We start from the raw sequence: 72,089 nt of genomic DNA, 5'->3' as shown, positions 1-72,089 counted from the left end.
GGAAGATCGCTTGCTTCTTATGAAATACTAAACAATGTTACCGATATTCTGAAATCTGTGTAAATTAAACCTTAAACAGAGAAAATTACAATTTTATAATTTTACCTCGTAGTACCATATCATTTCATGCTGAATTATCTTTTCTGCACAATTTTGTCACTTTGAGCTAAATAAAATAGCACATCTGTAACTGTAGGAATTAGTACTTAACATTCTGCAAATGTTCCATGGTGGGATAAAGTACAACCACAGTCTAATACATACAGTGGCGCAACTCATACATATAAAATATGCCAACATTGACAACTTACGCAACATTAGGGCTCCAGCGGCAGGCAACTGATCACAAGGTAAAATTTTCAAACCATTTTCTCTCGTCACTGTTCTTATCCTCTCACCTATCTTTTCCTCACTTTCGACATAAAAGGAAATTTTAAACAACTTCCATGCCTGGATTTTTACTTTCTTGCGGGCTGCGAGCTGAATCATAAGATTAATAAGTTATGTAGTAAGATGCAGTAAACACTGTACGGGCCATTCCATGTCAAATCAACACAAAAAAAGTGAACTTTTCAACCCGACCACCTCAGATTTTCATTAAATTTGGTGGGATGGTAAAGAACCTTAAGTTAATTAATTATGTAAAATTTTAGCTCTCAATATTGCACGATATCCATACAGCAATTCTGTGAATACGAGAAAAAATGTAAAAATGTCGCATACTATGTCAACAAAAATAATTCATAACTTCTCTTCTAATTGAGGTAGAATTTTAAACTTGGGCTTATTTTAAAGCTAATGGATCATACGTTTCAATAAAAATAGGTTTGCATCAAAGTAATGAATTCTTTATTGAATAGTCACGTGAAACTTATTTTAACATTGAATATCTATAAATGCGGGACATAAATTATTTCTCGAAAAATGTATGTTATAGAGGTAAGAGTATTCTCTCCTTGGTGTAAGTTTCATTTTGGAAACGTTTCAGGAATATCAGTAAAAAAATATATCAATGTATTGGTTTGTAGCACTTAAACCCGTCTTACACCAACACTGCATGCGCACGAGTTCGTACTTGCCTGATAAGCTGCGTCATCGATCTTTCAGGCCGTCATGAGTGGCAGTTTATACTGTCTTCAATTTATACAAAACGTGCAATCTGTTTCAAGTGCAGTGTCGTTAATTTTTGTAGTATGTGGTAGTTTTGTGCGATGTAATGGAGTCGCGTTTTAAGTTATAGGCCTATGTTTGCTGCAATCTCTTCGAGAAATCTGGGCATTGTAATTAGAGGAAAAATTTAAGAAGTGCTATATCGTGGATGCTTAATGTATTTCCTGATTTAAAACAGGAACAAAAGGTGTGCGCTATGTGTCGAAAAGAAATAAAAATATAATATGATGCTATTACGCAGAATCCTCATAATGATCATAGTAATGAAGAATACGTCGACTATACAGCAAATGTAAGTTCATTAAATACAAGTCTTTTTGACAAAGGTATGTTCCTTACTAAACAAGAAAGGCTACAACAAGAGAAATATAAGAGACAGAAATTTGAAAATATTGTAAAAGATAAAGTCTTCGATATTAAAGACGCCGAGGAACCAGGACCTTTCTGATTCCGAAATTTTGTCTTAGTTGCAGGAAAATTTTAAAAATTCAGGTAAAAGTGAGAAAATCACCATTTTAACACTACTACCTAAAAGCTGGAGCGTAAATAATATAATAAAAGCGTTTCTTTTAGCTTTCGAATACATAATTCGGAAAGCAAAAGTCCTGGCAAAGGGAAAGGGAATTTTGTGTTCACCAAATCCGAAACCTAGAAAACCCTTGCTCGCGGCTGTTGCCGGTAAAGTTAAAGAATTCTGTTGTTCTGACGAGATAAGCAGAATCATGCCTGGTAAGAAATATTTGTTGTGATTAAAGAATCTGGGAGTAAATCACATGAGCAGAAATGGATTATATGCAGTGTCTAAAAATTTTAACACTGACCAGGAAATTGTATTCTCACTGGAGTTAGTGGAACTATACTGTCTGTGTTTGTGTCCTTATCAGAATGTAAAACTTATGCCGGAAGCAATTTATTAAAGTTTCAGGTCTGCGTGGATTTAAAAAAAAATTGTCTTTATACCTTCCAACTTAACATTTCTTGGCTACTATGGTGTGCAATCCTTCTCATATAAATTGCTTGTTCAGGAAATGTACAGAATATCCTGAACCATTCAAAATAAGAGAGGGTTTAGAGAAATGTTTCGTATAAAACTTCAGAGAATCAGTGACCTACAAGGAGTGGATGACGACTGACCGATCAACGCTTGAGACCATAATGAAACCCACAGACAAATTTTTCGACTGTCTCTTGGAGAAACTTGGTGATTTACTGATTCACTCATTTATATCATCTGAACAAAGTAAGTTTCTACGTGATATGAAATCATTTCTACAGCCATGCCAGCTTGTTGTGTTATGCGACTTCACTGAAAACTATTATTTCGTAATCCAAGATGAAATTCAGTCATATCACAGGACTAATGTGCAGACAACCATTCATACTTTCGTAATATATAACGAATCGTCATCCGATACAGTCTTTATTAAAAAGCTGGTAATAATTTAACACTGCCCGAAATATGACACTACAGCTGTACATCTGTTTCAAAAATATCTAATGGAGTCATTAAAACAAACATCTGTAATTCACCACAAAAATTATGTCTTTCTCCGAAGGATTCTCTGCTCAGTATAAAAATAGGAAAAAATTTCCTGTACCTCACATTACATGAAGAAGATTTTGGATTTCCAACAGAATTGCATTATTTTTGCATATCGCATGGCAAAAGAGCATGCGATGTTGTAGATGGGGCACTTAAAAGGTTTGCGGCTTGTACTAGTTTGCAGAGACCATCCGATAAACAAATAACTACGCCTAGGGAATTGTACGACTGGACAACGGATCATCTCCCAAACATTAATACCGTTTATGTGACTGAAAAAAGCTATACTGAAGAGGAAAAAATGCTTGCTCTTCGATTTGCAAAATCCACCGCAGTGCCTGGAACACAAGTTTCATACAGTCCTGCTGTTTAGGATTGGTATTATACTTGCTAAGCAGTTTTCAAATGCAGCTGAAACAACGCAGCATTCTGTCTGGAAAGATGATCAGGCTATTTCATCTCAGCAATGAAAGGTAAGCATTTCTTACAGAACTTCAGGTTTAACAAAATTCATGTGACAATAATTTATTTCAAGTATTAATTTAAAAAATTCGAATTATGTACTACATGTTAAATTACATAGCGACATTCAAGAATATGATCAAATATAATTAAATACAACGAATGTGTGGGACATAATTATCGCGACTTATACGGTTAGCGTACGCTTGCAGTGACATAATAATTTTTATCTTTGTAACCTATGATGATTCCAAGTTGAAACTTATCAGTTCATTATATCACTAATTGAGTAGTACTATATATTTTTTTCCTTAAAATAGAACCCCTGCATTTTTAAATATGAATATATGAAAATTGTTTCACCATGTTTTTTTTAATGTAATTGAATACATGCAGAAAACAATATAAGCAATAAAAACTATCACATATTAAGAATGTATCACCCAATTTTTGTAAATTTATCTGGAGTCGTTGTTGAGATATATAATTTTAATTGAAGTGGCGTGCTAACAAAAATATGATTTTTCTTCATGTTTGAAACGCTACTGACAGAAAACGAAAAGCACAGGACATATGAAACTCGGCAGTTTTAATTAGCGCGGCAGGTAAAACAAACCCTCAAAATTTGAAAGAAATCTGAGTCGGTCGGGTTGAGCGCCTTGTTGATTTGATATGGAATGACCCGTACGTATTTCAGGTAAAATCTATCCTAGACAAATTCTTTGTCAGCTTATTGGATCTCTTTGGCCACCGACTGAAGCTTAGTTTTCTTTTAATTATGTTTTATTTAACGACGCTCGCAACTGCAGAGATTATATCAGCGTCTCCGGTGTACGGGATTGTGCTCTGCAGGAGTTCTTTTACATGCCAATAAATCTACTGACATGAGCCTGTCGCATTTAAGCACACTTACATGCCGTCGACCTGAGTCGAGATCAAATCCGCAACTTCGGCCACAGAAGGCCAACACTACACCGACTGCGCCACCCAGACCTATCTTTGTTTTCTTAGCAGTGACAAATTGTATACAGTAGAAAAACAGGAACTATGTGATTTCTACGTAAGATTGATGGAGATTAAAACGAAATTTAGAAAATGCTGTAAAGAACAATAAGAATTGAAGAACATTAATTTTAATTAACCGTGAGTCCAAAATGTCCCGCGCCGTGGCGTCGTGGTTTAACGCTTCTGCCTAATACTCGCATTGCGGAATGCGCGCTGGTTCGAGTCCTGATGGGGAAGAAAGTTTCTCATGAAATTTCGGCCAGCGCAGCGTATGGGACCGGTGCCCACCCAGCATCGTGATGCACTTGAGCTGCGATAGGTAGCGAAATCCGGTTACGAAAGCCAGCTGTAACGGCTGGGGGGACAATCGTGCTAACCACGCAATACCTCTATTCTGGTGGATGATCGTTCACCTCTGCTTCGGCATGCGGACGTGAGGCCAACAGCCGGTCGGTCTGTCATGGTTCTTCATGGGCTGTCGTGCTTCGGATTATTTTTATGGGTCCAAAATGGTAAAAATGCAACATGAAGATTGAATGTTTAGTTTTGTTATAACATAAAATGAATTACTTTGTTAATGAGCATCGTTTTAAAATGAAAAGATAAATAATGACATTTCATCAACATCCGTCCCCTAATGGTAATATTCCAAATAAAGTCATTGTTCAAAATGTTTGCAGAAATTGTTCGAATTGCAACTACTACATGAGTCAGAGACGCAAATAGAAAAGTAAATTCGAAATTGCATAAATGAAGTTTGAGAGCGGCATGCAATATACAAAATCTTTTAAATATTGGGAGTGAATTGAACTTTCACTTGTTTAACTAGAAATTAGATCTGGAGAGAAAGGGAGAAATTAGGATTGCTGAAGAAAGTCCCGAATTGTATTACAGGTCACTTAGAAGAGATGGATCTTAGCTGTACGTAGTTGGACAGCGGCCTTGCCGGTGTCATGTCGGCCAGGTACAGTCTCGCAACCAGCAGGATCAGCCTCATGGTGGTGTAGTACCGAACAGAACAGCCACCAGCACCCAGCCTCTGTTGCATTTATAGCTTTGTTCAAGTCGTTGTCCTGTTTGTGGGTTTGATTTGAATATCATGTCAACCCAAGTAAACGAATTAATTGATTTGTTGTGCATTTTAATTGATGTTTTTTGTTCTTCCAGCTACTAAAATAATTGAGCATGGATATTTTCAGAACAGGTTTAACGAGCTGCTGATAGGTTTGTTCCAACAAGCAGTTCAGAACGCGTTCCGAACTTATACCGAACTTCTTTCGAAGCTTGCGCCAGTCGTGTACTGTGTCAGAACTAGTTCGGAATTTGACGTTGTTGGAACGTTTCTTGGACTCATCTTTCACGGCCTTCAGAGTTTATTCTCATATTAAAGTAATAAAATATATGCTGTTACCTTGCAAATTTCTCATGATCGAGTTTTTTTTTTTTATTTTAACCTGTCTAGTCTCCAAGCATTTTAACCTTAAATTTAGATTAAACCATCTGCGCATGCGTCAACAGTTCAAAATTCTCAGTTCTGTTCTTAATCGAGAACCACCTTCACTCAGTCCGAAGGAGTTATAAAGCACGTTGGGAGTTCATTATTGGTTCGGAATCAGTTCTAGTCTTGTTGGAACATACATTGAGCTACTGCGCATGAGCAGGCAGTTCAGTAGGCCTATCGATTCCGAACCGTGCTGGAACAAACCTAATATGGTTAATAAAATATGTATATATAAATTTCAATTATAAAATACAGATGTGTCTTATGATTGAAATTTATATATACTTATTTTATTACATTACTAGGCATATCTGAAAATATAAAATGAATTGTAAATTATTAATGTGGTTAATTTTGTTAAGTAGGTACTTAAAATATACGTATTTACGTATGTGAAACAGGTTTTTTAAAGCAACAAAGACTGTGGCAGCGGAACGTTAGTTGAATTATAAGTATCTTATATATGGAAGAAGTCAGTGTGTATGTGTGTTTTTTTTTTTCTATGAAAATAGTTTTGTCGTATCGTTTGGTGGTGGAAATGTAGGTTTGACGCGCGATTTACACGAATACATTTGTATGTGCGCTGACTCCAAGCTGAGTGGCTGTAAGCATCTCTTCGTACTTCTTTCTGACGTCATGTACGGTCAGTAGCGTGCTGGCTTGCGGTCTCTGAGACCAGCGTTCGATTCCTGATCAGGTTATTTTTTTATTAATGTAACTAATTTAACACATGTTGCTTCTCTTCTTTTTCTCTGTTTTTGTATAATGGAATGAATTATTTCCAACTCTGGCTCGACTAGGAGAACAAAAAACTCTTGGGATATCAATGTGGGTGATAGTAAGCTACTATGTCCACATGCCACCGTTGTCTGTCATCGCGTGGCATCTTCGGAGCATTGAGTCCACCAGATCGCGGAAATACCTAGTTCTGGTCCTCAGCAAGATCTTCCCAGGTAGCCAGGACTTAATCGTACAATTGACCTGGATTTGAGATGGGTGGTCTCGATATTTGTCGATCCTCCTCATTTTCAACTCAGCCCATACGTGTTCGACCACTTTCAACTCAGGTGTCTTGAGAGGCCAAAGTATGAGTTCGAACTCGAGTCTTCCCTCTAACAACCTTTGAACGTTTATGGCGGTGTGCGCGGAATGGTTATCCTGCTGGAAAATTAAATTTCCTTCAGGATAACTAACTCGGGCTGAAGAAAGGAACACGTTTTCCAAAATATGTAGATAATTTAGTGCCCCAAATCGCTCATCGATGCTCTGTAGCACGCTATCGCCATCGCGAGATATCCAGCCCTGACATGACACTCTATGTAAATCTTGCCGATGTCTGCCGTCGTTGGCTATAGTTCACGATAAATGTTGGCGCGTGATTCGCTAACGGATGGGGTGGTTGTTTCGTCGGAGAAGATTTCTCTTCCCCATCCAATCGGTTGCGAAAGCTAGACATTCGACAGCATGTTCCTCTGTCTAGGCTTCATTGACCTTAGCTCTTCCCGACCTAATATTCCTTTCGAGCCATGGAAGTTGGCCGCAGCTCTTAATTGATTAGCAGAGCTGAACGGGTTCTCTCCATGAGCTCTTCTGCAAAGGGCCTCGTCATCTTCCCCTGTTTAAATACGAGGACGCTCTGTAGAACGGCGCCTTCCAAACTCGCCATCATTCAGATATCTAAGTACGTAACTACATCTGTGCTGATCTCACGTGCAAAGACTTATAAAGTCGTTGTCACTTGGACCTCGCACAGTAGTGATGGGAAAAGTTGTTCTTTTCGCGGAACAGTTCCGACTGTTCCGGTTCCGGAAAAATACTATGTTCTAAACAACAGTTCCGAAATAACTGTTACAAGTAGAGATGAGTCGTAATCGTTCATTGATGCAAGCCATTTCTTCGACTCTCGCTCCTTTTGAGGAGTCGTTCAAAAGAGTACCTTCCCTCTTCCCCAAGCAGCTCCCACATAGCTTTGGAGCACTCATCACTCGGACTCCTTTTGAAACACGTTATCGGCATGACATAGCATCAGGGCTCGAAATCGTTAAAAGTTGGTGGGGGCAAAAGAATTTTTACCTTTACGTTACGTATAATGGTTTGGGAAGTTACAAGAACATAGGGTAGAGAGGCGTAATTCGGATAGGTTAAGAAAAATTTTCAAACTCAGAAAAAGCTTGATCTTGTACAGAGAAAACAAGTAAACATACAAATAGTACATTATTTTGTCGTACTGTGGAATTAATTTCACTAAATAGAAATTACTATTGACACTGAAATTAAGCTATCCGAATTACCCGACTAATTGCAAATTAAGAAATTAAGAGGGGCTAATTGGATACTGCTGCGGGGTAATATGGATAGGAATGAAAATGCTATGTAATGTTTGTATTTTCATGCATTGAAACAAATTTATTAATTACATGATTTAATTTACAGGCATTTACCACAAATGAATTTTTATTCTTCCTTGTGCTCCCACGCACTTTTCATGAAACCATACCTTACCTTTCTGGGAGCGAATCCATTCACCTTTCAGAGTTGATGACTTGGAGTAGTAACTGATCATGCAAAACACACTTTTATAATCATTATTCTCTTTTAGATTTTTAATTTTTTCTTCTACTTTCTTTGACATTGTCCCCAAGGCCTATCACTGAATTGAAGTCGAGTTTGTTTGCCCTTTAATTGAACTTCTTTCTTTGCCTTAACAGCTGCTACATTATCTGGTGATGTGCTGTGATAGGCTGTTCGTTTAGGTGGAGAAGATTTTTGCGTTCTTTTCTTTTGAGGGTAGGAAGAACCTCTCTAAGATTTTCAGAAGCGATTCGCACAGAAGGTTGTGACGTACTAGGCTGTTCTTCATGCTGAACTACTTCTTCCTTTTGCATGTCTTCGGTAGTGGCAATAGTGGAAGGTCTATATGTCTCAGAAATTGCAAAATGGAAGTCCTGGATTGCTTGAGATCTGAAAAGGAAAATTCCTGTACAGGAAAACCCATTTATTGCCAGATGCAATTGCCTTCCAAGCTTCATTAAACAATGAATAGAATTCGATCTTAGTTGTATTAGATCGTAGATTCCTGTGTAGCCGTGATGTTGCTTAACAATGATAATATTATCTTTGAGTAACTTGAAAAAACAACGATCGAGGGGCTGCAAAATGGCGTTGTGTGTGAGGGAAGACAAAGTATTTCCATGTCATTGTTCTGGCAATATGCAAGAGCAGAAAGTTCTGCATGGGATGAATGACTATCTACAATCAGAAGAACTTTTCCTGATGCGCAATGTTCCTGGAAATGCTGGAGAAACGTCACAAATATTCATTCTTTAATGGAAAGTAACTTTTAGTAATTATGCACGAGACAAAGAAAATATATTTATTATCCGTATACCCCAAGAAAATGTATCCGAATAGCCCCGTAAGTTATCTATAACCAAGGAAAACCTACTTACTGGACAATGCAAGAGATGGCTTCACCATCCAGTCTACAGACTGTTACGTACCATCGACACCATCACAGATAAAAGCGATATAATATTTAGTATTTGAAGACAAATAAAGCTTACGTTCACTGACCACAATATTACATGCTGCATATACTAGAGATGTTTGTTACTTACCGTCCGGTAGAATAATTCGTGTTGCTTGTCTCAGGATAGGAGAATTCTCACTAAACTAACCACAAACGTTAACAGAACTCTTTCATTCACTGTGAAGCTAAAAACGACAATATGGCGTCGTCGGTAGACACAGAGCATGCGAAAAACCTTAACTTATCCGTATAGCTCCGCTATCTGATTTACCCCCCTGTACCCTATGGCTTTTAAATAGGCCTACATACAATGAAAACATTGCCATTTTAAAAGAAAAGTAGATGTTAAAATATGTCAAATAAAAGTAAGCTTGCCTTAAAAATTTTTAGGTGATACTGCTCCTTCCTCCTTTCCTTTAGCGAGTAAGACTGATCTGCCGAATGATGTCCGGGGGTGACCATCTATCTGCGACGGTAAAGGCATCCCACGAATTCAATGGCGGCCCATTAAGTTTGGTTGTCATTAGAGACTGTAAAGTTTTCACCAACAAACGATTTCTTTCGGCAGTTTTGATGCTATGAGCAACACTGAAACCTCGTTCACAGGCGGCAGTTGACAGAGGCACTGAACGGACTTTCCATATTAATTTTTCCAAAATAGGAAAAGCATTTAAGGTTAGAGAGCCTGACTTGAATTCTCTCCATTGTGACACAGCAGTCTCACCATCCAAACCAAGCAACTCAGCTGCTTTATATACTTCAGAATTACCGTACAAACCGCTTTTACCGCTAATTTTATTTTCTTAAAAAACTGAGAAACCTTTATCACTTCACTTGAAGGAAACCTTCTTTCAAGTTCATTTATTAAACCTTCTCTTATTTTGTCAAACTCTCTGTTTTCACATTCCTCTTCAGGTTGAAGTTTACAGTATGTTAAGTAATTTTCTTTTCAAAGACTCAACTAAAGATCATCCTTAACACGCGTTTCTTTAAGAGTTTGCGTTGCGGAATTAATTTTATCTTCTATTTCACTGTAGGTAATAGACTCTTTTTGCATTGTTGTACTAATTAGAGACAGAACAGATGATAAGTTATGTCTATAGACTATTTTTTCTCAGTGAAAGCTTTTTATAAAGCCCTGCCAATTAACAACGATCTCTACTTAATAATTCACGGCTTTCAGATTCTAAGTTTAGGAACGGCATGATACAACGAAAATCTTTGAACACTACCAACAAAGCATCCTTCTCACTCGAAATCCAACGAATATGAAACAGCTTTTTAACTTTCAGATAACCCGTGATGCCTATAGCCGCCGCAATATTTTTAAGTTTTGCAGCTGTATGTGGTTTACTGAAAATTTTATAAGTTCATCTAGCAAGCATTCAAAGTTATGAATAGCATTGACGTCACTAAAAACTTGTTCAGAAACAAGGTTCATCCTGTGAGCCATACAATGTACACTAAACGACATTTCATACAAGTTGAGAGGATGCGAAGGCATTTCTTTCCCCTTCTACTTGCCCTGAATCCGTCAGTATAACAGACCGGTAACTGTTACCTCTTATACCTGCACACCCTAAGTTGTACACACAAGAAAATAAAATATTAAATAAAGTACATAAATGGATATAAAATACAGTGACACAGATGTTTGACAATTACATGTTTCAGTATATTTTAGTGTCGTTTTTACAACGTTTTCAACTAATATAATTAATTAAATAAAGGGATGCTAGTTTGTATTATGAAGTCAGGGGGGAGTGACACAGTGCAGATTGTTCCGTCGTGTATGCTGTAGAGTAGCAACTAGCAGTGAAGAAAACATTTATCTTCTGCTGTCGGTAGCTTTTTAACGTGCCAGTTGATATAAACAACAATAAAATGAAATATAAACGCTTAGTATAGATTTTCGAAATGTAGATTACCGGTAAACATTTTCAATAATAAGAATTTTCACTATATTCAAAGTCAATTAGTCGAACGTTAGTAAGATAGGCAGTAGCGTCTTCCCCTTCACGGATGGTAAAGAGTGTGAGTAGAGGGGAAAGCCTATCAACCAAACTGAAATGGGGATTGATCAGGTGTGGAGATATGTTTCTCCTAATTCTAGCTACACCTTTTTCACCAGTAAACCCTGCCGCTTCAACTGAACCAAATCCTACAAGATTTTTTTAAGCATTTCCACACCTATGCCGTCTTCTGAGAAAGCTTGGATAATTTTTTCCTCAAGGAACTTTCCATCAGCATTTTCCACTGGTACTAGTTTATAGAAACAGCAGCATGCGTTATTTTGTTCGTTCACATACGTAACATATGAAACCAAATGATTTTCAGAAAATGGAAAAAAAAGTCAGTCTATTTAAAAAAAATAATCAATTTTAAAAGTAAAATTGGAGATTTATCCTTCGAAGAGGTGGAAAAATTCAAATATCTTGGAGCAACAGTAACAAATATAGATGACACTCGGGAGGAAATTAAACGCAGAATAAATATGGGAAATGCCTGTTATACGGTTGAGAAGTTTTTGTCATCTAGTCTGCCGTCAAAAAATTGAGAAAGTTAGAATTTATAAAACAATTATATTACCGGATGTTCTGTATGGCTGTGAAACTTGGACTCTCACTTTGAGAGAGGAACAGAGATTAAGGGTGTTTGAGAATAAGGCTCTTAGGAAAATATTTGGGGCTAAGAGGGATAAGTTACAGGAGAATGGAGAAAGTTACACAACGCAGAGCTGCACGCATTGTATTCTTCACCTGACATAATTAGAAACATTAAATCCAGACGTTTGAGATGGGCAGGACATGTAGCACGTATGGGCGAATCCAGAAATGCATATAGAGCTTTGGTTGGGAGGCCGGAGGAAAAATACCTTTGGGGAGGCCGAGACGTAGATGGGAAGTTAATATTAAAATGGATTTTAGGGAGGTGGGTTGTGATGGTAGAGACTGGATTAATCTTGCTCAGGATAGGGACCAATGGTGGGCTTATGTGAGGGCCGCAATGAACCTCGGGGTTCCTTAAAAGCCAATAAGTAAGTAAGTAAGTGAGTAAGTAAGTAAGTAATCCTCATTTTACCTTTGTTCATGCCACAAATAGCTTTATCAAGAAATGCAGTAAAGTGATAATGAGGTTGAATAGTGGAAGAAAGTCCGAAAATTTTATTATTTTAACTTCCAAAACATTGTACGAAAAGCAATCATCTTTGGATATAATTCGTGTTTTGGCAGATATTTTTATACAGATTCTTAACTGAATTATTTCCGGGATGTTGAGGTGTCTGTCATTATTGTTTTGTTGATAGCTCATCTACTACTTAACAAACCGGTTCGTGGGCGGTAACTTATCTTCATTGTAATGGACTGGGTGTTTGTTTCTTGTTTTGTATTTGTCCTGTGATGTCTCTGTTATGGAAGTCCGCAATGCGGAAGAGTCTAGTGTTCTCCAAAATTGAAGAGTTCGATCTCAAATCACGTTAAGTCCATTTTTTATGAAAGGACTGGAGTAGTTTTTTTTTATCCACTGCTGTGCAGACTGAGCGAGTTTTCATGTGACATGCAAAATAACACAAACTTTTACACAAGGAATGATATTGTTTTGCAACAAAGCAAGCTTAGATATAATAATAATAATAATAATAATAATAATAATAATAATAATAATAATAATAATAATAATAATAATAATAATAATAATACTTTATTGCCAAAACAAAGATACAATTTGATTTTTTTTATTATAAAACACTCTAGCAGCCACAGAAACAGTGCTCAGAGGGCGTTCGACTCGACATAATGTAAAGAGAGCATTCCACATAATGGTGTCACAAACTTAATCATGTAAGATGAATAGATGATTAAAGTGGCCAAACGAACTGATCGATTTTCGAGATCAGAGATCACACTTTATAATTACATACTACTCTATACAATGTCCATAAAAAGGAGCAGGTAAATAAGGGAGCGAAAAATGTTGAATTATCTTTATTTTGAGTCATATTACTAAAATTTTGAAGTTGTCATGATATTCATCTAAAGAGGTTACTGATTTCGGTGTCAGTGTTTACATATTTCCTGTTCGTTAAATACATACTTGATCATTTCATGGTTAATCAGTACTTCCAGCCTATAAATTTATTAACCCATTTCCGTATTTAAGGAGTTGATGGCGTTTGAATGTCAAGGCTGAACTGTCATAGTTTCTTGGGCTCACCCTATATCCCTTCTCGGTTGTTTCGAAGATTAAAAGTTAACATGACAATATGTTTGGATTCATACTTTCTACATGGATCCTTCGATAATTTATATGACTCTTGATAGCATGTTGAAGGTTATATTCGTAAGGATGTCCTCATTTTCTATTATTTTCACTTGATCTTTGTTTTACAGCCAAACACTAATGTTAGGAAATTTAAATTGTTATAATATTTTTAAATTGTTCCTTTCATCTTTTTTCTGAATAATGTTCTTTTATTGGAATTGTAATGTTTTGGAATTTGACTGACTTATTCTCTATTAGTGTAGGAGATTTTTGACAGATAACAGAGAAGGTAACCAAATGAATATAGGTCTACCTTCTTTCTGATGTTGTAAATGGTCAAAATTTCGGTTTTGAGAGGGATCGTTGTTAAGTGCAGGGACCTATTTAATAAAAGTTGCATAGCTACAAGCAAGAAATTAGTAGTGTAACTTAGCTGTTCTCAACCTATGATACGCGTATCACTGATGGTACATGAGCCACTGCTGTTGTTACTTTTACGATTTGTGAAATAAAAGTATGAGTTATGATAATATATATATATATATACATATATATATATATATATATGATATATAATATGTTTTGAACCTTCCAACATTGAAGAAGTAAGTGAAATAATTTCATGAATGCGTGTTTGAATATAACATGATTTCATTAATGTGTGTTGTAATATTTCTAATTGTTGGCTAAACTCACCAAGCCTCGTTAATGGTAATTCAATAATATGCAGTAAAACTGGACAAGATAACAAGCGGAACGTAGACGTTATAGTTAGTCATATTATCGTGATGAGAGACTGTCGAAGTTCCTTTCTTAACACCAAGCATTACTTCCTCATGACACTATACTCTTTAATTGTCTTTGTGACCATTATGAAAATACTCTGAAAATCAAAACTTAAAAATATTTAGAGCAATTAAATATTCAACTATTATTGCCTGAAATATTACTAGCTGTAATCTCATGAGAAATTGTATATAAAATGTTGAATGTTTTACCGCTGTGTAGTGTGTAATAGAAAGTTCAACAGATGTTAAAATGTTAAAATTAAAAGAGAAATTTAATATGCATACTCTTCCTCCGTAAATATACTGGTTAGCCTATTTCACTTTAATGAGTGAAATGTCAGATAAACTAGAAATTGCATTGGAAAGGGATTTGAAGCATTATGACAGAGTCTCCGGCATTAATATATCAAACGGGAATTGTTTGGAAATAGCATTTGTTAATTCTCTAAACACTTCTAAGAATGATGCAGCTATGTGTGGCGTGATCTCTTCGAAGACCTCTTTCCAATTCTCGTCCAGAAGTTTGTTCATTTCGTCACCTGCAAAAAATGAATCCTTAATTCTCTTAGCTGTTTGAAAATGAAGGGCTATGAGACTGTAACAGTCAACATTTATTTTTACCGTTTCCAATTCTAAATTTAACTCCTGATTCACAGGTAAAGGTGACAGAAGGCGCCTGGAAGGAAGTGTTTAATACCTTTAACAAATATGAAAGCACAGTGGTACTACTCATAGATATAAAACTTTATAATTGTGGTACTTTTGTGTGTCTAGGGAAAGTAAAATCATCATCATTCCGATTTAAATAACATAGGACATTGACTTCTTCTGGCCTTATTCATCCGTCAGTTTCTTCATTTGTGGGCCCTGGCTCCCCCTTACATTTGCAGAGTATTCCACTGTTTATTTTGGTAATCTTGATCTGGATGTTTCGTTTACATATCCAGTCCAGTTTGTTTCGTTTGTTACATTTTTATATTTATATTTATGTGAATTACTTTCAATCTTGCTAAGCTTAATTGTTGGGATAGTACTCTGACGAAGTGTATCCTGGTGCTTTTTGCATAAATTTAATCTCTGCAGATTTCAATCAGGAAAAGTAAAATTTCGGCAGAAAAATAAAGTTTTTTTCGTATTCTCAGTGTGCATTAACGGTAACTGTTATGCCAATATGTGTTTGTCTAGTGCCTACCCACTTCACTTTGCGTGATTCGAGTTCCGCATACTTAGGGATAGATGGCAGGACTGTGAACCATTTTCAAATTACACACCACTTCGACGGGCAATGTTATACATGAATGTATCGGAGACGAATTATGTCGTGTACTAGGGTGAGTGTATGTTAAGTGTAGTGTAGGGAATGGGTGAGGATGATGGTGAGGAAGGGAGAAGGAGAAACCCGGTGCCGGCACGTTGCCTACTCATGTCGAATAGCACAAATGGGGCCGCCAAGCTTAACGTCCCGATCTAACGGACGAATCACTATCAACAGTGACATGCCTTCCCTTCATATGCGCTCCATAGAGATTTGGGATTTAGCCCAGGCACACTGGTGCACAATTTAGTGATTGGAAGTTGAGCACCGCCATCTCTCGGGAGTAGAACCCGAGCCGGCTAGGCTAGTCTGGCGGCAGACACGCTAGTACAGAGCTAACTCGGCGGACACTGGTTATGTTAATGTTACATATTGATTCATATAGGCACCAGCGAAATGTAATATATATTATGTATGTATTTGTGTAAATACTTGCCAGGTCTAATTTTTGACAGATTGACTCATATAGGTACGTGCGAAGTTTAATGTAGGCTATATTACAATTGAACTTGTGTAAATATTTGGTAGTCCTAAAATTTTACGGATTGATTGGTATAGCAGATGCGTTTGAAAAGTTCGTGACCTGTGTGTCAACGTATCAACAATTCCGGTATCTTTTTATGGTAATTTTAAATTAATGCAAGAATGAAAAATAGTAATTTTGTTTTGACTACGCTTTGTTTAGTTTAATTTTGAAATTAGTGTGCTGAACAGATTGGAAAAAATGGAAACTATCGAGCTTCGTGTTGTGATTAAATATTTCGTGAAAAAGGAAATGAGTCCAACAGGAATGAAAGAAGCATTAATGCTACACTTGGGGAATCCGCTCCATTGTTTTCGACTGTGAAATAATGGGTGGCACTGCTTAAAAGTGTAGATACAGTGTCGAAGAAGTCTCCCACAGTGGATCTCAAGTAACAACAACGACTGAAGAAATCGTAGAAAAAATCCACACTATGATGTTGAATGCCTGTTGACTGAGGATGGTGGAAATTAGCGAGTTTATATGTATGTCAACTCAGCGGTGTGATACATCTTAGTCAATAGCTTGGACATGTCGAAGGTCTGCTCTCTAAGGTTGGTTCTATCTTTGTTAACATTGGAACATAAGGACGTCCGATGTCAAATTTCGGGGGATTGTATGGCTTAATTCCAGAAAAACACGCCCAATTTTTTGATTCGGATTGTGATCACTGATGAAAGCTGGATCCCCTATAAGATACTGGAGACAAAACAGAAGTGGAAACAATGAATGTACAGCGTTTCTCCACCTCCAAAGGAAGTAAATTTAATTGCAATTCAATTCAATGCAGTTCAGTTATCTGGGAGTCATAGCTTCCTTGTTTTGCAAGTGTAAGGGAGTAATTATGAATGACTGTCAAGCAAAGGCAAAAACAATAACCGAACAATTTCATTGAAATCTCCTGCAGAAATTGAAAGGGAAAATTTGCGAGAAGAGGCCTGGTATGTCCAAAAAAAAAAATGTGCAGAAGGCAAATAGCCTCCAGCAGTGGTGTTCGGGTAGAAGACAAGGGTTCATCAACGCATCTAAATTGGGGAAGAACCACAAAAAAAAAAAAAGAATTTACAAGTTAATGCAGTAGTGACATTCTGCAGTTCCTGCTGCAATACAAAAGAGGTGGAAATTTGCAGAGTGGTGCTATCAAGAAAGCAGCTGATAAGTTTGTAGTAACATTACTGACTATATCCTGAATTTGGCACCGAGCTACTGTAAACAATAATAGGCCTATGATAAAGGTAAGTTGTGCGCTCGGAAGAGAGGAAAGTATTGTCGGGAACGCGAAGACTATTCTGTAGAACTGAATAAAATAAAGGACATTGCTTTATACAAACGTGGGACAATTTGATATTTGCCTTGTGCTATTGAAATTCCAAAAAACAACCCTGTTTCGGTATTTCAAAGAGGGCAGAACAATCAAAACATTTTCATCAATACTAAAACCTCTGCTCACGGAAGATAACAAACGCGAACGTCTATCATTATGTTTGTCTATGGTGGAAGCTAATGGTAAATTCAGGGCTATATACGATTATGTGCATATCGATTAGAAGTGGTTTTATGTCACTAAGATCCAGGAGAAGTATTATCTCATGATAGATGAGAAGTCTCCGCAACGACAATTCAGGAACAAGAGGTTCATTCCTAAGATCATGTTTATGGTGGCAGTAGCAAGAACTACGAGGAATTCATACAAACATCGGTGGTTTAATGTCCGAATAGGCATGTGACCATTTATTGACATAAAGAAAGCAAAAAGAAGCCGCTAGAATCGACCACGTTGCGCTCCCATCGTATACTCTAAAACATCAGTGACACGAAATGACATTCAGGAAATGGTTGTGAAAAACGTCATTCCAGCTATCCAACAACAGTTTCCAGCAAGTTAGAAGAAGACCATAATTCAGTAGGAGAATGCAAAACCCCATTCTTCTGACCAGGATCGTGAAATTATTTCGGCGGCCAACAGAAATGGATGGAATATTGTCCTGAAGAGGCAGCCACCGAACAGCCCTGACTTCATTGTTTTGAACCTTGGATTTTTAATGCAATCCAGTCTGTGAAACATAACAAAAATCCACGAAGAACATAAGAACAGATTGTCTGCTCTTTCGAAGCCTTCAACGCCCTGACCAAAAATAAGACTGATGTCTATCTCACTTTGCACCAATGCATGAAGTACTCTTTGATGAAAGAAGGAAGTAATACATACAAGTTTCCTCATATGGGGAGAGAAAAACAAAGATTGTCAGGAGCATTTCCCGATACACTTCAGTGCACTCAAGAGGCGATATAGGTGGCATAATCAGCCTTAGTGAAGTGAAAATACACCGCATTGCAACTTATCCAACATAATATTATTAATAGGCGTATTACTTGAAATTTATTAAATTTTGGAGTGAACATTTTTATTTATGATCTCTACTTATATATGTTTTAAAAAAAGTAAGGCCTAAAGACGTTATTAGAATTATTATTTTATGAAGAGAAAATATTTGTGATTGTATTTTTGTTAAGGTAAAGTACCAAGACATTGTTAAATGCGATCTTATTAATATGAAAGGTGTGAGTAATTATATTGCAACATACTATGTATCACAATATATAATGCAATATTCAGACCATATTTTGGAATTAAATAAATGAGGGATATCTATACCATAATTTGGGAAGGAGGGAGTATTACACAGAGGATGATAGACTTGAGTTTGAGGATATATCTGTTTTGTATTATAAAGATGAATGAATATTGTACTGAAATGAATACAGTTGCATTTATTACGTGTTCTTATGAAGGACACGAAATGTTGAACTGAACCACGCGAGCCGATTTAGAGTATATCAATCTGAGGCCTTATTTTTTCATAAATAAGTATTAATTTTTGCGCTAAAATTGTTATTTTTAATTCCCTACCGAATTCCTTCAAAAATATACAAAATCCTGCCAAAACTTCAGGAGGAAACACTGCATACGGATGAATGGAGAGATAGGGGAGTACGTGAAAAAAACACGTTTTTGAAAACAGTGCAGTGAAGAATGTGTACTGTATTTTCATTAAAACTTAAGTTTTACAGCATCACAGTAGTTTTTCGTATATGTCAGTTAGTTGTTGGGAAAGTAAATTATTTTGAGAGAAATACGAGGTAAGAATATAGACGTCACAGTAAAAGTTAATGAAAATGTGAAGAGAAAATGATTTATAAAATATATCCTGATTCATGACTGAAATAAAGTTGCACAATCAGGAGCAGTGCTGCTGGACGAGAAATACGGAAAGTGAGTTGTGAACCATGCTAGGAAGGATATGCACAGAAAGAGGAGCATCAGCCGAGGATATTTAGTAAGGAGTGGAATGTGCTGGGTTCAGTTTCAGGTGAAGACGAGATTTGTAAATTTCTAGAAATGTTACGCCCGCCTCCACCGAGCCTTTATTACTCGTGGAAGAAGAACAGAGCATGATATGCATTACACTACTACTGCAGTCTAGTATATACAGTCACGAAGTTCAATACGTAGTAAATATGCATCCATAGATAGTTGCTAACCACTAGGATCGCTAATATCGCCTCATTATAGACAATGCGAAATAGTACCTGCACAGTCTTTTGTTCCTAGCACCCTCACAACTCAGGCTTCGCTACTGTTTATACTAGACTGTGCTACTACCTCAGTGGTATCAAACTTCCTACTTCTATTGACTCTGGCTGATGTGTGTGTAACTGTTACTCCCGACTCCAAAATACATAATTGATATCAAGGAAAGTGCAGTGAAGGAATGTTTGTCTTACCGAGACGCTTGTCGCCGTTGAAGAGGTTGTCGAGGTAGATGTACATCCTCTTTGGGTCCATGTGGACCGTCGCTGAATTCAACTGTATGTGGTCTACTCCATTAATCTTCTTCATTGTGAAATTGTTTCGGACCATGCATTTTGTATCGACTGTTGAAGAAAAAGAGTACTTATCTATGTATAAATGTTTTTTAAATGTACACTTCTTTGGATTTAAAAAAAACTATTTAGCACTAAGGGCAATTGTTCTAGTACAGTGAATGTTATTAAATCAAAAGCTCTCAAACGAAGGACTAACATGTCGAAACAACTTGGCTCATTGAAAATAGCCTTAATATTATTTTATGCCAGTGGTTGTGGTCCTGTGAATGCTTTCTCTTCAGCCATTTAAAATTTGTATTATATTGGGATCATTTCACACGACTTCAGGGCTAGAGAAAGCATATATATATATATATATTCTTTGTGCATACAGACAATCCCCTTTGCAAGAGTATGTCCGTGATGACTAAGCTGCTGACATTACGTAAAATGTCTACAGGCATTTTTTCTTTTCATCATAAAACGTGGGAATGAAATTTAAAAATCAATTTCAGATGAATATTTACTAAATGAAAGGCGTATTAGTGTCTGTAAATGCCAATTTTTAATTTTATTGCCCTCTTTGTTTATAATACCTATATCAAGCAGAAAACGTAGTATTCTTACAGAAGAAAAATTAAATGAGATTGGTGATTGATTAGAACTTACTCCTCAAAATTTTTATAAAATATTTAACACAGGAAACTGGAATATCTCAGTCCTCTGCAAGAAATGCAACAAAACTATTGAAACTGAACCATATAAAAGTCCAGTAATGCAAGCATTAAATCACATAGATGCTGATAGGAGAGTGCAGTTTTGTAACTGGATGTTAGAGAAAGTGAATTCAGGAGAAATTAATCCGAAATTTTTTTTTCTGATGAAGCATGGTTACATTTAAATGGACACGTGTGTTTTCAAAATAACCGATATTACAGTCAGGAAAAATCGGATTTAGCGATTGAAACGCCCTTGCATGGTGAGAAGATAGGGTTCTGGTGTGCAATTAATGGATATTGCTTTATTGGACCTTTTTTTTTTTTGACGGTATAATTAACAGCGAATGGTATCTCCAGTACTTCCCGACCCCTTCTTTGACGACTAACGTACGCGGAACTATTGTCAGTTTATTTCCAACAAGATTCTGCCACTGCTTATACAGCTGCCATGTCAATGAGGGAATTGATGCGTATTTTCGGTATGAGACTAATCAGTAATAATTTGTGGCCTCCACGAAGCCCGGATTTAACACACTGTGACTTTTATTAATGGGGAACACTAAAAGGTAGGGTTTATAGGAAACATCCTTATTCTATAGATCAGGCCAGCACAAGGTTTGCGCTCTCCGAGCCGGCTCACAGCTCATGAGCGGAATGTAGGTATTAGCTGCGCTCTGTATAAGGGTGGGCTGGAAGAAGGGGTGATCTCGTACAAAATGTTCACGAAGTGTTCATGAAATGAATTCCCGTTCAGTGTTTACAAAACTATCTTGCACTATTATTAATTAATAAAGAAATATTTATTTCACAGAAATAATAGAAATTCTATACCTACTTAAATGTACAATATCATTTTGTTATATTCTTATTTATCAGTACATGAAAATGAGGTTTTATGCGTTTGGCAGCTGAAAGGAACAGTAGCCTACTGATCGTAATGAAACATCAGTTACAGATGTTCGATGTCTGGCTTTATTAAAGTTGATTATAGAAAGCAGTTGCTACAAATATAAATGTTGAGCCAAACATAGCAATCATTTTCACAGCCAGCCTGTGTAGTCGTGGATATTATTGCTAATGTTCAGTCTTGTAAAACTCAACCAGGCTAGCAGTATTATTCAAACGATCTTTAGCCCTTAGGTCACATTGAAGATCAGTAAGTTCGAGCTGTAAATCGTTAAATGTTACATGTTACGTTCCGTCTTTTAGATTCCTCCATACTATACTGTAGCAGTAGGTAAGCAACGTGAAACAGTTACTGAGAATAGGCCTACACACTGCTCTCCACTAGATAGCTGAGTGGTCGTTTCCCTCTCCTCTATCTATAGCAAATCTATGTCATTCTGACGTATCTTCCTCTCCGTTTCGGCGAGCGGTAATGACCGCTCTCCCGCTCGTTGAGCGCTGTTTGTGTAGGCCTGCTATAGATGAACTAAAAGACTATATACGAGAAGAAATCCAAGCTATCAATGATGTGGAACTTCAGAGTGTTGTTCATTCGTTTATCAGAAGATGTCAGTTGTGTGTGGCGGCAAATGGAGGCCATTTTCAGCAACGACTGTGAGCTTGGTAAGTCCAAAGTATTGAACGTTTATTGTTAGTACTGTTATGTATTGGAGAAGCGCCGGAGAAATTGTTACGCGCTCGGTGGAAACCACACAGGGCGCGGCCGACCGGCTGGCCGATCTTTTCTGTATTATACAGGATGAGTCAGGAGGAAAGGTACATGTTTTGAGGAATGATAATATTGATCATTCTGGACAAAAAAGTTTATATTATTATAGCTCTTGTAAGACAGCTAATGTATTGCTGCTCTGAGCTAATTCGGACATTCCTTTATTTGAGCACAAGCATATAAAATATGAGCGAGGAGTTCCACTCTTGGTTTCACTTTGCGCTTGTAGACTTCGATCTGGAGCCAACCCCTCTAAATAGTAATCCAATGGAGTAAGGTCGGGTGACCTCGGTGGCCAAGAAATGACTCCACCGTGATCGATCTAACGCCCAGGATACGTTTCATTGATCCTACTACAACCTAAAATCGTTTTGGTTACGTCTGCTTATGAGTGCTGATGAATGACATGAGACTGATGCGTATAGCCTGTACCAGCGAACCCTGTTACTCCTATCTCACCCTGATAAATATTTCAATCCAACATACACAGCGCCGTCTAGATTATTTGGATGTTGTTCTGCGTAATGGTATATACCAGATCTAAAATGTATGATGCTATGTATCTCAAATTCAATATTTCATAGTTATTCGTGTTGATAGGCTATGTCTGAATCATCTTTTTGTAGAAATATGGAGTATCCGTTTTGGTTTGTTTCCATTAGGTTGATTAACAAATTCATGTAGTTATCTCTGAACGCGGATTTTTTTTCTTATCTGAAAAAGTTTCATAGACACTATGTAATAAGGTACCTATTATGCCTTCACTGTTACATGACCGATCAGCGCTACTGTCGCCATTGTCGTTGTAAACAAAATATCATAGGCGATTACAAAGCGGGGGGCACTAAGGGGATCAACGTATTGGTGGTGGTGGATGACACACTGCTAATTCGTAGAATCAACACCGTTTAATTTAAAATAAAATTTCTGAGACGAACCACGTGTTGCATCAACGGATTTTACGTAAGAAATACAATAATGAAAAATCATTGTTTCTGATTTTCGTTAATTCTTCAATATGTGTTAATTCTTCCAATAATTTCTTAGTAAGTTAAAAAAAATATTATTTGCATTAACGTCAATTTGACTCCAAAACTCAATGAACAGAATGTGTCAAATAGTTCTGAAAGAATCAGTGTACACAGAAGTTAATTAAAAAAAAAACTACATTTTTTTTTGTTTAGGTATTACTATGGTCTAGTTGCTAGAGTGCTGTACTTATAGGTCTAATCCTGTGGAACCGGGTTCAATCCCCGGTTTACTCCCGGTTTATAACTTGTGTTGGGCAAGCCCATTGTCCAGGTACGAGTAACACGGGGTTTTATCTAGGAACTCCGGTTTCCCTGTGGGATTCTAACAAATATCCATAATCATCTCATCTTATCGCGTATGTAGCGCAGACCGGATTCCAATGCGCACCCTGAGCAGTGACTCTGTCGGGAAATTTTTCTACACAACTGGCTTCATATGGGTGAAGGACATTAGTGAACTACCCGCCATTAATGAATTTTTTTTTATCAGAGATACCGGTATTAAAAGATTGATTTTCAAAAAAGTACACAAGTAGTCTTTTTTGCAGTATCTCTTTGGACTGTCGATATTCTGTAATGTGACGCACCTTAGTAATTCAGTATTTGTTTGTGCATCTTTCTATTTAGTTCAAAGTTAACATAGTGTTTACGCGAGACTCGTATTGTGAAATAGGCTACCACACGTTTTGCAATATAAAAAAGACCCCAGAAAATTTTAGTGCTCGTCCCTGAAAGAATAATCTCACTAATTGGTGGTATATTTGTGAATAACTGTTTATACCGCTGACACTGTTCATCAGCGACGAGTACTGAACGCAAGACATGTATTAATATTATGTAGATAAATATATATGCCTAGCAACAATCCAATTCTTCATATGTAACTAGCCTTATGTAATCCATGTGCAAGTCTCTTACCCAGAGTGATGTTGATGTTTCCTGTCCCTCTTATTGGCAGCAGAAGGATCTGTCCTGATACGTTGTAGGTACCCAACACCTTCAATTGAGGCACGGTAAGCAGGAATGAATAGTGACCCTTATTGAAGTCATGTCTGAAATAATATTGCTTTGAATGCCGAGTTGTAGACATTTTCATCGGGGAGGATGGGTAGGGAGGGAATCCGTGGAAGGTTGAAATTGAATAAGGTTTCAGATAAATATATAATAATCTATGAATACTTTTCCAGCGTGTGATTACATGGTAGGCCGACCGTTTTCAAATCTGCATTACAGTGTGTATTGCAGCGAGTATTCAATCTCTTGCACATCATTTAATACAGAGTGTAAGCAAAATGTAGGATTATTTATCCCTATGATCCACACCTGACCCATTTCTACTGGATCTAAAATACATAATTTTCAGCATTCAAATGTCTGACATGTCACTAGTTTGCATGTAAAAGTTCAAATCAGAACCTGTTCTCTTTACGTCATGGTACCTGTTTGAATGAGGAGTGTTGTCGAGTTAGGTAGTGTAAAAGTGGAGCTGATGGAGCAGAGAGCTGTAATTAACTGCCTGAGAAAAGAGCAGCCTGTGACTCTGTTTCAAATCCAACGTGATATGACATAAACTTAGGGCAATCTGTTGTTTCTTATTTACAAGGTATGACATAGTGAAGCGGTGATGTCGTGAATTTAAGCATAGGAAAACATCTTGTGAAGGTCTCTCCTTAGTTGTCACAACTGAAGAAATCATCTATTAAGTGCGTGATTAATGCAAGAATGAAGAGTGATTAGAACTATTAGGGATATAGTAAAGGAATCGACCTTCTGATATCATACTCTTCATAATAGGGCTACACATATTAACAAAAGGATTAGCGAGGAAGAGATTAAGTGCAAGACGGATGCTTCGAATGTTAACAGCATCACAAAGACGATCTCGAGTTGTGTTTTGCCAACAAGTTTCAACAAAATACTATCGTCCGAAAAAGCGAAATTATCTTGAAACATTTTTGACAATGAATGAGTCTTATGTTCATCACTAAGATCGAAAGATAAAAAATTGAAAGCAAGGAATGGAAACATCAGAAGTATTAAACCTCTAAAAATTCAAGGAGCAACCATCTGCAGGAAAGATAATGCAGTCTATTTTGTGGGACAAACAACATAGTATTTTGATTATGAATGAAATGTGCTATTGTTCTAAGGCGTAATGTCAAGGACTGGCGTCAAGAAATGAGCACAGTAACTAAATTGGAGCCAATAGACGACAGAAGATTGTGGTATTTCATGTAGCATGACTTTTTCTTAAGTCCAGCTTCGAACAGCATATCTGGTTCGCACGAGGAAAAATCTGTCGTATTGGTATCTATTGAGATCGAAGATTTTTATGTTGCATATGATTTACTCCATATTGTTGTAAATCATATATAACACGATGCATAAACAGACAGAAAACACAACAAACAATAAAGAAAAACAGAGCGGATACTAGAACTCGTAACTTCTCTTTTACTGCTCAGCTCCCTTACCCCTAGACAAGGGGTTCGAGGAAATGTATAATTATTGGAAACACTAACAGAAAATTGAAACCAATTCGTTCACGTGTAAGCCTAAGCTTACATGAAAAATAAGCGACGTTTTTCTTAGGGGGCCTGGCATATGGCATCCGGTCATTTTTGTGTCAGAACTGGTACAATACGCAACCGAGTTTCACGAATGAAATTACAGTTGTGTTTGCTTTGAATGTTTTAATTTTGTTTCGGTTTACAAGTGGAGAGGATGGTCTACAATACGGGAAGTAATTAATGAAGGGTAGGCAACATGTTTTCTCTCCATACGAAGCGAGATTGCGAAATTTAGTCGCAGCTTAAAAATATTTCACTAGAAAACATTGAAAACCAAAATTGCTATGTAATTCCATTGAATTTGGTAGAAATAAGATTTTGGTGTCATGTGAAGCCACCTGAACGCATGTTTTTTTTTTTTTTTCCACTGTCAAGACTAAGTTTTAGTTCTTGCTCACTTTCTTTTTCTGCGTTTTTTATTCAGCAAGAACAGACCGACACACTTTGTTATTGTTAAATTTACATCCTGTTTATTATAATGGTAAATGAAGTCGTGTTTGGTATTCATGTAATTTTCTTCAATGCTCAGGGTCAGTTGAATTTGAAAAAAAATTAATGGTGTGAGTTTCTATTTAAATCCAGCTAAATATCTCTAAAAAGTGATTTTGCTGGTTGGTCTCTTGTTGTATAAGTCTGTCTAAATAACACGATTTAAATACACCCCAATAACCGTTATATGACATAGAAATAAATTTTTCACTATAAACGTATCGTTTTGGGTACAACAAACGCAGTTTCTCAATTGGTTGTGTGTTCTTAGGTGATTTTAGTCTTCTGAACCACCTCTGTTTCCACCTCGAAAGAATAATGTAAGTTTACATTCCTTAGTATTCGTACTGTTACGGGAATTAATTTGTTTTCATTTGTTAATGCACATTTGTTGGCATAATTCACACTTTGTAAGGGTATATTTGCATGCATATTTATTAGTGTTTTAGGACATGCACTTATGGATCCTAGTTATAATTTATCACTGTTACTCACGAGTAGTTCAGCATGTACGTATCCTTCAACCCTTGCAGCTTGACGTCTCTCAGAGTCATATTCAGTTGTCCCCTTCCCTGCCCATGCGACAGTTTGAGTTTCTTAATCTCGAATGGGTCGAGTGGGGGTAAGTTGAATATTGTTTCACCTGAAAAAAAAGTCACATTCGTCGCCATCTCTCGCTGAGCGATAAACATAATTTCTGTATCAACCGATATATATTTTGATGGAGCAAGAAAGTTGTAACATAAAGAAATACGTTCTCGGTAACTCTGATCACGAAAATTTGATTTATGATGGTATACCTTGTTTGATCTTCGATGTTGTTATTGTTTAGTCAACTGTCTGACACCAAGGAGGCACCACTTATAAGGCAACTAGGACAGGAGATAATGGGGTAAGTTGGCCAGGTCCTTTCCTGCGCCATTGCAAAACATCGCCGACTAGCTAGACATTACACTAGTCACACTTCAGATGTATACAAACAATTGTTCTTCCACTCACAGAGATTGTCAAGTGAGATGTACTGCCTGGTAATAGATACACATATCAGACATAACCTCAATCAGAGGAAGTTCAGCGATATGTACCTTGTAATATTAGTTAAATTTATAATTTTCCGCTTATTTATTTAACATAGAGCCCATAGATACAGATAAACTTGTCGCATTCTTTTAGAACTTTTACTGGAATTTAAGGTGCTAAGAGAATGTTAATTATTTATTAACCCCAGCAATACGAACCCACAATCGGCAATGTGTATTACTACCTCTGAGGTCCAGAAATAAACTATTTATTGTATTTTTTTTTCAAATTATATTGATTTGTTTTTATATCCATTCATTAAGACTTTAAATGTTATTAATTTGCTGTAATTCAGGAAAAATTACATGCAAGACTCAGTATTCATCCGTTGGGGTAGACTTTTATCAGGTTCATGATAAGTGGTGTGGAGTACAGCTGTACCACACTTTAGTATATACAGTTACGAAGCTTGGGATGATTTTTACATTTCTCGCTATAGTTCCTAGTCGCTTGGAGCGCTGTGAGTAGTAGGAACAATAGACTGTCTCACTGCCATCGTAATCTAATACAGGCCGTAAGGCAGACCATGTGACTCGCTTAACCCGATCACGAAGGGCGGCGTTTCAACCATATAAATTAGTTGGAATGCATAAAGAGTAATATATATTTCTCTAAAATGTAGTGTAATTACATTAATAAAATTTAAAACAATGATTATGATACAGTTCAGACATAATTCACTTGCGAGTTAAGGTGTAATATTATTTTTGCTGTGAAAATTAGCCTACGTTGTTTGTATGTGTAATACCTGCCTTTATTTAGATTAATTATCGCGAAATTCTTGTACATTCATTTATGCACGATTCAATAATTTTCAGTTCCACCGTAAGGATATTTAGATACGTTGAACTTATAGGCTATGTTTACTGTACGATTTGCCCCTTTCTGTGTAATTTTAGTGCTGTCCAATGCCGTGCCGTTACATGTACGTTATGCCATATGGAAATTATAGGCTATACTGTAGTTACTATATTTAACTTATATTCCTATATTCCCAATTATAGATTATAATTAAACATAATGTTAGGTATGACATTCCGCACATTCTATTTGTCTGCATTTTAATACTACAGTTGAGTACTGAAGTATTGTATTTATCTACTATACGTAAGAGACGAAGTAACACAATCGTACGTACGACATTAGTGTCATAGGAGTGGTATGGTAAATTTTCTGTCTACAGTTAAGGAAGGTAGATGTGCTAAATTAAAATCACAATATAAATTCTTTTTTATTAAACCTCAAAATAGCTTCAATTCTAAACTTAAAATGTTGATGCGAACAGATTATGTTAACATGTAAAACTCTCTTGACATTAAAATAACACAGTTTTGTAATTATTTCTGCAACATATTCAGCAAGAAGTAACCGGAACTTACGGACACATTACACTAAATAAAACTTAGCAATGATACGCAATAAAGTTATAATATTTCTCTGACCACCATACACTGAAATAGAGAACCCGAACATACTTTATAGCCTGGTCTAGATCGAAAAGGCATTGACTGTGCCGAATTTCGCATTGTTGTGAAAAGTTGTGTAAACTGTGAAATGTTCGTTATCGGTTGTAATAACTGTAAATGGCTAAAATACAATAATTTGAATAATGTGGGACAAGGAGACGTTTGTAGCACTATAAATTGTAAGAAAAAGAGGTCAGAGTTATCCTTCTTCCGAAAGATCCAGGAAGGTGAGTTTATAAAATAAAAGAGTTTGCGGGAAAAACGATGAATGTCACAGTTTTCTTAAGGTTGATGTTATTATCTAATTAAATGGATTACTGCGAAATTTAATGTTGTTCTTATGAAAAATGGTAAAAAGGAGAATTATCACCACGAATACAGTAAACCTTTCCTTTATTTTCTACAGAAACAGCACTACATCTTGCAGTTATAGTCTCAATTAAATCATTATGTAATCCTTAATAGAAATGTGACATTCATCGTTTTTCCCGCAAGCTCTTCTTATAACATATACTTTATGAAAATAATACATAAACCTTATGTATTTCATATTTCAATATTGGAAAAAAGGTGTTAATTTTTTTAAAAGAACACGGTATCGAAAGTACAATACATTTTATCGTCTGCTAGGCAAAGAGTCTGTGATGAGGCGATAGTAGCGATCCTAGTGGTTAGCAACTATCTATGGATGCAATTTAGCTGTATATACTAGACTGTGGCTGTACTGCTTCCTTCATGGAATTTACTTTCCCCTGTCTACGAGACATATAATATTCTGCGGAGGTTGTGTTACACTTACACGTCCAGAATTTGATGTAGGCCTATCGATTTCTCGACTAACTGACACATTGTGTGTTTCCTCATTTTCAGCTTCAGAATCAGAGAAACCAACTTCTTCAATGTTGTCCTCAACCTCCCTTGTTTCTGTATCTGATTCGTCTAAGATAAGACATCATTGACTACCCTCTCCATTGAGGTTTCACGAATTGCACACGCCGACATAACTATATAGATATGCTATCTGGCTATGTCGATGAATAGAAAATTTGAGAAAGACAAGTTTTAAAAACAAGAAGGATATTGTAAATAAAGACCCGACGGCTGTTAATGCTATTGTTGAAGCGGAATATCTATTTCAAACGTTCAAACCACAAGGGAAAATAAAATAAAAATGAAAGCTTGAATATTTCGACCATTTATTTTACCACCGGTGGTGGGGGAGCCTCCAAGGCCCATAACAAGTTTGTTTGTAAATATGTATATATTTTTTTGAAAATTTGATTCGAAATACATAATGAGTTAATAATGAAAAACTGAACCTATTCGCCTTAGAGGCCCCCTGTTGGTATTGCTAGGGTTAAGTAAGTTATGTTGAAATTCATAATACTAGATGTAGCCTAAATATAAGCTAGAATCTCAATCAGAGGTATTTGAATCCTTTATAGCCTAAAATATAAGTGGTACCCAGTACCCAAGTTATTTTACATACCAATTTTCGTAGAAATCGGTTCAGTTAGCACGTGGAAAGGTAACGAATATAGGCTACAGACATACAGACAAGAATTAAAAAAATGCGATTTTAGGTCTCAATATAGTTTATTTTACATGTTAACACCAATTACGTTTGTAAAAGCGAAAATTACCAGAACAATTTAGATTACAATTTTTATAATTAGTATTACAATTATATTGAATACTTTTCGAAATAATCACGGTTCTTGCTTCCGTAGCACAGATTCTTGTGGTCCTCGCTTCAGCGTTTAGAATTATACCGTACTGTAAATAATTCACACTGCTTGTAAGGAACATTGCACAAAGTATTGGCTAAATCAGTTCCTAGCGTGTTGCATTATATTCGTGAATCACGTTGTATAGGATATGGATCGAGAAGGCGAGGACCAGGACTTCAGGCCGACGCCTTGTAATTTATTACTGTATGACGTATGATTTATAATTTACTTACCTTTGACGAGGTTCGGAATTGCTTCTCTGCTACTTTTCACCACACATTCTCCCAAGTTTGGGTCTGAGCGTGCGCATACTTTGAAGTATGAGGCTGTAATAGAGCACAAGCAATGTTGTTATTCCACTGTCTACCTAAACCCGACATAGCTGAAACTTGCCTTGCGGCGAAGGATTATTCACCCTAACATAACGTCGTTGTTCCTGCAATAACTCCTATGTGACATATTTACCAATTTTCAGATTTTTCTTTTAAATAACTTAAATAGTGATACAGAAGTAATAAAATCTCATATATGTAATTATATTTCTTTCTTTCGAAAATCTAAGAATTCACTGTCTGCTATGTACCGGTGCCATAGGATGAATAAATGTGAAAAGTTTTATATTTTGCACCTAGGAGTTATTGCAGGAACAATGACGATAAACTTTGATCCGTGTAAAAGTTCTCTGATTTACCATGAAGAATAGAGCGATGACGACCCATTATCTAATCAGGAAATTAACCAGTTGTAGGAAAAATGATGCAAGGTAGAATTGTGAATTAAAGCAGAGAGATTGGAAGAGTCTTGAATACAAACCTGAGAGTTACTTTTTTGTTGCTTTATTCGCAATATATATTTTCATTTATTACATACACTTTAAAATCCTAATTGACTTTAATTTGAACAATATTTTCTTTGGTTGACTATTTAACGAGACAGTATCAAGTGTGAGGTTATTTAGCGTCGATGGGATTGGTGATAGCGAAGTTGTATTTGGAGGGATGAGGCGTAGGATTCACCATAGGTTACTTGACATTTGCGTTCCGGTTGGAGAAAACCTCGGAAAAACCCAACCAGATATTCAGGCTAAGCGGGAACGGAGCCCGCGATCGAGCGCAACTCCGTGTCTGCAGACAAACGCCTTAGCCGACTTAGCTATGTCGGTGGCTGAATTAAAGATATAATAGATCTGTAATACAAGAATATCTGTTAGGCCTACATCCTGTACAATTATTACAGGTCGAATTATACTTATAATAGGCCTGTAATAGATATGTAGAGTGTAACATAAATATAGTACTTGTAGAATCTTCGGGGCCATTTCTCACACCAAAAGAAGAAAAAAAAATTATGCAAAGATCTCTCCCTTAATCTTTGGTTTATGACAGTGGCGTAGCGTGGCTTCCGAAACGTTTACCAACCCAAGAGTGTTAGTAATACTTATTCTTAAAAATAATTAGGAATAAGAATATAATTTTACAAAATTTACGAATCATATTGGACTCTCACTCTGAGAGAGGAACATAGGTTAAGGGTGTTTGAGAATAAGGTGCTTAGGAAAATATTTGGGGCTAAGCGGGATGAAGTTACAGGAGAATGGAGAAAGTTACACAACGCAGAACTGCACGCATTGTATTCTTCACCTGACATAATTAGGAACATTAAATCCAGACGTTTGAGATGGGCAGGGCATGTAGCACGTATTGGCGAATCCAGAAATGCATATAGAGTGTTGGTTGGGAGACCGGAGGGAAAAAGACCTTTAGGGAGGCCGAGACATAGATAGGAAGATAATATTAAAATGGATTTGAGGGAGGTGGGATATGATGATAGAGACTGGATTAATCTTGCACAGGATAGGGACCGATGGCGGTCTTATGTGAGGGCGGCAATGAACCTTCGGGTTCCTTAAAAGCCATTTGTAAGTAAGTAAGTATTATGTTGAATTAGTAAAAGTTATATTCTCCTAACAGTCTTAAATGAAGATCAATTCTTCGATTTTTCTTTGCTAATACGTCAATACCATCATCCTGAAAGCTCTGTGTAGACTGTAATTTGACAAGCAGAGATTTCTCAATGTTCATTAAAGCCAGAGATGAGAATCTGGCCTGGTTCTGGGAGTTTCTCAGATATTTTTTTATTCTTTTTAAAGTGGAAAATTATGGTTCACTTGCTGCACTGGTTGCCGTTATAGTTGGGATTAACGCACAAAGCTTGGATGTGTGAGGTAAAATAGGGGACAGTTGTAAAGTATCCTTGCACTGGTGTAAATACATATACACTGTCTTTCAACATCTGTATCTGAATCAATTACCACAAGTTCACTGTTCAAAGCTGCACAGTCAAAGAACATTCCGTAATTTTCTATTAGGCATGCAAGAGCTTTTTCGGGAATTGATGTTTTATATTCATAAATATATTTTGCAGCGAGAAGACTAAATAAGTAAAGTTTCGGGTCGTCAGAAAAACTTTCGGAAACATTCTGGCATACTGTATCGATGATCTCAGTATACAGGCTGAGTTTTAAGTCCACCGACAAACTTCAGGGGGTGATTTCTGACTGAAAATGGAGCATAAAAGTTCATATCATTTTGTGTCCGTAAATGCATAGTCTCCACAGTAGATGACGACATTCTCTCGTAACTTGCAGTATGCGTTTTGTGTGTTGCAGATAGAGTGATTTAAGCAACGTACGTACAAGCACAATGGTCCGGTATTCACTCCAGGGACAAGCCAAGGTGGTGTTCGTGTATGGCCAAGCAGGTGGAAATGATCGAGAGGCAGCACGTATGTACCGAGCCAGGTACCCTGACAGACAGCACCACCAACATCACACAACATTTGGAGCCATTTTTCTGCGTTTGTTTGAGCATGGGTCCTTTGAAACAGATGAACGTGCAGGGCGACCGCAGACCGTGTGTACACCAGATGTGGAAGAACATGTTCTCCATGATTTTGAGAACAATCTTGGTACAGGCTCCAGGCAAGTGTCCCGCCAACATGGTGTAAGCCAAGAGACGGTTATGGTGCTGTCTGTCAGGGTACTTGACCATTGTGCTTCTACGTTGCCTAAATCACACTGTCTGCAACACACAAAACGCACACTGCAAGTTATGAGAGAATGTCGTCAGTGCCATCTATCGTGGAAACTACGCGTTTCCGGACACAAGGTGATAAGCACTTTTGTGCTCAATTTTCAGACAGAAATCATCCCCTGAAGTTTGTCGGTGGACTTAAAACTCGCCCTGTTTACCCGTCTGTATGAGCATTTGTTCTTCCCCTACTATGCAGTTAATTGGAATTCTTTTTTTACGTGGTGAGCAGCTAGAAGAAGAGGTACCTTCCATTTTTGTCCACAGATGATAAAAATTTTGCCTCAAGTGTTGCATGTGATTTTTAAACTAGTGTATTTTTATGTACTACAAACTGCAGTGTCACATGTGTTAGTCTGAAGAATTTTTAAGGGACGATCTGAATGAGGGGAAGGAAAAAATGTAACTTGAAAATGAAATCGTGGTCGCTTAAAAGCAAAAGAAGGCTGTGTACGGGAGAAATTGTTTTCATATCCCATTCATTTGAACTTCGTATAATAGAAACGATAAGATTTTTAATTCCTTCTTTGTTGTGTTTCAACTAGTCGAGTTAGGTGTTGCAGCGAGTTTGTGCGACAGGTGGAAATCGTTTCGTAAGATGCGTGTCTAAAGCCTGAGTTTATTTAGTAGATTTAGAAAAAAAAATGTTGTGACAGCACTAGATTTAATTTGTGTGCGTAAGAATGGACAAATAAGGCGTTTTGGTACTGCTCTCGAATTTTTGCTTGTATACTACCATGTTGCCCAGCCATCACTACAACACCATCGTAGATCTGTGTTGTAAGTAGAGACGAGAATTCCCTGCAAATGCATGTTTTTATAGGAACATAGGACATAACTCAAACTTAGTACTTATCCATTTCATTACTTTCCGGTTCCAAATATGTGTACTTTTCCCGTGCATATTTGCATATTTTGGCCTTTTTGGGTATAAAAATATGCATAATGCATATTTAAGCAATTTTTTGGTTAATAATGCATGTAATATACATTATATTCAGATTAAATGCATGTTTAATGGTGGATACCTCAGCTTCTCGATTTTTATGTTCCTTATTTTAGCTTCAGGAGTTAGGATTGGGAAGGAAAAGAAAAAGAAACTAAATAACAGAAAAATGAAATAAAACGTTAAGATGTGCACAATAAGATGTTAGAGGACCTTTCCCTGGATAGAAGTTCACTTTTACAACACTTTACCGACCACCTTCTACAGAATACACGTCAAAAATTGATTTAATAATAATATTGAAAATCGCACCCGAACGCGCATTTTTAAAACTATAGCTTATTTCTGTTCAGTGGCATAGTCTTTTAGAGATCTCACTCTCTTTACAGACACTTCGAAGTGGTAGGTCTCACACTTTCGTCCACATAGTTCACACACACAGTCTTCTTTCGGGTGGTGCCATCTCTTTTCAGCGCACAGTTTACCGTGGAACCATGGACTGCCAGGCGCGTCACTGCGTGTCTCATGTCGAAATTAGCTTTTTCCCAGCTTCTCTCCACCATCACTCCTGTTCCATAGAAAGCTGGGTCGATTTCTTCTCTCTTCATTCTTCGCTCCTGTATTACTATTTCTGCGTTCACCGTATTGGATAGGAGAAGATTTAACCTTAGGTCCTCCAGGAAGAAGGTCTCCTTTGCTAGTTCGAATACTAGTCTGCTGGATGTGTACTTCGACAATGACAGCGCCTTCTTCAGGAATCTTGCTTTTAGGTTCTCAATGTATTTCAACTGTTTCTGTCCAAGATACTCCCAAAAAAGTTGCAGACCATGTGACACCTTTGCTTCAAAGAGCTTCATTGCCGTTCTCAAGGATAGTTGTCTGAGGTTTTGTATGTCTTTCATACTCCTGATCGCCGCTGCCATCCTCTCCTCTATATGTGCGCGAAACGATCTCCCTGATGTCTGTAATGTTATTCCCAAATACCGGAAGGCGTTCTTCGTGCGGATTCTTCTTCCGTTGCAGATGATTTCATCCTCTGCTGCGAGTCGTCCTCCCCTCCGGAATACTACCAGTTCTGTCTTATTTGTGTTGATTATTATTTCGTTCTCATCCGCCCATGTTGCAATACTGTCTACTGCTGTTTGTAATTCTGCCCTATCCCTCGAGAATAGGGTCATGTCATCTGCGTAGAGTAGTGAGTCTACGCTTGAGCAACTTCTTATTACTCGTACCAATTCCTCCACATATACATTGAAGAGGAGCGGACTCAACGGGTCCCCTTGGAGTACCCTATCTTTTGGTCGATCTATTTCGAGTTCTCTATGTCGTTCTTGAGTTGTATCTGGTTCTCTGCCAGTATGTTTACCAGTCTTGTCAGCCATGTTCTTCCTGCTAGGTTGAGCAATTTTTCCATCAGTAGCTTTCGGTTGCCTGTGTCGAAAGCTCAACTGTAGTCGATGAACACTACGTACAATTATCCCCGGTGTGTTTGCAGCTCCTCCTGTATCCTCTTCAATAAACATACTACGGCTATGAATGTGCTTCTGCCCCTTCTAAAGCCACACATTTGGTCTGGGAGTTTTTCATCGAGTAGGTTATCCAGTCTCTGCGTTATTAACTTGGAGAGTATCTTGAAGGCCACTCCTTCTAGGGCGATTCCTCGATAGGCTTCTACCGAGCCTGGGTCTCCCTTTCCCTTGTACAGGAGTTTGATCGTTGATAGTCGCCAGCTAAAAAAAAATTGTGTGTCTAGATCAACGTTGTCAGACAGAGATTAAACGGAGCGGTGCGCTCCACTATAATTCGTTGCGTGCTCCGGTGTTTCCACAGACCTAAGCAAATTCACGCTCCGACTGCACTCTCTAGCTCCACTACCGGTTTTGGAGCTTACAACTCTGACACTACTGGTCTAGATCAACGAGCTACAAGTCTAGGTCGTTGTTCTAGATCGTTGCGTACGACATTATAGACAAGCTGGCGCATAGCACGTTCTCAGCGCCATAACAATTTCTGCCGCTAGGTTCGCCCCGCAGTTCAATTAAATGTTGAATAGTTCCATTACTAAGCATTGTGTATCGTGAAAAAAATTGATTTATTATGTTGGATATTTTGAGAATAGTAGAGTGGAAATATAGAGGGTTTAAAGAAACTGCCGACTAATTTAGATCAAAAGCACTCTCTTTCGAGGAGATTGTAAATACTCTCTTCCTTTTCCAATACTAGTAGAATTTAGATTTTTCTAAAATTGTAATCATTCACTAAACTGTCTTTGCATGTATGAATCTCGTAAGTGGTTCATGTGTTTATTTATTCTGTTTGTGTGCGTTAATGTGATTCTAATATGCATCCAATTAAAGGTTGCAGAAGTGTACTTGAATGAAAGGAAAGAACTTTATTAGATCATAATATGGGGATGTGGTATTCTGCGATTGTTGCAGTAAAGAGGTAAGCACTGCTATTCTGTCTCCGAATATTTTTTATGACAGTCGTTCTTTGTAAAACATTACAAAACTTATAACTAGTGACGAGAATTTCATGCACTATAAAAACCCAAAATATGCATGCATTTATGCACGATCAAGCGAGGGTCATAAACGTGAACACGGACTACGGATTCTTTTGTTCAGTGAAGAAGATTATTTGTGGCGAAAACTTGATTGAAGCGTTTGACGTGACACTGTCACAAATATGCTCATTCAAGCTTGTACCCATAACTTCCTGCGATGTAAAGAGGTAATTCTCTGCCTACAAAAACATATTATAGACTGACAAGCACAGAAACCTCACAGAAACCAATTTAGAAATGTTGTTAATTGTTAACTGTGCAAAAAAAAAGTGAATTGAAATAATTAATTTGGAACAAAAATGAAAGTGCATATTCTAATGTGTTTTTCGCTTGATCGTGCATAAATGCATGCATATTTTGGGTTTTTATAGTGCATGAAATTCTCGTCACTAGTTATAAGTTTTGAACCACATTCAAAATCATTTAAGACCTCAACGGCATGATTAAAGAGGGAGATGTCAGAACGGCCTTCTTTTACATATTTTGTGAAGCATAAGAATCGTTCTTCAACATTAATGTCAGTTGTGACATATCTAAGAATCGAAGACATTTGATATTTCATAATGATGTCTCGTCAAGGGTTAAAGGCACAAAAGTAGGTTTTTAAATTTATTTTTTTTTATTTCAAGAATCATTAATTCAGAGATAGCACTAACTCATTTTGTATAACAGGAGAGGAACCACGAAATGAAATTGAAGACTATAAATTATTACCTACTTCTAGATCATTGCTTGCCAACATGTTGATAACCTCAATGTATTTTCCTTTATTTGCAAATGGGGTGCTTTGTTATGACTCGTAAATACAAGAGTTTGGATCCCAGAAAACATACTGCGGTCAGCGCTGAGCTGCGATTAAACTCCCTACAATTTTTTTATTTCCCGTATTCCATACTGTTTCATAATGCCTTTCAATCGCAATCTGATATTGATTTCTTAGAGTAAATTCAATCCTTGTATTCTTGCCAAACAACTTCAGTTCTTTTAGAGAAGCAATTTGGTAAATGGAATTCTTATGCCAGTTGTCCACTTTATGGATATTACTCGTATTTAAATCAGTATGCCCAGTAATGTTAAAAAGGGGGTTTTCTTTTGAAAATAGAAGACATGGCCAGCAGAACATTTTGTTAAGTTTCTCGTTCCGCACTGCCAATGGATTCCCTCATACAAATTAATATTGAAATGCCTAACACAGTTTTCTAGCTTTGTTTCCAGATTAAGAAAAGGTTTTGGAGGATCATCCTGTGTTATGGTAAATTTACCGCTATAACTCAGTGCACTGAACGGCGTTTGCAGAAGTTTGTCAATAATCACAATGTTGTTCACACCAGAATGCCATATTTAAAATTTCACAAGACACACATTTCATAAAACACGAAGCACTGTGTATCCGCTTCTTCGATGTTCCACATATTGATGCAATGCAAACCCCCGTTATCTCTCTAATCTTCTCATCTCCCACCCTTAGATGTTACAGAGTTCATTCACACTGAAGCCGAAAAGGAAAATAACGATACTGACCGATGTTGAGTGGAATGGAGAAGATATTCTAAACCTGGGCATCCTGAAAGTATTTTGTCACCATTTTGCAAAACAATGTCCTGTGCTTCAGTCAGTTACAGAGATTCCATACATAATTTGTGGCGTTTTATTTTCCTGAGTTTCATTTTTCTGTCATCTGATATTAAATACCAACTGCAATATATTTTCATAAACGATGCAATACGTAGTGGTCATACTTTCTCATTATCAGTATAATTGAATTTGAACATTATCTTTGAATTTGTCATAGCCTGTGGTGAAAGGAAAGATAATTTCAAATAGACCTGCTTTAGTTCATAGCCTAATATATTCCATTTTTTATTTATTCATTTATTTTATAGGTAGTAAGTTTCAAATGAATATAAATTAATACAATATAATATAAACCAGCCGGCTCCTGAATGAGTAAAACTCATGCTCAGGAGGAGATTCAATACAAACAAAAATAAAATTAAAATTGAGAATGAATACAGATTAAAAGGTGTTAAATATCTTTAAACCCAAACTATAAATCCAATACAATTTTTTATTATTTTTTTATTAATTTGGAGAGGATTAGTGGTTAAAATATTATTAGAAAAACATTTGTTTAATAATCTAGTTCCTTGAGTCATACTATAATAAAAAGCTGCATTGGTTTTACATTTAGGTTCAGATAAATGCAGAGAATTCATACTTTTAGTTCCATATTTATGTATGTACCTTTCAAAGTTACTAAGATTTCTGTGAAAATATGTTAATAAAATAAAATAATAAATTTGTTTAATGTTGAAAACTTTAAAATGTTTAAATAACAATTCAGTTGAATAATATTTCTGCTTTTTAAAATAAATTTTTAATACTTTTTTTCTGTAGTAAAAGTAACGGATAAAGATTGAATTTATAAGTTCCACCACAATCTATATTACCATACATAAATATAGATTGAAATAATGCTAAATAAATTGTACGTAAACAGTTAATTCATAAAATATTTCTTAGAACAGCAAAGTAATGTAATGTTTATTACAAATATAATGAATATGATTATCCATTTCAAATGATTATCAATGATTATATCTAAGTATTTAACCTTATTATCTTCATTAGTAACTGAAGAATTGCAATTTATATCGGAACAGTCAAAATTATGCATTTTAATTTTTAGTACAATTGAAATTGATTTATTATCTTTATTTTTGAAGAAAATCGGACAGCTATTGTTTTTATCTTCATTATTTACAAGTGAATTTAAATCGAACCATTTTGTGATTAATTTTAAGCCGCAATTTGCATTATAATAAGCATCAGTCCAAGTTTTTCCACTACAAAGTAAAAGAATATCGTCAGCATACGAATATAAATCCTCTTCATATTCTTTAAGGTCTATCATTAAAAGGTAATTAATATATATTAAAAATAAAATTAGTCCAAGGACTGTTCCTTGCGGAAGTCGTATTTTTATTTTAATAAATTCACTTAACTCATTATCAATTTTAGTAGCTTGAACTCTATCATTTAAAGAAGATTTTAATAAATTGAAAGTATTATTTTTAATTCCAACACAATTTAATTTCTCTAATAATAAATGATGGGTTACAGCATCAAAAACTTTTCCTATATCCAAAAATATACCACAACACTTAAAACTTTGATGAACTACTTTCATAATTTTTTGAGTAACATTAAAAATAGCATTCTCTGTACAATGTTTTTTTCTAAATCCAAATTGTTTTTCACTTAATATATTCCACTTATTTATTCTAATTTTAATCCAATTTTCAAATAATTTAGAAAAACAAGAAAACAAATATATAGGTCTCTAATTATTTATTAAGTGAATTTAATTAACGGATAATAATTATAAAAATATAATTAGAATTCTGTTTTAAATTCGATAAAAATTAATCATATAAATAATTTGAAATCATTATTTTAGTACTTTTCTTATATTCAATGCCACTGAGATATTTTAACGTGTATTAATTTTTAAATGGTTGTTTAGGCCTATACGTTAGACAGACCTATTCGTATTTTCAGTTATGATGTCTTAAAGAATCGTTATAATATATTTCGAAAAATATAAATGATTCCTTATAATGTGAAAGTTACATAAATAGTCCCGCACTAAGTTACCTGAATGCAATATAATATCAACACATTTTAAAGATTTGCATTAATTTTATGCTATATATAATATATAATTTTTTCTGAGTCCCTTGTATATTAATATTATTGTAAATTAAGTACATGGACGACTTTCTAAAACGAAAGCTAAAATATTGTTTGAACAAATCCAATAAGGAAAAAAAGTACTTACTTCACGATGAGGTATCGTCATAGCTCAGATGCCAGACGATTTTGCGTGATAATCGGGAGGTGCAGTCGTGCATTCCCGCTGGGGCTGATAATCTGATTTGGTTTTTCCCGAGATTTTTCTCAATCCTAAGTTGAATTTCAGGTATTCTATGACGAATCCTCAGCCTCATGATGGCAAAATATGAAATCGTTATCTACAATGATTCTACAGACAGTAAATGATCTGGTATTTGGTATAACGTCATTAAATAACCAACAGAAAGAAACACCCTACAGTAAACCTCTTATTAATCGAAACGCAGTCCAGCTTACAAACTACATAAGTTGCAACCAATTTGTGTCTCAATGCATACAAGAACTTGAAGGTACTCTAATTAAGTTTCATTAATTTAAGAAAAAAATGGAACAATTCTATATTACAATAGTAGTCGATAATTGGAAGGTAAAGATGATTGATATTCTAATCAAGTGGATTCTGTGTGTAGAAATCCTTCCAAAAATTAGTTACTGTCTGACTCGAATTGAATCAGTCATGTGTAAAACCACATGAGTCGCAGAAAATAAGTTTTGAGAAAAATAGAAAAACTATATTTAATGAATGTTAGTTCTGTGAAAGTTTTAGAGACGGACCATAAATTAGTATGCTATATTAAGAAAGCATTGTATATTCATTATCTTATTTCATACAGTCTCAAAATATACGGTATATTTTTTTTAATATCTTGGAGTCATGTTGTTTTTTTAAGTACTCAAAATAACAACTCCTGTATCCCAATACAATATTTGTTGCGGTGTGAAATATATTATTATACAGTTTTCAATTAATTTATGTTGTTATTTTAAATTAAAATTCAAAATGGTTAATATCATTCACAAATTAAATTTAAAATACCATAGCCTGCTTAAAAAATTCTTTCAGGATATTCATTTTTAAACCAATATATCGCATGTTTAATGGAAATATAGGCCTATGAATACACACATATCTTCAGTTAACAATAAGTAAATAACATTGGCTTAAATTGCATATTTTTGCTACAAAAATACGAGAAATGCATACAAAAATGTTTACTAATGATGGAGCTCACGTTGTTTTGATTGAAATGATGCATCTATCCCTGCCGGTAACTCATTTTCGTAAAAATGTGGACTCATGTGGTTTTAGAAATGACCGATTCAATTAGAGTACCGGTAGGAAAAGCTAAGGAATAAATTCTAATTTTCAGAAATGAACTTTTAAAATCAGTACGTATTGTAAAAAATGACTTTAATATTGGAAATGAAGATACTCGCTAATAGATGAAATGGAAAATTCAGAATTGTGGGGAAAACGTAAGATTGAAGAGATGTGACGTAAGACTCACGTAGTTGGGGAACCTCCGCTTGGGCGAGGCACAGTGTGACAGCCAGCAGGATCAGCCTCATGGTGGTGTAGTTCTGTACAGAACAGCCACCAGCCCCCAGCCTCTGTATACATTTATAGGAAATGAATTCCTTGTCATTCTCTAGGCCATGATTTTAAAATCGCTCTTAATGAATTAAGAAAATTGTTTCGGATTTCATATTAATGCAAACTTTATGGAATTCCATGTATTATTGAACATGTATGGCATTAGAACAGGTTTAATCAGTTATTAGTTATTATTTCTGTTGAGTACTTTAACATATGATTTGCGTTGTGAATCATGCTTAGAGCCCGAAGTTTTACGTAATAGTAAATCCTAAAGTGATGTACATATGCAACTGAAAACGTTAAAATATGTGCTAAATATATAATATCAAAATTGGAGAGGGAGTTAAAAATTGTCATTTATTAAAAAAATAGTTTTATTTTAAATAAAGAAAAATAAGATGATTAATTTCATAAAAATTATACATATATATGTCATACTGATGATATAGTTTTCAGTGCGATTCTGAAGTTAATGAAATCATGTAGCACAATATGCCAGAAGCTATTTATCCATATTTTCAGGAACCAAGTTCTGTTGGCGATTGAGTATTATCATCTTATACAGTGAAAACGAACTCTGGACATCGCACGAGATTAATGTACCTTCACCGACGAACGGCTGTTTAAAAAGTACTGTATGGAAAGTCGGTGGCGCGAACAGCCAAGAATAACCAAGGACGACCAGCCCTAAGTTGGCCCTACGTTTAAATGCTTTAGCAGAGATGAACGATCATCCAACGAGAAAGGAGATATCGTGTGGTTAGCACGATGATCTCCCACCGTTACAGCAGGTTTCGGAAACCGGATTTTGCTACCTATCGTAGGTCGTCAAATTCTTCACGATACTGAATCCAATACACTGGCCGAAATTTCACGAGAAAATTACTCCCATTCAGAACTCTACCATCTCGCATTACGTAACGCGAGTTCAGACATGATACCTTAGACCACAATGCAACGAAGCAGAGTATGCGTCATAGTACAGGGACATCATTTTATTTTTACTTCAATTTTTATTGTACCTGAGTTTTTGAATATACTTCACTCCCACCCCTTCTACTAATGAAGTTCCAACTGTTCTCCAACAGAATCGAGGCCCCGTATAGTAAACAGCACTGAGTTAGTATAGTACGTTCCAGAAATATGTTCGCGTTTTCCAGTGACGAAAGAGTTTTCAATATTGAATCATATTTTCGCACAAGTACTGTCCGTTTGCCTACGTCGCATCCCGATTTCCCCCACCTGCTTCTGCACACCCCTCTGTAAAAGCTGGGCTGTCTTAGCTCTTTTCTGAAAACATTAATTTCTGTTAGGAATTGGACGTTTACGTAATATGATACAACTGTTTAAAATAGGCCCTAACTTAAATAAAATGCCTCGTTAAGTAATTAACTGTCACGTAATTTTCCCCCTTTCTACGATCCTGCGGCATAACCACTTGGACGGACAGTAGATAGCATGTCTGAGTAATCTTATCTTTTCGGATCGGTCAGAAGTGAAGATTGAATTTACAGTACGTAAGGTACTTTTTTATAGAGTAGGTACAGAATTATTTCAACATGAGTTACTAATACGAAGGACGAAACTGGCAATTGGAATTAAATGCAATAGTCTATAGTGCAATAATATGCACAAAAGAACTGAAGCCTGTAACGAAATGAACGGCCACCATTTTTCAAAATATGTCTAAATATCCATATTATGATATTTTTCATTTTAACTTCATTCTCTATATTGTACGCTAATGTGCTGTAGACAGTATAATATACACTGCATAATGAATACGTTCGCATATATAACTCAATTCGTGAATAAAAACACTTATTCTTAATACAGTACTGCATTTTGATTAAACAATAGCTAATGCAAATTATCGAACTCAAAATCGCGATATTTCCTAATTTACGTAAATGGATCAACTACTTTTCTTCCCTCCTGTGCCTAGTAAAGTGATTTGTGTTTTACGCCAGTATCATCGAACTCCAGTTGTGGAAGGGGGTAGCGAACGGTGTTTCCTGTTCTCTAAAGGTATAGCCAGGTTAATATTAAAAATGTTAGTAAAAATAAAATGATGTCCCTGTACATGCTATAAATCAGTGATGGGGAAAAGTAGCACAGTGTGTTCTCTTCCCCTCAATCATGGTTCAACTTCTCGCACTGTTAGCTAGCAGACTGCTAATTCCTATATCTGTTTGCGTCCAAATCGCGACCATTCTGTTACAACAAGTCTGCGAGTATCAGTGGTGGAATCATGTCCCACAGCAAAGTACAGTAAAAAGATACATTTATTTTACAAAGACGATTGGGAATATAAGTACATTTGTGTTCTTCGAAATAACAAAGCATTGTGTTTGTTGTGCAACATGGAGGTATTCTGCTCCTTTTTTTAGTGTGTTCCGGCATTATAAATCCCTCTACGAACAGAATTATAGTGAGTAGAATTTGGCAGATATATATTTGAATTTGTATTTATATCGTGGTGATATTGTTATAACTGAAATCCTGATATTATAGTATCGTGGCAATTTTGGGTATTCGTTTAGAGATTAAATGTTAATTTCTGTCCTTTTTAAATAGGGTCATCCTGCAATAAGAAATTGGAAGAATTAGAATATTAATTAAAAACCAAAGACAAGCCAGCTTCAGTTTGTTTAGCAACAAACATTCTTCGTGTTAGGCCTAGTTATCTTTTTTCAAAACGGAGAAATGTAGGTGTTCTCGGAAGGGAGTAACAACATTGGCCCAAGGTTTTATAATGTGATAATAGCTAAATTCCTAAACATACAATTTGCTAATGCTCCTTATTAAAAAAATCAATTAAAGTTGCTGTTAACAGAGAAAATTTAAAGTTCAATTATTGTGATATCTGTATTTTCTTCTTCTTATTCTTTTCTTTTACGTTTTACTCTGTTATTTAATAAAATGTCTTAACATTATGTGGAATGCTTCCTGAGTACGAGTATGTAACTTACTCTTTCTGGGGGTGCTAGAGTGTTTCTATATTAAAAGATCAATATGTATCTTTGTTCTGGCAATAAAGTATTATTATTATTATTATTATTATTATTATTATTATTATTATTATTATTATTATACATTGTTTGTTTGTAACATTATTTATATATTTGTTAATTATTCATGTTATCAGTCCATCTGTTGCAAGAAAAGTATTTGCATTCTATTTATTTTGTTCATTACTCATTCGATCTGTTTACCGAATGAGATAACAGAATTATTATTTTCGTTCTATTTATGTAAATACATTTTAATTACTAAAATGTAAACGCTTGTTTCGTTCTAATAACATTTATCACCACCCCATTAGTTTAGGTCAGGAGTGTAACAATACAATTATTACATTGCGTTTCTACTGGGTTACGCCACTGCACAGCTTTGGACTCGCCTTGTAAACACTCAAACCTGGAAACGACGAAATACGCCTGGCCTTGGTGTTTTAGATATGGTGTGAGTAAGTTGCTGATTTCGTTCCACCCCTTCTTCCCATCGCTGCTATAAATGATTTTATGTTGTTTGTAGGGCTTGCTCCACACTACCTGCGTTTTCTATTTGCAAACATCCTTAGCCACAAAATAAAATATAATTTTTAATATTCGTGTCGTAAATAACTATTATGACCAGGGAGCGAAACTTACTGTCCGATGGGAGAGAGGCAAGTGGTTTCAGAGTCTGCCTACTATGTACAATACTCGTAGAAGACGGCGTGGGTCGTGTCCTGTTGAACTACTGTGCCTTAGTTGTTCGCTGGTTACTTGCTTTGAGTTACAATCGACGAGTAATTTTTTTAATTGGTTATTTTACGGCGCTTTGTCAAATGCGACGAGTAACTTACATCATGGGCTGGAGATCACAGAATTTCGTATTAATTTCGAAAAAAAAATTGTTGTAAGTAACGAGCACTGCTTTCAACCAAAGTACTAATATGTCCCAGAATTTATATTAAATTAATAAAAAATACGCAAATGTATTTATCTCGGACAGTTTGAAATTTAAAAATGTATGTAAGCAATTTGTTACGAGTCATGATTAATTTTTAGATTTGTTATGTTATAATTTGTGCGTCTACATTTATGATGTATTGAATCCTACTCTGAGCACGAAAACACTCTCTTTTAGGGGCGTACTAGAATGTTATAAATTTACAATTTCTTTGCATTGTATTTTTCTGGCAATAAACATTGTTATTATTATTATTATTATTATTATTATTATTATTATTATTATTATTATTATTATTATTATTATTATTATTATTTGAAATTAATTTTTCCCAGTCCATTATACGCGTCGAAATGACGAGCAGTAGGCATTCTAAGGACGCATGCGCAGTAAGGACATTTAGATGGTTGGTAGCTGGAAAAATGAAGTGATTCATTCTACGAGCTACCAACCAGCTAACAGGCTACGTAGCAGCCTAGATCATATATGTAACAGATGGTCATCGCTATGTTAAAATCGTTTTTACTTTGAAGAGAACAACTGCCAGGATCGCCACCCGTCCGTCGTAAACGAACACGAGATGGCAGTACAGTCGCTAATGCAATTCAAATGGGAATTATGACGTGACTCCTTATGTAACAACTAGATGGCAGCGTAGTAAACCTGACAAATGTTGTTAACGTCAAAGCTTATAAGGCCGACCTATCTGGGTTATATATGGTAGCAGTCTACCGACCAGGCCTCGTCTTGCACGCCTCCATTGCTCAACGTTCGGGCATTCCTTTCGACTAGGTAACCGATCAGGCTACCAACTACCAATCAGGCTCCTCTTGCACGTACCCTAAGACATTCTACCTAGGACTCGCGTTACGGAATGCGCGCTGGTTCGAGTCCTCATGGGGGAAGAAATTTTCTCATGAAATTTCGGCCAGTGTATGGGACCGGTGCCCGCCCGGCATCGTGATGCACTTGGGGAGCTACGATATGTAGCGAAAATCCGGTTTCGCAAACCAGCTATAACGGTTGGGGGCATCATCGTTTTAACCACACGATACCACCATACTGGTTGGATGATCGTCCACCTCTACTTTGGCGTGTGGACATGAGGCCAGCAGCCGGCTGGTCGGTCTTGGCCCTTTATGGGCTACAGCATCACGGATTTTATATTTATTTTAGGCTATGCCTTTCCACCACTGACCATGACTACTCACGCGCAAGTAAACAAACCCGTAAAACAATGAAGTAACAGCAAACCTGTTTCATCGGGCAACAAGTTTCGCTTCAAAATTATGACATAGGTACGCTGAAAGAGCAGCGATTTATGTTTACACGCTGCAATATTGGCTCGTTTTATGCTTCCACTTATGAATTTAATATAGAGTTCATAGGTGGAGGTAAACTTCCCACTCTGAATGTTAACGAAAGAATTAAGTGAAGTAAATAGATGCTCACGGTCTTTTTTTTACGCGGTTTATTTTACGAGGCATATTTACTGCTATGGTTATCTAGCGTCTGAGTGAAATTGAACCCTAATATTGCGAAACCCCATATGTCTAGAAAACCAAACTTTTCAGGAGATATAAAAAACATCTCAGATTCTAGGTTTGTACTCATATTATTTCTTTCTTAAGACTTTAGCTAAAATGAATGTTGATGGAAATATGTGGGGTTTCTCTTCAAAATTTCATGAGTCTAAATGTTTAGAATACGAAGTCATATATAACTCAATCTTGTAAAAAATGGACATGTAGTGTTTCTTAATATTATGATTCAATTAAGGTGATAATGGCAGCGAAATGAGTTCAGGATCCAGCACCGAAAGTTACATAGCATTTGCTCTTAAAGGGTTGAGGGAAAACCCCCGGAAAGCTCAACCAGGTAACTTGTCCTAACCAGGATTTGAACCGGGCCTGTTTGTTTCACTGTCAGACATGCTAACATTACTGCACAGCGGTGGAACCACACAAATGGTCTTGAGCTCTCAGAATTGGCAGTGGCTCATTTGTTTGTTGCCATCGAACAGATCGATAGGTGTTCTGTGGATTGCATCACTTTATTCTTTCTCTGGACAAAATATGGTACAACTTTTTAGATAGTAGTTGTCTGTGATGACTTCTCATGATGTGTATAACTGGATGTTGCAATTGATTTAAGGAAATTAACCTGCTAGGGAAGAGAGATTTTTTGTATATTGCGGTACATTATGAAATATTTATGAGTGCGCTTCTGTAGGCGATGCTTTTCTACAAAGTTACTTAGTAAAACCACGCCTAGAAGTGTTAAGAAGTAAAAAATAGGCCTATTGTAGACGTTGAAAAAAAATTGTTATCCGAAAGTTTCTTGCTTTCTAGTTTGGAAGTTCGCTTGCTTCTCATGAAATAGACAATAAAGTTACCGATATTCTGAAATCTGTGTAAATTAAACCTTAAAAGAAAAATTTTACAATTTTAAAAATTTAACTCGTAGTAGCATATCATTTTATGCAGAATTATCTTTACTGCACAATTTGGTCACTTACAGCTAAATAAAATAACACATCTGTAACTGTAGGAATTGCTACTTAATATTCTGCAAATGTTTCATGGTGAGATAAGATACAACCACAGTCTAGTACATACAGTTGAGCAATTCATACATATAAAATATGCCATCTTGATAACTGGCGCGACATTAGCGCTCCAGCGGCAGAAGAATGAAATGAAGAATTCTTCTGAAATAATAAAAAGGATTATACCTCACCGTAAATGTGTGTACAGTACATATAACACAGCAGAGAAATGACACTGTGTAGTTTTATTTTTTTATGCCATACAGTAATTGTATATTTGGGGTCTTATTAATTTTATATTAGAAACCTATAACACTTTTACACCCAGTAATGGGGATGTCAAGTAACGTGGGTGTAACATGCCACAGAAGTTTCTTACTTTCAGCATCCAATGACATAGTGCAACAGTGGGCCTCTGTTTACTTTGAAGAGTTGGTATAAATAATAAGTAAATAATACTTAAACGATTAAGTTTTACTCTGCCTTCAAACGTATGATAGGGTCGATTGTCTCATGGGTGAGGTGGTAGAAAGAAAACACTCAGCATAAATAATTAACTATCCGTTTACATTTATTAATTAGCACTTCCGGTAATTGGAAAATGAACAAAAGGATGCAGTAGAAATACAGCCACCTATAACTCCACCAATGCATCGAAACTGGCTTGCCACTAATCGTCACTCAACTGGCATTCACCATTACACACAATAGTAACACCATCTATACCCACAGATTATAAGTATAAGTAACTTGCTAGACAAGTCCAAACTTGTCGGATGTGGCAGAAAGTACTTATACGAAACCAAACACAACCAATGTAAAATATACACTTGACAAATGCCAGCTTATCTAATACTCTGTATGAAATCAAATATACTTCTACTAATCAAAAGAAACATACAATTACTGATGTAGAAATCCCTGTTATGATCCCTGGTAGCCCAGTCTCGAAACCAAACAACAATTCTCTCTCTTCAACTGTCATGCCTCCGTTATCACACAGCACACCACACCACAGCTCGGCCACGCTTCTACATGTAGTAAGACACTATCCCCGATCGAGCCCCGACTACAGCAGTACACGTCCCTGCCCGGACTGGGTTATCCGTGATCCCATCACAGATACCCGCTAAACAAAAACCCCTCAGCTCTCCACGGCTGACATACAACCATACTTTTTGAGCGTCGACCCCAGACTGCCCCGCGTCAAGCGTCCCTCTCAGGAGAACCGACGCTAATCAATAATTAATGTGAATAGGGCCAATGAAAATCTAAAGCCCATGTCACGTGATAACTTTAATTCGCTCCTTATACGTGAGAAGTAAGAGACCATGAATGTCGGAAAGAAAACAAGCTATCTATAAAAGGAAGAAAGAGACCTAAAATGGCGGAATAGAATGCCATCTATGAGAAGTAAGGGTAACTAACAACAAGAAAGATGACATAAATAAGGAAGAAAAAAGAAAAGAAAGAAAGAACACAGAGTGCCGAAACTAGAACGGCACACTAGGTCTACACTCTTCAAAATGAAGTGAAATAATGTGATATTATTGTAGGCCCACAGGTAAAAATAATCGAACCTTTTGTTGATTAAATCTAATCTTCTAAAACTTACCAGTATTTTCTACTCCTGAAAGAAAAAAAAAACAGTACAAGGCATAAGGTGGACAAGTAGGCCTAAAGGAAAATAACCTTTATTACTTTAAAAATAATATTACACCGATTGTACGTCTTTTCCACATGTATTTAAACTATTCTTTCTGACATACGAATAGATATCTGATAAGTTGATAACCAATAAGTGTTTTATAAAACATAATACAACCGTGTTGGTTATGATTATGAATTATCACCAGGGAAAGGATTTATATGTAAATACATATTTACTTATAAAGCTAATATAATTTATATTTTGCATTATCTTTATGTTTCACAATGTGTAGGGTTGAAAAATCCTACTTTTATTTTCCATATTTTTCCATATTTTAGAGTTTAGTACATATTTTCGTTAATTTCCATATATTTTCCATATTTCATATAAAACAGTCCATATTATATTAGGTTTAACAATAAAACAAAACAAAATTCCATTAACTTTTAAAAATACATTTCAACAATAGAGATTTAAACACATGTTCAGTAATCCCTTTAACATCAGAGTTATTTGAAAATTAGCAGTCCTATCAACAATGGGAAAGTAAGTTACAAAACTGCATTAATTTAATTTAAAATTTTTAACAGACTTCAGTTGTGCAGCTCAACAGTTAAATGCCAGTCAGAGTACACATAGGTTCAGTTTTGTAAATCATACTATAAAGACGGTAAATATGCCAAAAGTACGTCATTCAGTCAATTTAAAATCAAAACTAACAAGTTACATTTCAGAATTTAAAGAAGATGGTTTATCAACTGACAATAAAATATTATTTTGTAATTTGTGTCAGTGTGCAGTATCATCTACACAAAAGTTCCTGGTGCAACAACACATTACAACTAGTAAACATCAGGCCAACAAACAACTAAATTCCAAGCAGAGACAATTGTTTTTAACACAACCAACAACATCGAATGTAAGATCTGAGTTTAACATCGACCTGTGCCGTTCTCTCATCTCTGCTGATATTCCTCTCTACAAACTAAAGAATAAGGTCTTCAGGGAATTCCTTGAAAAATATACTCAACATACAATCCCGGATGAGTCAACACTTAGGAAGACGTATGCTCCATCCATCTACGATGAGACAATACAGAAGATAAGAGATGAAATTAAAGATAGTTCAATTTGGGTTTCCATTGATGAGACTCCCGACAAAGAAAGTAGACTTGTTGGTAATGTAGTTATCGGTTTGTTAAGTGAACAATATTCTGAACGAATTCTTTTACATTGTGATGTTCTAGAAAAGTGCAATAACAAAACTATAGTTAAACTGTTCAACGAAGCTATGGGTATCCTGTGGCCAAAGGGTATTATGTACGATAATGTGTTATTCTTTATTAGCGATGCTGCCCCTTATATGGTCAAAGCTGGACAAGCATTATCTGTTGTATATCCTAAATTGACTCATTTTACTTGTGTGGCGCATGCATTTCATCGTGTGGCAGAAGTGGTCAGAGACAATTTCCCTAAAGTAGATTTGTTGATTTCATCAGTGAAAAAAGTATTTCTCAAAGCTCCCAGTAGAGTTAACGTGTTGAAAGAAATGTACCCTGAAATTCCATTGCCACCAAAGCCAATTTTAACTAGATGGGGTACATGGCTAGAAGCAGTTGAATATTATGCCGAACATATAGACTCTATTAACAATGTTCTCCTTGCATTGGACTCTGAAGATGCAGTCTCAATTGATACTGCGAAAACAGTTACCTGTGACATAAGTGTGAAGAATGACTTAGCTCACATTCAGCATACATTTTCATGCATCATAAAAACGCTCAAAAGTCTCCAAAATAGGCACCTTTCACTATCTGAAAGTTTTGAAATTATAAATAGTACTGTGGAACAACTGAATCGTGGTAGAGGTAAAGTTGCAGATGCAGTAAGAGCTAAGGTGGACACTGTACTTTCAAAAAACCCTGGATATGAAGAACTACAAAAGGTTGTTGCTGTGATGAGTGGTGAATCAACAGTGAAGATTAACTTGGACTTATCCCCAGCAGACATTGTGAAATTGAATTATGTACCAGTTACTTCTTGTGACGTCGAACGCTCTTTTAGTCAGTATAAATCTATCCTCAGAGACAATAGAAGAAGATTCACTTTTCAGCACTTGAAAGAAATGTTTGTAACCTATTGTTATGGTAACAGACAATAAAAATTGTGTTTTGTTGAAACTACATTGGAAGATAAGGTACGTCCATTATATTTTTTGTTTAGTTTGATTAAAATGTACCAATATTTAACGTACATAGTCATTTTTTTTATAATTTTAAGTCCATATTTAATTCCATATTTTGGTAAAAATCCATATTTAATTCCATATTTTGGTAAAAATAACTACATATATATTTACATATTTCATATATTTTTAGTCCATATAAATCCGTTCCCTGATTATCACTAAGACCTCCCTTGGTCTTTAGGGAATCTGAATAATTACAGACTCGGAGAGATTTCAGTTTGTTGTTACTACAGTTTACAGCACTACATAATTTATTTTATTCAAAGATGTTATTGAAAAGTTATTAACATCTCACGTCCTTTTCATAAGAATGGGCTGACATTAGCTATATTGGTCTATGGTAACAATCCTATGATCTGTTGCTACAATTTATTATTTTGTTAATTGAAATTAAAATTTCTTCATCAAACCTCTGTATTCATTTGTCGCACGTACGTCATATTAGTAGTAAGAGCATGTAAATGTATCGTATAAATAGGATTAGTTAAAAGTAGACCTAAGTGTGGGAACTGGAAATGTATTGCAAATTGCGGTAAACTTACCATAAAAGACCATAAGACCCCTATTGTGGCTTAAAATATAAAAAAAAAAAAACAAAAAAAAAATGCCGGTGCTTAAGGAAATAAAAAAGTGAACTTTACAATATATTCAGTGCATCTCATATAGGTTAATAAAGGAATTATTTTCATTTTTATTTTCGCAAAACTTAAAAATATTTGGAGGAAGTGAATATTTAATATTATTGCCTGAAATATTACTAGTGATCATCACATTAGAAATTTTATATGACATATTGAAAGTTTAACCACTGTGTAGTGGTAAAAGAAACTTCAACAGATGTTAAAATGTTACTTTAAAATTAAAATAGAAATTTAACATGCATACTCTTTTCCCCCAAATACACCATTTACCCTATTCAACTTTAATGAGTGAGATTGCATTGGAAATGGATTTGAAGTAGTTATGACAGAGTTTCTGGCATTAATATATGAATCGGGAATTGTTTAGAAACAACATTTGCTAATGCCCTAAACATTTCTAAGAATGACGGAGCTATATGTGGCGTGATGTCGGCGAAGACCTCCTTCCAGTTCTCGTCCAGAAGTTTGTTCATTTCGTCACCTGCAAGCAATAAATCCTTAACTCATTTATCTGTTTGAAAATGAAATGCTAGGAGACGATTCTGAGCAAAAAGGTGGTAGAAGGTATACCTGGAATGAAATGTTTGATACTCTCAGTAACTATGAACAGCACAGTGGTACAATTCATCTAGATATAAAACTTTAAATGTAAATCATTTTACCGTTTAGGTGTATTTCCAAATTATATGTTATACGCTTTGTCAAATCTGGCAACCTTTTCATAAGAGAAGCTTAAATTATACACAAACACACACGCACACGCAGACGCAGACACAGACATATATTACGGTGTTTTTGCGTTTGTTTCTACAGGAAAGTAAAATTCTAATTCCGCTTTCAAGGACATAGGACACTGTTGACTTCTTCTGGCCTTATTCATCCGTCAGTTTCTTCACTAGTAAGCGCTGATTCCTTCTTACATTTGGAAAATATTCAAGTGTTAATTTGGTAATCTTGATCTGTATGTTCGGTTTACATATCCAATCCAGATTGTTTTGTATGTTACTATTTCAATTTTGCCAAAATCTGAATTACTTTCAGTCTTGCTAAGTTGCATTCTTAGGTTTGAAGTTAGAGTAATTGTATCCCGGTGTTCTTTCCATAAATTTAATCTCGGCAGATTTCAGTCAGGAAAAGTAAAATTTCTGTAGAAAAATGAAGTATTTGTAATATTTTCTGTGTACATTAACGGTAACTGTTACGTTTATGTTACATTTTGATTGGTATAGGTACCACCTTAACGTAATATATATTACATAATGATTTGTGTAAACACTTGCCAGCCCTAATATTTTACATATCTAGTCATATCGGTACCTGCGAAGTTTAATGTGTGTGTGTGTGTGTGTGTGTGTGTGTGTGTGTGTATATATATATATATATATATATATATATATATGGATTTATGTAAATACTTTGTAGACCTAATATTTTACAGATTGATTTGTATAGAGGTGCGTTTGAAAAGTCCGTGACTTGATACATAGCATTGAAAACGTGGCAACAGTGCTGCTAATTTTAGCGGCCTTATTGCAAGCATGAAAAACAGTTGTTTTCTTTTCACTACATTTTGTGTAGTTTAATTTTGAAATTACTGTGCTGAACAAATTGATAAAAATGAAAACTATTGAGCTTCGTGAGAAAGGGAATGAATGTAACAGAAATGAAAGAAGATATGAATGGGGAATCCGCTCCATTGTTTTCGACTGTGAAATAATGGGCGACACTTTTTAAACACTGACGAGAGAGTGTGGAAGAAGTCTCTCACATTGGATGACATGTAACAGCAGCAAGTGAAGAAATCGTAGAAAAAATTCACGATATCAAGTTGAATGACCGTTGACTGAAAGTGCGGTAAATTAGTGAGGTTATGCGTATCTCAACTGAGCGGGTGTGACACACCTTATGCCGGGTGCACAATGAATCATTCGCGACTTTGCTTTACAACGCCTCGCGGCAGCTTAAATCTGTCTGCTCTGGACAACTGATTTGCTGGCTGTGTAGGTTTGGAAAACAGGCCTTGGCCATGGATAAATATATAATAGGATGCGAAACTGCGGACAGCACGATCTAGAAGCGGTATTCTGAAATAAGGTGATCAGCGCCCGACGTCGTAGGTGGTAAATCATAGAACTACGTGAGGACCAGCGTTCTCCACTCTCCGATACGAAGTAGTCAGAACGTTGGCCGATGACCAGCCAACAGCGTTATGAAGGCAAGATGGATTCCAGAAAAATGCAAAAGATTCGAGGAAGATGCTCAGCGCCTGGATGCAAGACTGTTAATACTGTGGGAGGGAAGCATTTTTTCTATTTTCCTCAGGAACCTATGAGGTAAGCTTTAGTATTATTATTGTGTCCTGTGTAGCCTAAACCTTACACTTGAAAACAATGTACTTTTTGGTGAAGTAGGTTAGACGAGCTGTGCATTGCTTTCTGCTAGTTTATTTAGGATTATAGTAGGAGTATAAATTTAGATGGTTCCGAAATTCAGTCAAACTGTAACGAAATGTGAAATATTGACGAAAAAGAGCAAGAAGGCTGAAAATGAAACCTCGTAAACCTGAATTGTAGCATTAGGCCACATGGCTGCAAAATAAAACCACGTGGTTTTTAGTATAAACATCTCACAGTTATGGAAAATAAAATTATGCCTTCTTTGATGTAGTTAGCCATTCTGGAGAAATTCTCAATCATGTGTAGTAATAATAATAATAATAATAATAATAATAATAATAATAATAATAATAATAATAGTAATAATAATAAGCTTAGGCCTAATATTTAATTTAGTTTTACCCAATATCTGTTGCTGCTACCAGTTTTCCTATGGTCACTCACCACCTAGTGATGCGCATTAGACATCTCTTAAAATAACACAAATGCAGCAGATAACTTATTATTTTTTTCCCCAATTTTTGTATGATTTCTATTCAATATTTCTTCTACTTTATCTCATTAGTAATTGTAATCCATTGCTTTAGGTGTTGGAAGTGGCTCCGATTTTGTGGGCTAGAGGACCGGTATCTAGTTGCCGCACATGCCACACACACAGGTTGAGAATCTGCATGGACCACTTCATTGAGTCTGACTATTATAGCTCTTCACAAAAAGTGATACTTAAGCAAACTGCAGTGCCCACTGTTCATGCTAATGGATTAGTGGTGCCATCAAACCCTAAAATCCGGAGCCCACCATCTAGCCCAGTTATGCCTCGAGCGACCTTATCACCGGGGTCTACCCCAACTTTCAGGCATCACAAGACTTTGCGGACGTATGGTAGGAGGGCGAAGATTGATTCTGCAGCTGCTGAAGGTAGTTAGTACACTAGCAATGTTTTTATGTCATTCATGTTTAAAATTTCCGATTTGATTACTCTTTTCTTTATTTTCAGGTACGCGTAGTCTCATAGGTTTACAAGCTGCAACTGAGTAGGCTGCAGGCTTGGCAGCTATGCCTCAAACAATTCCTGCTCCTATGAGTACTCCAGCTTCAAAGATTACTGCTTCGACGGCATATGCCGGGATGAATAAAGATGCATGCCAACAAGGTAATTATTCCACTTAGTCAAGTTTATGGATTTCAAGGAATGCCTTAGTTTCTCATCAGCTGTTCTTACATTACATGTTTCAAAATACATAATTAATTATGTTTCGTTTTTTTTGTGATTATTACAGGGAACAGTATGATTGGTGAACAGCTGAGGGGCTATCAGCAACCATCGCTCCTATTCAATGTGGTTCCCACAGCTGAAGGTAAGTGATACTGTCTTGTGAGCCTGGTAACATGCTAGTAATCATTTAAGTTAATTGCCCCCTGCCATATGTCTGCAGTTTTCATACTTCATTCTTTTACAGTAGCGAATAATAACAAATCCTCTTAACTACAGGGCAGGGTGTTTATCTTGTTATATATCGATCGTCCAGTTCAAAAGTGCGACAACTCAAAAATTGCCATTTTTTAGTTATTTATACTACTGAAAGCCCCTTTCGGAGCTCTTTCCGATTCAATATTGAGATAAGTCATATTTACAACCAAAGAGAATAAAAACGAAATAAACTGCTTTAGAAGTAATTATAACTATGGACTTTATTAATTCATTATTACTACATTTCGAAATCTATTAATAATGAACTGGAAGATCGTGATATACTCGTCCTGAATACTGACTCAGTTCTAATTGTCGTGGTTATGAATCACAAATCTGTCCCTTTTTAGGGGATTTATTTGAAACTTTCAACTGAAGATATCTCAAAACTTGTTTTTTTGAGTTGTCGCACTTTTGAACCAGACGATCGATATTGCAACTGATATCCTGACAAGTCTCCCTGGCACACGAAGTACACTATCATTCCCTCTTACTGACTTCTCTTTAATATCCCAACACCTCTGCTGATTATCCCTTTCTGTTAGTGTCAGTTGTCCTCTATGGCCCAGCCTATTAGCAAAAAAATATTTTATATTACATTACAACGAACAATTCAGATTAACACAATCAAATTTGTTGCAGCATTAAACTTTTGGATTGTTACTATTACTTAACATTTATATGAGTTATAATTTGTACAGTTAAGAGCAGTTTGAAATGAATGGAGCACAAAGTCTGTTCAATTCTTGCTTCAATTTAATTAATCATTTATTTCCTTAGATACTGACATGAATACATCCAAGATGGAACAGTTTCCTTCAGCTTCAGCTACACCTCCTTCCAAACTTGGTAAATATTGATCACATTTTGATGTATTGTCAATTTTGTAGTATGTTATATAGCCTATCCATAGCTTGCATGCCTTTTGTTAGGCCTACATTAACTTAACAAGGCTAGGTGTGTTGTCACGTTTCATTTTTTATTTAAAATAGTTCCCAGCAATTAGATTAATCTGAAGTTAATTTCGTAATCTTTAGGTCCTGGTGTTGCAAAACGAAAACTTTTCTCGAGTCATCACTTCTCATCTTCACCCAGGAGCAACAAACTAAAAATGGCAGCTCTGAAAGCAAAGGTGAAGAGACTGGAGAAAAAATTGCAGTGTCTTTAAAGTAGTGTAAATAGCTCATATTGTGTGTAACAAAAAGGTATAATATCATATTGGTGGAAAGTTCATAGCTTTTTTTTATTATTTTTTTTTTATTTTTATTTATTTATTTTTTTTTGCCCCAGAAAAAAATGTTTTTAGCAAATGTTAAATATATTGTGTAATTGTAGGGAGCAAAGTTACAGTATGTGGTACATGTGTGTGTATGTAAGAGAGATATTTGACTTTGGAAGTTGGGGGTTAACATACCTGCAGTTCACCTAGTAAACTTTTTTGCCCAACATAATGCAAGTAAGTGATGCAGCTCATGTATTTCACTCTGACCCTCAGTACATACAACATTTTGGTATACGTTACCGTTATGTGTATGCCAAACAACAATGTCTAAGAACCTTAGATGTGATCCTAGAAAAGTGTTCTAAAATGTGTTGCAAAATAGTAGATAGTAATATGACAGTTTCAATTATCAAACATTTTTTTGTAGTATCTGAAATCCGATTAATGTAATATGTATCTAGTCAGCGATGTATGCAACGGAGGGGAGAAAGGAATTGGCCACTCTTACTCATTACCTCCTGCTCTGATTGTCCCATGAGTGTTACTTGTAGGGTCCAAACCTGTTTTTGGACAGTTGACTAACCAATAGTTGATGGGTCCAGGCAGACAAGGGGACAAACCATAAATATCGATACGTAGGATATCTCATTGGAATGTGAAGAAATATGTTCTGACTAAACTATATGACAACACATTATTCAAATGGTATCATTTACATCTGTAAACGAGCACAGATGGCAGAGCATTCCAAAATATAAATATATAGATGTGGCTTTTTCTCTTATCCGACTGGGCCCCACAATTTCAATTATTCAATTTGTTGTATAGACTTTACCAATGTACTGCACACTAAATATGTAAGTGTATCTGTGTGTATAGGATTACCAGATGTTCTGGATTTCGCTTGACATGGACTGCATCCTGCCAGGGTTCGTAAAAATCAGAAATTGTCCTGCTTTTCTTTCTTGCCAATTCCCAATGGACAAAAGAGAGTAACTATTGAGTTGGGGTCCATTAGAGGAATTATGTGTGTAAAATCCTTGCTCAAACAAGTCGAGTCACCAGAGAAGTATTAACAATCCGAAAATTAAATAAGGTAAAAGCTAATTTAGAATCCGTATACTTCAATTCTATTCATGATAATAGTTTTGTATCAGTTTTATTGTACAAATACAAACAAATTACCTAATTATATCACAGAATGTAAAAAGACGTCACGTCAAGTATCAAGTTAGTCTATTATGCCCTGCTTTTATATGGAAAATTCTTTTTCATTTAAAATGACCTGCTTTTAAATTGTTACAATCTGGTAACCCTACTGCACATGTAGTGTATGTTAAACAGTGATATGATGGACCTTGTCAAAATTGTGTTGTTGAATGTATTGTAAAATAGTATACAATAATATAGTAATTTCAATTATGTAACTAGTTTTTGCAGACTTAAAGTGCACTATACACTATTACCTAAAGAATAAAATCCCAATTATCTAACCTTGTTTTCTTTTATTTTCTGTCCCTGTTTGGCTGTATTTTAATTAGTTACATTATAAGGTAGTGTAAAATAGACCGTCTCTTCCAACTATTGGCTCCAATAACAATTTTCAGTGAAAGATGATGTGAGGAATAAAAATTTTAAAGTTTTACTTTAAATTGAGGGTTTGGGGCGGGGGGGGGAGGAGGAATATTTACTGCATATAGTTCAACTTTTCGCCGCCAGGCGCGCTGCTAGATACGCGGAGTAATTAGTTATTATTTTCGCTACTTGGGTGCGCTGCTGGATGCACGGAGTAGTTACTCTTTTCGCTACTTGGTGCGCTGCTAAATGTAATAACGCCTCTAACCGCATATAGATGGCAGCACGATCAATTCTACAACAGCGCCTCTAGTATGTGTTACGGGAAACTCAGTGAGTTTCGCATCCTATTATATATTTATCCATGCCTTGGCTATAAAATGGCGTCAATGAAAGAGGACTGTCTATATGAGAAATTCTATTGTATTTCGTTATTGTTTCCTAAGGACGCCTAATACTCCTAAAAGTCTATACGATTGAAAGAGTCTTAAAATTAAATTCTACTAATGTACAGCATGTACTACTAATGTATGTTTAGGACTATTTCACGACTCACAATAAAGAAAAATAATATATTAAAGCAATAGTGAGTGTTAGTATAGGGCAGAGAATCAGGCTTACTACAAATTGTTATTATTAAATATTATTGACGTGGTGCTTTCATTTCATTTGCAATCTCTCACATATTTTTAGGAACCACATTATTGTTGTGATACGTTTCAAAGATTGTACAAAAGATCTTTCCTCTACTGAAACCATTAATTTATCCGCATCGAGCTCCATTCTGAATATTGTGTACTACACAACAATAATATTCGTGGATAATGAAAGCGTGCAATTCATTGCCTGCTGGATCGCATCTTATGGCTGTAAGAGCGATCCAGCAGGCAGTGGTGGAATCACAGTCTACTATATACAGTCGCGAAGCTTGAGGTGATTTTTTGCAAATCTCGTGATAAAGCGCTCCAAGCGGTTAGCAACTAGAAACAATAGACTGTCCACGGTCGACTTTGGACTGTGTCGTATTTCCATCGAGTGCTAGCTCGTTGCGTATTTCACATTTATGCTTGTGAAATGTTCGTTATTGGTTGTAAAGAAAATGTTAATGGCTAAAATACAATAATTGGAATAATAATATTTTACTAGAGACGTAGAAAAATTAAGTTTGTTTTAATGAAATTTATTGATCACGTTTTATTTTCAATTCTGGTGGGATTATTATTGCTTAGGCCTACTTTTTTTTTTCAAAGGATATGTTTTTAATTATAGCTGTTAATTTTGTTGTTATTTTTATTTGTTACTTTACTAGAGACGTAGAAAAAGTCTGTTACAATAAAATTTATTGATCACGTTTTATTTCCAATTCTGGTGTGATTATTATTGCTTAACCTCATCGCACTTTGTTAACTACGTAAGCCTACACTACAAGTACCGGTACATGTAAGTTACTCCATTAATTCATATTTCCATTATTATTGTTGTAAAGGGAAATACAGATTAATATTTATTGGTTTCATAGTTAATTATCGCTATAATCTTGAATGAGTGAAGCGATTATAGTAAATTTCAGTTCGTTTTGCACAAACCAAAATAATATTAACCTATTTCTTGCAGGTATCTTCGAGTTTATGGTGGAATTTAATATACTTCATTAAAATAATAAATTAACTTTATGCATTTAATATTTCAATAATGGAAGGAAGGTGTTAATTTTTCCAAAAGAACACAACGAAAGTGTAACATATTTTGTCGTTTACTAGGAGAGAGATCTGCGATGATGAGGCGATAGTAGCGATCCTAGTGGTAGGCAACTACCCATGTTTGCATTTTTTACTACATGTTGAGCTTTGTGACTGTATATAGTAGACTGTGGTGGAATCATAGTAGCCACTACTAATGCATGCTCAGTACACTGCAGCTATCAGCAGTCTCCTCGCGACGAACTTCAAGCAGTCATTCGATGTTGTTTCTCCGTGTCTCCTCGTCTCTGCTCGCGACCGTCGCGCCGCGTCTGATTCTGTGTGCACCACATCATAAGAAATCAATGAGAGACAAGTACCATGAGACAAAATGTTGCGTCGCGTCGCGCCGCGTCTGATTCTGTGTCCACCCGGCCTTAGTCAATGTCTTGGACATGTCGAAGCTTTCTCTCTCTAAGGTTTTTTCTACCTTTGTTAACACCGAAACAAAAGGACGTCCGATGTCAAATTTCGAGGGATTCTATGACTTGATTCGAGAAAAATACACCTAATTTCTTTACTCGGTTTCTGACCACTGATGAAAACTGGATCCACTACAACGTACTAGAGAGGAAACAGAAGTCAAAACAATGGATGCACAGTGATTCTCTACCCCCAAAAAAGTAAATTTAATTGTAATTCAATTCAAAGCATTTCAATTATTTAGAACAGTCATGGAGTCGTTGTTTTGGGATTATAAGGGGTTAATTATGATTGACTGTCTAGCAAAGGGAAGACCAATATCCAGAGAATAGTATTCAAATCTCCTGCAGCAACTGAAAAGTATGGCCAAGAAGAAAGTGTTGTCTCATTACGACAATTCACACGCTTACATGTCTGCAATCGCAGTTGCTAAACTGTATGAACTAATGTTCAAATTGTTTCCGCACCCCGCTACTCCATCTCGTACCATCAGATTTCTTTCTTTTTCCAAAGCTCAAAGCTCACTTGGCTGAGAAGAAATGTTCGTCAAATGTAGAGGTCATTGCAGCAGAACGAAGTTTTTCCTTTACAGACCTCGAGGAATGTGTTTACAAGTAGGGTATAGAAGCATTGTAGCACCGGTGGACCAATTGTATGCATCTCAAGGGCGATTGTATTGAGAAATGAATGATGTTTCAGAATAATCCTAGTTTAATTTCTACTGCGGGATGTGAACTTTTCAAACAACCCTCGTAGGTAACTGCGCAGTTTAATATATGTATATATTAGAGATTACTTCGTGTTACTAGTTGCTAGCTCTAATATTTTACATATTTATTCGAATAAGGTGCCTGCAAAGTGTAATATATAAGATATATTTCAGATTGATTCTCACTTGCTATCCGTAATATTTTAGAGATTGATTTGTATAGGTACTGCGAATTTGTGTATACAGAGTGTATCACGAGGTTTTCCCCTGGTTTATGGAGGTGATTCCTGGTGTTATTTGGAACAAAAAATGTAAATACAGTAATGGAGTGACATTCATAATTAAGGAGTTACAACAGATTTTCGAAACACGCCATGGTGTATGCAGCGCTAGACATGTTTGCGCAGGACTAACGATGTGTGGGGGAGGACTGTAATGATAAAACAGTAAGCAGTAGATAAGCGAAGCGAGTGGTACGTTCCCATAACAACAATCACGTTGTTGATACTATAGTCGCCGTTTACATGTGAAGTTACGAAATGCTACACGCGAGGTGCACACCAGTGCGAATCTTTGCCTTCAGATGCAGGGAGGAAATTTTGAACATTTGCTTTAAATCCATGCAAGAGACTAGTACAAAGTGAAACACTTGTTTGTATTCTAGCTATGATTTCTATTTCTGTTAGTGATATCCTCAAATAAATAGTTTTTTCTGCTTTTTTTTTCAAGTTGCCGTAACTAATTATGAATGTCACCCCATTACTGGTTTTACATTTTTTGTTCCAAATAACACCAGGAATCATCTCAATAATATATATTATAATTTGATTAGTGTAAGCACTTGCTAGCCTTAATATTTTATAGATTGATTTGTGTAGGTACTTATCAATCCTTATACATTTTAGATTGATATGTGTATGTAGCTGCTAGTCTTAATATTGTACGTATTGACTCGTGTTGGTACGTTTGAGTCCTAATATTTTACAGATTGATTCTGTAAACATTTGTCAATTCTAATACTTTACAGCTTCAAATATGTATTTTCTGCTTGGGCTAATATTTAATAATTGATTTGTGTAGATATCTGCAAGACATAAGATTTCACACATTAATTCGTGTTTGTACCTATGAGCCTAAAACTGCACAGATTTATTCGTGCAGGTAGCGTTGAGCCGTAATACTTTACAGATTGATTCGTAATTACAGATTAATTCGTGTAGGTACAGGAGTCCTAATACTTTACAGATTCATCCGTGTAGATATCTGTAAGTTCCAATCTTTTACAGATTGATTCTTGATGGTACGTGTGACTCCTAATACTTTATATATTTATTCGTGTAGGTACCTGTGAGGCCTAATGTTTTACAGATTGATTCGTGTATATGTAAGTATATATATATATAAAGTTTATTATATATAAATATATATAATCCAATCTTCCTCAACTTGGTGAGGTTGCCAAAGAAGAAGAATGTTAAACAGTAACATTTAAAATGACATTAAAAATGTCTTACAAGAAATTTGTTTACAAGAAACTAAAATTTGCAGTAGATAATATTTTACGTAATGAAAATTTATAAAAATACAGACAAAAATAGACTGAGAAAATTCAACTGTAATTTGAATTGAAGTACAAATGTCGCCGTAAAATCTGCAGAGAAGCCTTCAAAGCTATATAGAAATTTCCTTAATTGTTGTTGTCGGGACTCCAAATTTATGACAGAATGACACAAATTGTTTTGTTATTGTCCTTCTAGCGCCCACCATTAATTCGATGACTTCTATGTCCTTGAGTTTATATGATGTTTCCTAATAAGAGATAGTGGGTTCATAAATTCTCCTTTTCTCTAGATTAACCTCCTCAAGTTGATTCTGATGCATCTCGAATCTGATGGTCGAATCCAGAATATAACCTTTTGTCTCTCCAGGTTTAAATGTTATAATATCAATATGCCGATGATTTCAAGTATCTGCTATTCCATGAACTTCTTCATAAGTAGTATAGCCATTGAACTTAAGACATGTTGCGATATAGTGTGTAAGCCCTAATGATTCATGTAGATATGTGTGGGTCCTAATAATTTACAGATTTATTCGTATAGGTTCCTATGAGTTCCAATATTTTTAGACTGATTTGTGAATGTACATGTGAGGACTAATACTTGACATATATTTGGGTAGGTACCTGTGAGACCTGATATTTTACAGACTGATAGATACCTGCAAGTCGTAATATTTTACAGATCGATTCGTGTAGGTGCACGTGAGCTCTGATATTTTTGTTTGAAATTTTCGTTTCGAAGCTCAGTTCGAAAAAAAATTATTATTCAGAGGAAAATAAAATCTCATTATGGATAAGGATAGACCTGAGTTTGTGATTATGTCCGTTTTGTATTATTTTCATTAAAATATGAATGAACATCTGTACAGAAATGAATACTCTTCAATTTTATACGTGTTCTTATGAAGGATGCGAAGTCTTGAAGTGAACCACGCCGGCCTTGTTTAGAGTATATTCCTATGATGCTTTATTTTTCAGCAAAAGTTGACTTTTGCGCAAAAATTGCTATATTTAATTCCCTATTGAATTTGTTCAAGAATGTACAAAATCGTGCCTATACTTCAGTAGGAGTCACTGCACACGGATGAATGGAGAGATGGAGGAGTACTCCAAAAACCACTTTCTTGATAACAGGTAATGAAAAATGTGTACTGCATTTTCATGAAAACGTATGTTTTACAGCATCACAGTACTTTTTCGTATGTATCAGTTTGTTGTTGGGAAAGTAAATTTTGAGAGAAATATGAGGAAAGAAAGTAGACGTCATAGTAAAAGATACAAAAATATGTGAAACGAAATCTGATTTATAAAATATACGCTGATACATGGCTGAATGAAGGATGCACAATCAGGTGTAGTAGTGCTGGACGAGAAGTACAGAAAGTGAGTTGTGAGCCATGCTAGGAAGAGCAGCAACAGCCGAGGATATTTAGTAAGGACTGGAATGTCCTGGCTTCAATGTTAGGTGAATACGAGATTTGTAAACTTCTAGAAATGCTACGTCCTCCACCGGTCCTTTACCAGTGGTGAAAGAAGAACAGAGCATGTTTTGCATTACACTACTACGTCTGTAATATCAAACTCCCTACTTCTATTGACTCTGGATGATGTGTGTGTAATTGTTACCCCCGACTCCAAAATGCATAATTGGTATCACGGAAACTGCAGTCAAGGAAAGTTTGTCTTACCGAGAAGTTTGTCGCCGTTGAAGAGGTTGTCGAGGTAGATGTACATCCTCTTTGGGTCCAGGTGGACTGTCGCTGAAGTCATCAGTCCATGGTCTACTCCATTAGTCTTCTCGGTCGTGAAATTGTATCGTACCATACATTTTGTGTGGACTGTTGGAGAAAAAGAAGTACTTACTTAGGTATAAATCTTTTTTAAATATAAACTTCTTTAGAGAATTAAAAAATTCTGTTTGTCACTAAAAGCCGTTGTGCCAGTACAGTTAATGTTATTAAATCATAAGCTCTCAAATGAAGGACTAACATATCGGAACATCTAGTTCGATTGAAAATAGTTTTAATATCATGCTACCAGCATGCCAGTGGCTATCATCTTGTGAATCCTTTCTCTTTGCCATTTGAAATTTGAAATTTGTATTGTATTGGGATAATTTCACACGAAAGAATACTTTAGGGTGAGAGAAACCATATATATATATATCTATATATATATATATATATATACATATACATATATATATATATATATATATATATATACTATATATACATGTATATCATTAATGTATAATGATTTAAGAATGAGAATTTAATGATAGACGTTATAAATTAGCAAATTTAATATATTAAACCATTAAGGGATCCTCTTTATGCATAAAGACTATCTCTTGTCAAGAATATGTCGATGATCACTACACTGAGGACATTACCTGACATGTCTACCGGTATTAAAGTTAAAATTCAATTTCAGAATTTACTAAATGAAAGCCGTGTTTTACATTTTATTGGCTTCTTTGTTTATAAAGACTTTTGTAAGTGCCAAAAATAGCAGAATTACTGAAAGAATCTTCGAATTTACGAATTTCCTGTATCTCTTATTATAGATGGAACAGCACTAATGTTAGTATTAGTGGAAGGAATATGTTCGACAGTGACGAATGTTGTTGAGCTAACAATCAGCTTTTCGTATCTTTGCTGCCACAGTAAAACGTCAATACTGCGTTTGAGGATATTTAAAGGAGAGCAAAGTAACTTAGTGTTTCTTGACCCCAGATAACAACTGTTGTCCATTTGTTATTTATAAAAAGAACAGTTGTAGATTTAAGAGTTTTTATCAGCAGAGGCACAGATTTCAAGATTAGGGAAAAATTGGACTTGCGGGTTTTAAAAGTAAGCAGAGTTTTATGTATGTTATATTTTCGTTGTAAATTAATTTCAGTTATGTATAGTAGTCGCGGTTGATTTAGATTAGAAGTGGCCAGACCGTACTTAGGGGTCCTCATATTCCAGGGCAAAAAATAAATAAATAAATAAATTGTCGCCCCCCTCCGAATGAGATTATACAGGATTTATTTTAATTTTGACTTCTTGCACTTGCCTGAAAATAGCGCAATTTTTTTGCACAACTGATATGTTGTTAACTAATGCTGAGGTCTTGGGAACAAAGCCATTATCTCTATTGCTCTCCAATATTTCCCACACATAGTTTAGAGGAAAGGGTTGGACATCACTGAAGATAATTCTGATTCATTTCTTCCTGAAGACAGCACAATGGACGAAGTGGCGAAGGAGAAATTCCAACTTTGTTCAAATGTTTTGACAGACAGTCATGCCCTGTCGAATTGAAAGATGGAATTGTTGTTTTCCTTGGACATCCAGGAATTATATTTTCGTCTTGTCTTCATTATACATTATGTATCTCAAATTCAAGATTGTTTAGTTATGTTCTTGTTTCGGAGAACCCAATTCGTGTAGGCTATGTCTGAACAATATTTTCTTGTAGAAATATGGAGTACCGGTTTTGGTTTGTTTCCACTAGGTTGGTTAACGAATTTATGTAGATACCTCAAAACGATTTTTTTTTCTTGTCTGAACATTTTTTGTAGAAAGTATGTAATAAGGTAACCATTATGCATTCAATGTTCCATTAATGCTGAGCCCTGATGTCACCACTGTCATTGTATACAAGACATCATAGATGATTACGAAGCGTGGGCACTGAGGGGATAAAAGAATTCGTGGAGGAGCATAACACACACTGATAGTTCGTGGAATCAACACCGGTCAATTTACAATGGATGGTTAATATAAAACATTTCTGAGGCAAACCTTTTGAGATAAATATTTTGTACATATCTCTATTTAACGTGTTGTATCAGTCGATTTTAGGTAAGAAAAACAATGAAAAATGTTTCTGGTTTTCATTAATGCGCCATTATGTGTTAATTCTTCCATTAATTTCTTAGTAAGTTATAAAGAATTATTGCATTAACATAATTCCCAGACGAATTGTCTCCAAATCTGATTGAACAGACTCTGTCCAATACTTCTGGAGGAATCGCTGTACACAGAATGCATTTCAAATACTATGTTTTTTGGTATAGCAGCCATTGTGTTCTGGTGGCTAGAGTGCTGGAGTTATGATCCTGTGGGGTCCGCAGGTTTGATCACCGGTTTACCCCGATTTATAACTTGTGCTGGGCAAGCCCGTGGTTCAGATAAGACAAGATTTTCTCCAGGGGCTCTGGTTTCCCTGTGTCATCCCAACAAATCTCCGTAATCATCTCATCTCATCCCGGTTGTAGCGTAGACCAGCCTCCTAAGGCGCACCCTGAGCAACGACTGTCGGTAAATTGGTCTACACATATGGATGAATGACATAAGTGAAATACCAGCCATTAGTAATTTTTTTTTATTATCAGAGATAGCCTATTGAAACATAAATTTTAAAAAGTGCCCAAGTTGTCCTTTTTGAAGTGTCTCTTTAAACTATTATAATAATTATCGATATTCTGTGATGTGAAGGACCTTAGTACTTCAGTATTTTTTTTTGTTTCTTTATATTTAGTTCAAAGTCAACATTGTTTTTCCTGAGACTCGTATTGTTAAATGAGGGGTTCATAACCAGAGTGGACCAAGTCCATCTGGAATAGTTCTGAGATATTGAGTCTTAAAGTTCCTGGTTCACGCTTAGCAACCTTCACTTTCGATAGGAAATGCTGCCCTCTTTGGAGTAACAAATGAGTTATGGACTTTGTTTGTTATGGCAATGAATAAATCTAAGTTTTCTTCATCCGAGATTGTATTAATCCACAAACTGATCACTGGTGGATTTGGTCCACTCTGGTTATGAGCCCCTCAAATGCTACACTAATTTTGCAGTATGAAAAGGTCCCCAGAAAATGTTATTATTCGTCCCTTGGAGAATAATCTCAGTAATGGCTGGTATATTTATGAATCACTAACTGTTTATTCCGCTGTCACTGTTGATCAGCGGCGAGTACTGAACAGAAGTCATACGTTTTAATGTTATTTAGATGAATTTATATGCTGTGGCACAAAACAGTGCTTAATTTGTGACTAGCCTTATGTGATCCATGTGCACGTCTCTTACCCAGAGTGATGTTGATGTTTCCTGTCCCTCTTATTGGCAGCATAAGGATGTGTCCTGATGCGTTGTACGTACTCAACACTTTCAATTGAGGCACGGTAAGCAGGAATGTATCGCGACGCTTATTGAAGTCATGTCTGAAATAAATAATATTGCTTTGAGTGCCGAGTTCTGGATATTTTCATCCGGGGGGGGGGGATCCATGGAAGGGTGAAATTGACTGGGTTTCAAATGGACATTAATATATGAATATTATTGCAGCGTGTGATTACGTGGTAGGCCTATAATTTTCAAATCTGCTTTACAGTCAGGATTGCAGCGAGTATTCAGTCTCTTGTACATTATTTAAAACAGAGTGTAAGCAGAGTGCACAATGGTTGATCCTTAGGCTCGTTCTCTGACACATTTCTATTGGATCTAAAATACATAATTTGCAGTATTCAAATGCCTGATACGTCACTAGTCAGCATGTAGAAGTTTAAACCTTAACCTTTTCTCGTTTCATCACAGTACCTGTTTGATTAAGGAGTATTGAAGGAGTATTGTGGAGTTAGTGTAAAAATGGAACAGGGAGCTGTAATTAAGTATCTGAAAAAAGAAGTAGCCTATGGCTCAGTTTCAAATCCATCGCGATATGATATGAACTTTAGGGTAATCTGTTGTTTCTTAGTTACGAGGTTATGACATAATAAATGGTGATGTCGTGAATTTAAACATAGGAAAACATCTTGTGAAAGTGAAAATGGTGGAGGTCTGTCCGTAGTTGTAACAACTGAAGAAATCATCGATTAACTGCGTGATTAATAATGCATGAATGAAGAGTGATTAGGACGATTAGGGATATAGTAAAGGAATCGGGCTTCTCATACCATACCCTGCATAATACGCGTTTTAATAAAAAATATTACCAATGAAAAGATTAACTAGAGCAGCTGGCTACGGATTGGAAGGTCCGGGGTTCGATCCCAGGTGGTGACAGGATTTTTTCTCATTGCCAAACTTTCAGAACGGCCCCGAGGTTCACTCAGCCTCCTATAAAATTGAGTACCGGGTCTTTCCCGGGGGTAAAAGGCGGTCAGAGCGTGGTGCCGACCACACCACCTCATTCTAGTGCCGAGTTCATGGAAAGTATGGGGCTCTACCTCCGTGCCCCCCAAGCGCCTTCATGGCATGTTACGGGGATACCTTTACCTTTTACAAGATGGATGCCTCGAATGTTAACAGCATCACAAAGACGATCTGGAGTTGTATTATGTCAATAACTTTCAACAAAGCACCTATCAGAAGAAAAAACGAAATTTTCTTGAAAGATTTTTAACTATGAATGACTTTTGGGTCCGTGATTAAGATCCAGAAGCAAAAATTCAAAGCAAGGAATGGACACATCAGAAATATTCAACCCTTAAAAATTCAAAGTGCAGCCATAGACATGGAAGATAATGCTGTCTATTCTCTGGGAGAACAGGGAGTTGTTTTGATTAATTGTTTATAGAAAAGAGTCACAATAACATGTGTATATCATGTTAATTTTCCCCTCGTGTAGTGTCGTGTTCTAAGCCTGCATGTCAAGACTCGCGTTAAGGTATGAGTGCTGTCACTATATTCGACCCAATAGACGAAAGAAGATTGTGTTACATTGGAATAAAGAGATCTTCCAGCATTTCAGTGGTACGTGTTCTATACAAGAACAGACGAAAAATCATCTGCGCTGTATCATGTATACAGCGGAATATACAGTGGCCTATTAGACACAAAAAAATACCAATGTCGTGTAGCTTGAATTTGTCTTAAGTCAGTTTCGAACAGCATCTGGCTCACACGAGGAAAATCTGTCTAATTGATAAGTATTAAGGTAGAGTATTTTTATAATTGATTAACTGGCGATCTTGCTCGTGTTAATTATGTAAGCATGTGCGGCTTACAGCTGTTTCGGTGCTATTCGACACTACTAGGCCTACTAGATCTCTGCGCTATCTCAACTTCGTTCCCTTTTGTGTGGGTGCGTTCGTGTGATGAAGAGTTGTGTCAAATAGTGTGTTGAGTTTTTGGTTTTTGGGTTATATGTATAGGATTTCCATGTCTGTATTTATGTTATTGTATGTGTGGTTAGCATTAGTTATGTTTTCGGCATATGTAGATGTATTGTGTCCTCTGATTATTGCTTTAATGTGTTCTTTGTATCGAGTTTGGAGTGATCTGCCTGTCTGTCCAATGTAGAAACTGTTGCAACTGTTGCATGTGATTTTGTATAC

At 35.9% G+C, this 72,089-nt stretch overlaps 2 protein-coding genes across 5 annotated transcripts; one reads left to right on the top strand and one right to left on the bottom strand.

Annotated features, from left to right (window-relative positions):
• Nucleotides 1–14,030: 14,030 nt before the first annotated feature.
• On the bottom strand, nucleotides 14,031–42,601 carry LOC138700491 (protein takeout-like). The gene is made up of 6 exons (XM_069827096.1): nucleotides 42,532–42,601; nucleotides 30,960–31,052; nucleotides 26,946–27,093; nucleotides 24,310–24,443; nucleotides 19,886–20,035; nucleotides 14,031–14,800 (listed from the first exon to the last, which is right to left on the bottom strand). The coding sequence occupies exons 1-6, from the start codon at nucleotides 42,590–42,592 to the stop codon at nucleotides 14,640–14,642; spliced, it is 747 nt and encodes a 248-aa protein (XP_069683197.1). The 5' UTR covers nucleotides 42,593–42,601; the 3' UTR covers nucleotides 14,031–14,639.
• A 13,094-nt stretch (nucleotides 42,602–55,695) lies between these two features.
• LOC138699669 (uncharacterized) lies at nucleotides 55,696–58,726 on the top strand. Of its 4 annotated transcripts, none has more exons than XM_069825713.1 (6): nucleotides 55,696–55,998; nucleotides 56,649–56,943; nucleotides 57,059–57,214; nucleotides 57,342–57,419; nucleotides 58,313–58,381; nucleotides 58,570–58,726. In XM_069825713.1, exons 3-6 carry the CDS (start codon nucleotides 57,118–57,120, stop codon nucleotides 58,698–58,700), a joined length of 375 nt encoding a protein of 124 aa, XP_069681814.1. In that variant the 5' UTR covers nucleotides 55,696–55,998; nucleotides 56,649–56,943; nucleotides 57,059–57,117; the 3' UTR covers nucleotides 58,701–58,726. The 4 variants fall into 4 exon arrangements, with proteins under 4 accessions (XP_069681814.1, XP_069681812.1, XP_069681813.1 ...); XM_069825711.1 differs by having other exon boundaries at nucleotides 56,649–56,979; XM_069825712.1 differs by having other exon boundaries at nucleotides 56,649–56,982.
• The last annotated feature ends 13,363 nt before the right edge of the window (nucleotides 58,727–72,089 follow it).

The sequence above is a fragment of the Periplaneta americana genome, chromosome 5 (assembly GCF_040183065.1).
Source record: "Periplaneta americana isolate PAMFEO1 chromosome 5, P.americana_PAMFEO1_priV1, whole genome shotgun sequence".
Taxonomy (NCBI): Eukaryota; Metazoa; Arthropoda; class Insecta; order Blattodea; family Blattidae; genus Periplaneta; species Periplaneta americana.
Note: the sequence above shows the minus strand (reverse complement) of the source record. Positions and strands in the feature narration are given on the sequence as shown.

Coding starts and splice junctions, on each gene's coding strand:
- LOC138700491 (XM_069827096.1), bottom strand. CDS start 42,592: ATGAGGCTGATCCTGCTGGCTGTCACACTGTGCCTCGCCCAAGCGGAG. Junction 20,036..24,309: donor AAACATCAACATCACTCTGG/GTAAGAGACTTG, acceptor TTTCTTCAACAG/TCGATACAAAATGCATGGTC. Junction 14,801..19,885: donor CAACGGCGACAAGCGTCTCG/GTAAGACAAACA, acceptor CATTTTTTGCAG/GTGACGAAATGAACAAACTT.
- LOC138699669 (XM_069825714.1), top strand. CDS start 57,118: ATGCCTCAAACAATTCCTGCTCCTATGAGTACTCCAGCTTCAAAGATT. Junction 57,420..58,312: donor TGTGGTTCCCACAGCTGAAG/GTAAGTGATACT, acceptor TTATTTCCTTAG/ATACTGACATGAATACATCC. Junction 58,382..58,569: donor TACACCTCCTTCCAAACTTG/GTAAATATTGAT, acceptor CGTAATCTTTAG/GTCCTGGTGTTGCAAAACGA.